The sequence below is a fragment of the Aegilops tauschii genome, chromosome 5 (genome assembly GCF_002575655.3).
Source record: "Aegilops tauschii subsp. strangulata cultivar AL8/78 chromosome 5, Aet v6.0, whole genome shotgun sequence".
NCBI lineage: Eukaryota > Viridiplantae > Streptophyta > Magnoliopsida > Poales > Poaceae > Aegilops > Aegilops tauschii.
In genome coordinates, this window is record NC_053039.3 from 257,110,122 (window position 1) to 257,182,210 (window position 72,089).

At 45.3% G+C, this 72,089-nt stretch overlaps 2 protein-coding genes across 4 annotated transcripts; both read left to right on the forward strand.

The window, feature by feature from the left end:
• Positions 1-18,290: 18,290 nt before the first annotated feature.
• On the forward strand, positions 18,291-29,642 carry LOC109780879 (regulatory-associated protein of TOR 1). 3 transcript variants are annotated; one of them, XM_020339470.4, is made up of 23 exons: positions 18,291-19,002; positions 20,856-20,958; positions 21,599-21,681; positions 21,767-21,925; positions 22,019-22,135; positions 22,279-22,436; positions 22,594-22,748; positions 22,824-22,968; positions 23,049-23,127; positions 23,257-23,358; positions 23,658-23,741; positions 23,847-23,957; positions 24,052-24,405; positions 24,483-24,663; positions 24,781-25,389; positions 25,490-25,813; positions 25,931-26,054; positions 26,147-26,271; positions 26,350-26,489; positions 26,583-26,684; positions 28,090-28,175; positions 28,319-28,403; positions 28,520-29,642. In XM_020339470.4, exons 1-23 carry the CDS (start codon positions 18,676-18,678, stop codon positions 28,859-28,861), a joined length of 4,095 nt encoding a protein of 1,364 aa, XP_020195059.1. In that variant the 5' UTR covers positions 18,291-18,675; the 3' UTR covers positions 28,862-29,642. The 3 variants fall into 3 exon arrangements, with proteins under 3 accessions (XP_020195059.1, XP_020195060.1, XP_020195058.1); XM_020339471.4 differs by having other exon boundaries at positions 25,934-26,054; XM_020339469.4 differs by having other exon boundaries at positions 26,147-26,489.
• Positions 29,643-29,905: 263 nt separating this feature from the next.
• Positions 29,906-31,635, forward strand: LOC109780878 (uncharacterized). Its single transcript, XM_020339467.4, has one exon. The coding sequence runs from the start codon at positions 30,452-30,454 to the stop codon at positions 31,484-31,486; it is 1,035 nt and encodes a 344-aa protein (XP_020195056.1). The 5' UTR covers positions 29,906-30,451; the 3' UTR covers positions 31,487-31,635.
• The last annotated feature ends 40,454 nt before the right edge of the window (positions 31,636-72,089 follow it).

The following is a 72,089-nucleotide window of genomic DNA, read 5'->3' on the forward strand; positions in this document are numbered from 1 at the left end:
ATCACCTACATCACAAGTACCACTTTGCTCCACTTGTGAGTCGTTATTCTCATCAAACTCCACGTTACACGTCTCCTCAGTGAGTCCGGTGGACTTGTTGAGGACACGGTAAGCATGAGAGTTTGTAGCATAACCAACAAATATGCCCTCATGAGCTTTAGCCTCAAATTTAGACAAACGAACACCTTTCTTGAGAATGAAACACTTGCACCCGAACACCCGGAAGTACTTGAGGTTGGGCTTGTTGCCGGTGAGTATCTCATATGGAGTCTTGTTCAAGCCTTTGCGGAGATAGAGCCGGTTGGATGCATGACAAGCGGTGTTGATGGCTTCGGCCCAAAAGTTGTATGGAGACTTGAACTCCGCCATCATGGTCCTTGCCGCATCCATCAACGTCCAGTTCTTCCTCTCCGCTACACCATTTTGTTGAGGGGTGTAAGGTGCGGAATATTGATGCTTGATCCCCTCATCACTAAGAAACTCATCCAAGGTGTAGTTCTTGAACTCGGTGCCATTGTCACTTCTTATCGTTAAGATCTTTGTATTGTGTTGTGAAAGGATCGAGAAGAGGTGTCTAGAGGGGGTGAATAGACTCTAAGTAAGAAAAGTTGCAGTTTTTAATTTCTTTAAGTTGAAGTGGAGTTTTGGCACAAGTTTAAACATTCACAATACATATCAAGCAAGCATGACAAGATTATATGAGCAGCGGAAAGCAAAGCATGCAAGTTGCAAGAATGTAAAGGGATGGGATTGGAGTGTGCAAACGCAATTTGGAGACACGGAAATTTTTTATCCGTGGTTCCGATAGGTGGTGCTATCGTACATCCACGTTGATGGAGACTTCAACCCACGAAGGGTAACTGTTGCGCGAGTCCACGGAGGGCTCCACCCACGAAGGGTCCACGAAGAAGCAACCTTGTCTATCCCACCATGGTCGTCGCCCACAAAGGACTTGCCTCACTCGGGTAGATCTTCACGAAGTAGGCGATCTCCTTGCTCTTACAAACTCCTTGGTTCAACTCCACAATCTTGACGGAGGCTCCCAAGTGACACCTAGCCAATCTAGGAGACACCACTCTCCAAGAGGTAACAAATGGTGTGTAGATGATGAACTCCTTGCTCTTGTGCTTCAAATGGTAGTCTCCCCAACACTCAACTCTCTCTCTCATAGGATTGGATTTGGTGGAAAGATTATTTGAGTGGAAAGCAACTTGGGGAAGGCTAGAGATCAAGATTTATGTGGTTGGAATGGAATATCTTGACCTCAACACAAGTGTAGGTGGTTCTCTCTCAGAAAATATAGGTTGGAAGTGTAGGCATGTTCTGATGGCTCTCTCCACGAATGAAGAGTGGGTGGAGGGGTATATATAGCCTCCACACAAAATCTAACCGTTACACACAATTTACTAAACTCGGTGGGACCGAATCATGAAACTCGGTCGGACCGATTTGGTTCATAATGTGACCGTTAGGGTTTTCGGTGGGACCGATTTGTCAACTCGGTGGGACCGACGCCATTAGGGTTAGGGCATAACGTAATCTCGGTGAGACCGATTACACAAACTCGGTGGGACCGATTTTGGTAATAGACGAACAAAGAGTTGGTCGGGCAAACTCGGTGGGACCGATTCGCTCATCTCGGTCGGACCGAAACGTTACGAAAGGGTGACAGAGAGTTTGCATTGCAATCTCGGTGGGACCGAAATTATTGCAATAGGCAACAGAGAGTTTGCAATCCCATCTCGGTGATACCGAGATCCCTATCAGTGAGACCGAAAAGACTAGGGTTTCTGGCAGTGGCTATGTCAAGTGAACTCGGTGGCGCCGGATAGAAAGTTTCGGTGGGGCCGAGTTTGACTTTTGGTTTGGGACATATGTGGATGTGAGAAAGTGGTTGAGGGCTTTGGAGCATATCACTAAGCACTTTGAGAAAGCAAGCCATTAAGCAACACCTCATCCCCTCTTAATAGTATTGGCTTTCCTATGGACTCAATGTGATCTTGGATCACTAAAATAGAAAATGTAGAGTCCTGAGCTTTGAGCTTGAGCCAATCCTTTGTCCTCAGCATCTTGAAGAGGTTCCACATCCTCTAGTCCATGCCACTCCATTGTTGAACTTATCTGAAACATACTAGGTAGAAGTATTAGTCCAACAAGAGATATGTTGACATTAATTACCAAAATCACCCAGGGAGCACTTGTGCTTTCAATCTCCCCCTTTTTGGTAATTGATGACAACATACATCAAAGCTTTAGATAAAGATATAGAGAATAACAAGTAAAGCTTTGGAAAGACATGTAACATGCATGGGCTCCCCTTACATGTATGCAATCATGTAAATATGGACTATAGGAGCATGTGAATGCATAAGCATGACAGAGTAAGCAATGTGTTACATGTATCTTGGCTATATGCATCATAGCAAATGATGTGAATATAGGAAATGTACCTTCATGCTCATAAGTCCTTCTTGCAAACAGTATGTACATCAGCAAGAGATCCTCATACACATGACTGTGATGCATATACTTACCTTGTGGTCTTGAGTTGGCTTAGAAAGGAATGAACCTGAGTAAACAAGGTTAGATAACACAGATACACCTACTAGCCAGAGCAAACAAAAGAAACCACAAGAGTACCAAGACTGGGATGACATGTAGAGAGTGAGTACCGAGTACTCCAATGGATATAGACATGTCCCCAAAGGTAAAGATGTGCAATGAATTCAATGATTTCCTTCCCTTATGTGTCTTGCTCCCCCTGAATCTAGCATGGGATACTGGGAGAAGATAGGGAACAGAAAATCAGAGCAAAGAAAAGAACCAGAGCTAAATGCAAACAATCAAATATGAACATGTCTTTCCCCTCTTAAAGACATGTGACTTCTCTCCTCTTGAACACCAAGCATCTGGGGTCTTTGATGTGATACTTCTTTCTCATTGAAGAACTCGCTCCCCCTGAGTATTCTCTCTCCCCCTATAGAAATGATCAAGCTTTGATGTGCTCTCTCTCTCCCCCTTTGACATCAATTTCCAAGAATGGTTCTTCTGGATGTTTGTTGCAAATGGGTTTGGTCCTTGAGTCACAAAGCAAAGCAGCAAGTCGAATGTGATGCTGGTAGAGGACAAGAATCATTGAGTGGAGCTGGAGCAAAAAGAATGCAGGAACAAGTGGCAAGTTGTCTTTCCTGTAGTGAAATCGGTGGCACCGAGTTGTGTGCTTCGGTTGCACCGAAAAGGGTTCGGTTGGACCAAAAACAACAAACCGGTGTGACCGAGTTCATTGCAGATAAAACACTTGTCACCTCAGCTCACTAGGCAAATAAAATCTCACAAGGATTTGCAAGAAATTAGCTAAAAGATTTGCAAAGAATTGGATGCAGGGAATGTAGAACAGAACAAAGAAAAGAAAGTCTAGAGGAAGTTTTTTTTTGAAAGGGGAAACAAATATGCAAAGGACAAAATGCAAAAACTCAAAGAAACACTAGAGAACTTCATCTAGAATTGGGCGGTGACAAAGTCACCTATGTTAGAGTATATTGACTTATGATTCAAGTGAGATCACTTGATCATAGGTCATACTCATCGTTTAAGCTCAAAATGGGGTTACCATTTTTCGTTTAAGCATTTGATGTATTCACATCTTATTGAGTTGCTTTGACCCATGACTTGGAGTAAAGCTTCTCTAAGATGGAATAACATACCTTGGGTGGTGGTATTGATCTTGATCATGTAGTTGAACTTGTGTGGGTTGCTCAAGGTTGATGTAGCTCATCAAGAGTTGGGAGCACCACTTGGAATTTGAGTTCATCTACCTACATGGGTTAGTCTTGCAAGGAAGAGCACTTGTGTATCCAAAATGACAATCAATATAGAAATCGTCAAAGGATATGTTTAAAGGGTTTCGTGCTTCCTTGTCTTCAACCACCATTGTGTAGAGACTTGATGATGTAGAAATTGCTCAAGATGTGAGTGGGTTGCAATCTCATAGATTTAGATTCATCCAAGTACCTACAAGGGTTAGATAGCATGCAAGGGTGCAAATATATCCAAGACATATAAGTAGCAACATGAAAGAAATATCAAGGATTAGTCAAAGGGTCATGCCTTGCACGTATCCAAATGGAGTTCCTACTCCAAGTTTGAAGCATCAATGATGTTCAATTCACCTCTCAAACGGCAAAAGACTTTCTCATCAAGCGGTTTGGTGAATATATCCGACAATTGCTTATCGGTACGAACATGCTTAAGATTAGTGTCTCCTTTAGCAACATGATCTCGAATGAAATGATGACGAACTTCAATATGCTTAGTTCGAGAATGTTGCACGGGATTGTGAGCAATCTTAATAGCACTCTCATTGTCACAAAGCAATGGAACATGTTTCACATATATCCCATAATCCTTAAGAGTTTGGGTCATCCAAAGTAATTGAGCACAACATGAACCGGCGGCAATGTATTCCGCTTCGGCGGTGGATAAGGATACTGAGTTTTGTTTCTTGGAGGACCAAGACACAAGAGATCTACCAAGAAATTGACAAGTACCCGAAGTGGACTTTCTATCAACCTTGTCTCCGGCATAGTCCGAGTCGGAATAGCCAACAAGATCAAAAGACGACCTCTTAGGATACCAAATGCCAAAATTTGGTGTATGTATTAAGTATCTCACTATCCTTTTCACAGCCTTAAGATGACATTCTTTGGGGGCCACTTTGATACCGTGCACACATGCACACACTTAGCATAATATCGGGACGAGAGGCACATAGATATAACAATGAACCGATCATAGAGCGGTAAACCTTTTGATCAACCGGTTCACCATCTTTGGTCAAATCAAGATGTCCACTAGTAGGCATGGGTGTATTCATACCTTTGCATTCTTGCATATTGAACTTCTTGAATAAGTCCTTGGTGTACTTTGTTTGAGAAACAAAGGTACCTTCCTTGGTTTGCTTGATTTGCAAACCAAGAAAGAATTTGAGTTCACTCATCATAGACATCTCAAACTTCTCCGACATTAGCTTTCCAAACTTCTCAGTAAAATGAGGGTTAGTCGAACCAAATATAATATCATCAACATAAATTTGGCACACAAATAGTTCTCCATTAACCCTTTTAGTAAAAAGAGTAGAATCTAATTTTCCAATTTCAAAGCCTTTTTCAGTAAGGAACTTGGTCAAGCATTTATACCATGCTCTAGGAGCTTGTTTAAGACCATAAAGAGCTTTGTGAAGTTTGTAAACATGATTAGGTTTCTTAGGATTGACAAAACCGGGAGGTTGCTTAACATAAACTTCCTCCTCTATTTCACCATTTAGAAAAGCACTTTTAATGTCCATTTGGTATAAGGTGATATCATGGTGATTAGCATAAGCAAGTAAGATGCGAATGGACTCAAGTCTAGCAACAGGCGCATATGTCTCACCATAGTCCATGCCTTCGACTTGAGTGTAGCCTTGGGCGACTAGACGAGCTTTGTTGCGGACGACTTGACCATCTTCATCTTGCTTGTTGCGAAACACCCATTTGGTACCGATGATGTTGTGGTTGTTGTCGGGCTTCTCGACCAATGTCCACACTTGATTTCTCTCAAAGTTGTGTAGCTCTTCATGCATGGCGTTTATCCAATCCGGATCTTCCAATGCTTCTTCAACCTTCATAGGTTCAATGCTAGAGATGAATGAATAATGTTCACAAAAGTTAGCCAAATGAGTTTTAGAGCGAGTGATTCTCCCGGTTTGGATATCATTGTAGATTTTCTCGACGGGATGGTCTTTGGCGACTCTTGCTCGAACTCGTGGGAGCTTTTGCTTGGTTCGGGGTGGAACATCCTCTTCATCTTGTTCTTCTTCTTGGCCTTCTTCATTGTGACGTTGTCATTCTCTTGTCGTGGTGGAGAAGGAGGTTGTTGATGTTCATCTTGCTGTACTTCCTCATTTTCTTCGTCTTGGTGTGTCCCACTTGTGGATGCTTCTGTATCAACTCTTGGTTCACCTTGTCGTGAGGTGGAAGCTTCCACTTGGACGGACGAGGTACTCTCCTTCACCTCCGTTGGACGAATTTTGCTAATAGACAAGTCTTGGATTGCTTCCGAAGGGTCTTTGTCTCCTACATCAATTGGCAATTGCTCTACTTGCGAGCCGTTAGATTCATCAAACTTCACATCTACCGTCTCTTCAACCTTTCGGGTGAAATTGTTGTAGACACGGTAAGTGTGAGAGTTTGAGCCATAACCAAGTAGGAAACCTTCATGAGATTTAGGAGCAAATTTAGAACGACGATGCTTATCAAGAATGTAGCACTTTGAGCCGAATACTCGAAAGTATCCAACTTGGGGTTTGTTACCGGTTAGGAGCTCGTATGCCGTCTTGCCGAGTAGCTTGTGAAGATACAAAAGATTTGTTGCATGCCAAGCTATCTCAACCGCTTCCGTCCAAAAGTGTTTTGGGGTCTTGTACTCATCAAGCATCGTTCTTGCCATCTCAATAAGAGTCCGGTTCTTCCTCTCAACAACTCCATTTTGTTGAGGTGTGTACGTGGCCAAGAACTCGTGTGAAATCCCCTCTTCGTCAAGAAAGGTATCCACATTTGCGTTCTTGAACTCCGTCCCGTTGTTGCTCCGAACCTTCTTGATCTTCACTTCAAATTGATTTTGGGCCTTCCTAGCAAAGTTTTTGAAGATCTTTTGGACCTGCGATTTATCATCTAGAAAGAACACCCACGTAAATCTTGAAAAATCATCGACTATGACTAGACCAAATGAGTTACCACCGAGACTCTTGTAGGCATTGGGACCAAAGAGATCCATGTGAAGTAGCTCGAGCGGTCTTCTCGTGGTCATGATGTTCTTCACGGGGTGACTCCCTCCAACTTGTTTTCTTGCTTGACAAGCACTACAAAGTCTATCCTTGTCAAATATAACATCTTTTACTCCAAGGATATGATCACCTTTAATAAGCTTATCAAGATTTCGCATGCCCACATGACCTAGCCTTCTATGCCACAACCAGCCTTTAGAGGATTTAGCAATTAAGCAAGTTCTAGGTTGAGCCTTTTTAGTGAAATCAACAATGTAAAGATCACCTCTACGTATACCGGTAAAGACCATTTTATGATTGTCTCTTCGAAACACTTGGCAATCTACTTTAGTAAATAGGACATTGAAACCGAAATCAGCAAGTCTAGATACTGAAAGTAAATTGTACCCAAGAGATTCAACGAGCATGACGTTTTGTATGGAGCTATCATGTGAGATGGCCACCTTACCGAGGCCAACCACCTTACCCTTTGAGTTATCACCAAAAGTGACATACTTTTGAGGGCCGTTGTTTTCAGCAAGCTCACGAAACATATCCTTGTCTCCGGTCATATGATCAGTACATCCACTATCAAGGACCCATTCCTTTCCTCCAGCCATGTAGCCGCGAAGATTAGCCATAAGACCAAAGTGTCTCATCGCATCGTCAAGATCATAGTCACTATCATCATCCTCATCATAGTATCCATGTTCAACATCGTCTTGTATTTGATCAATTCCTAGAGAAGGTAATTCATTAGATAAACAATCATCACAATAGTCGTCTTTATGAATTCTAATAGCTTCGGATATGATATTGCTAATGATTCCAACATCTCCTTTGGCACGCATGAGATTGGTAAGCTCAAATAGACAATCACCAAACTTAGGATCACTAGAATTCATCTTACTCAAGGCAATAGACTTATGAAGAATTTCATCTAAGTTTTGCAAGGAATAGTTTGGAAATCTTTCCTCAAGAAATCTCCATATAGTGTAGGCACAATCAAGAGTAGGCAAACATCCAATCAAGTTTCTAGGCAAGCCTCTAGTGATAAGATTAACAGTTCTAAGGTTGCGGATCATGTCAATAGAATCATCAAGGGTAGGATGCAAAGGATCAACATGAGGTGCATAAGGGCTAGTAATGTACTTGTTCAAATGATATTCATTGAAAATCTCAAGCATCTCATTTTTTCACTCATGAAAGAACTCTCCATCAAGAATAGGCGCTCTACGTCTAAGACTCCCCAACGTAGACTCATCCATCTTCCTCCAATGGTGATTAAACCAAAGCAATGGAGACCAAAGCTCTGATACCAATTGAAAGGATCGAGAAGAGGTGTCTAGAGGGGGTGAATAGACTCTAAGTAAGAAAAGTTGCAGTTTTTAATTTCTTTAAGTTGAAGTGGAGTTTTGGCACAAGTTTAAACATTCAAAATACATATCAAGCAAGCATGACAAGAGTATATGAGCAGCGGAAAGTAAAGCATGCAAGTTGCAAGAATGTAAAAGGATGGTATTGGAGTGTGCAAACGCAATTTGGAGACATGAAATTTTTTTATTCATGGTTCCGATAGGTGGTGCTATCGTACATCCACGTTGATGGAGACTTCAACCCACGAAGGGTAACGGTTGCGCGAGTCCACGGAGGACTCCACCCATGAAGGGTCCACGAAGAAGCAACCTTGTCTATCCCACCATGGTCGTCGCCCACGAAGGACTTGCCTCACTCGGGTAGATCTTCACGAAATAGACGATCTCCACAATCTTGACGGAGGCTCCCAAGTGACACCTAGCCAATCTAGGAGACACCACTCTCCAAGAGGTAACAAATGGTGTGTAGATGATGAACTCCTTGCTCTTGTGCTTCAAATGATAGTCTCCCCAACACTCAACTCTCTCTCATAGGATTGGATTTGGTGGAAAGATGATTTGAGTGGAAAGCAACTTGGGGAAGGCTAGAGATCAAGATTTATGTGGTTGGAATGGAATATCTTGACCTCAACACAAGTGTAGGTGGTTCTCTCTCAGAAAATATAGGTTGGAAGTGTAGGCATGTTCTGATGGCTCTCTCCACGAATGAAGAGTGGGTGGAGGGGTATATATAGCCTCCACACAAAATCTAACCGTTACACACAATTTACCAAACTCGGTGGGACCGAATCATGAAACTCGGTCGGACCGATTTGGTTCATAATGTGACCGTTAGGGTTTTTGGTGGGACCGATTTGTCAAACTCGGTGGGACCGATGCCATTAGGGTTAGGGCATAACTAATCTCGGTGAGACCGATTACACAAACTCGGTGGGACCAATTTTGGTAATAGACGAACAAAGAGTTTGTCAGGCAAACTCGGTGGGACCGATTCGCTCATCTCGGTCGGACCGAAACGTTACGAAAGGGTGACAGAGAGTTTGCATTGCAATCTCGGTGGGACCGACTGCATATTTCTGTGAGACCGAAATTATTGCAATAGGCAATAGAGAGTTTGCAATCCCATCTCGGTGATACCGAGATCCCTATCGGTGAGACCAAAAGACTAGGGTTTCTGGCAATGGCTATGTCAAGTGAACTCGATGGCGCCGGATAGAAAGTTTCAGTGGGGCCGAGTTTGACTTTTGGTTTGGGACATATGTGGATGTGAGAAAGTGGTTGAGGGCTTTGGAGCATATCACTAAGCACTTTGAGCAAGCAAGCCATTAAGCAACACCTCATCCCCTCTTAATAGTATTGGCTTTCCTATGGACTCAATGTGATCTTGGATCACTAAAATAGAAAATGTAGAGTCCTGAGCTTTGAGCTTGAGCCAATCCTTTGTCCTCAGCATCTTGAAGAGGTTCCACATCCTCTAGTCCATGCCACTCCATTGTTGAACTTATCTGAAACATACTAGGTAGAAGCATTAGTCCAACAAGAGATATGTTGACATTAATTACCAAAATCACCCAGGGAGCACTTGTGCTTTCATGTTGGCGTTGAGTGATACGTCCATTTTGCATCATGCTTTTATATCGATATTTATTGCATTATGGGCTGTTACTACACGTTATGTGACAGTACTTATGCCTATTCTCTCTTATTTTGCAAGGTTTACATGAAGAGGGAGAATGCCGGCAGCTGGAATTTTGGGCTGGATAAGGAGCAAATATTAGAGACCTATTCTGCACAGCTCCAAAAGTCCTGAAACTTCACGGAAGTCATTTTTGGAATTAATAAAAAATATTGGCGAAAGAATCCACCAGAGGGGGCCCACACCCTGGCCACGAGGGTGGGGGGCACGCCCTACCCCCCTGGGCGCGCCCCCTGCCTCGTGGGCCCCTCGGCAGGCCTCCGGTGCCCATCTTGTGCTATATGAAGTCTTTCGTCCAAGAAAAAATCATAAGCAAGCTTTCGGGAAGAAACTCCGCCGCCACGAGGCGGAACCAATCTAGGGCTCCGGCAGAGCTGTTCTGCCGGGGAAACTTCCCTCCGGGAGGGGGAAATCATCGCCATCGTCATCACCAACAATCCTCTCATCGGTAGGGGGTCAATCTCCATCAACATCTTCACCAGCACCATCTCCTCTCAAACCCTAGTTCATCTCTTGTATCCAATCTTTGTTCCAAAGCCGCAGATTGGTACCTGTGGGTTGCTAGTAGTGTTGATTACTCCTTGTAATTGGTGCTAGTTGGTTTATTTGGTGGAAGATCATATGTTCAGATCCATTATGCATATTAATACCCCTCTGATTATGAACATGAACATGATTTGTGAGTAGTTACGTTTGTTCCTGAGGACATGGGAGAAGTCTTGCTATAAGTAGTCATGTGAATTTGGTATTCGTTCGATATTTTGATGAGATGTATGTTGTTTTTCCTCTAGTGGTGTTATGTGAACGTCGACTACATGACACTTCACCATTATTTGGGCCTAGAGGAAGTCATTGGGAAGTAATAAGTAGATGATGGGTTGCTAGAGTGACAGAAACTTAAACCCTAGTTTATGAGTTGCTTCGTAAGGGGCTGATTTGGATCCATATGTTTCATGCTATGGTTAGGTTTACCTTAATACTTATTTTGTAGTTGTGGATGCTTGCAATAGGGGTTAATCATAAGTGGGATGCTTGTCCAAGAAAGGACAACACCCAAGCACCGGTCCACCCACATACCAAATTATCAAAGTAACGAACGCGTATCATATGAGCGTGATGAAAACTAGCTTGACGATAATTCCCATGTGTCCTCCGGAGCGCCTTTCTCTATATAAGAGTTTGTCCAGGCTTGTCCTTTTCTACAAAAAGGATTGGGCCATCTTGCTGCACCTTATTTACTTTCATTACTTGTCACCCGTTACAAATTACCTTATCACAAAACTATCTGTTACCGATAATTTCAGTGCTTGCAGAAAATACCTTGCTGAAAACCGCTTATCATTTCCTTCTGCTCCTCGTTGGGTTCGATACTCTTACTTATTGAAAGGACTACGATAGATCCCCTATACTTGTGGGTCATCATTGAGCTTCATTTGCAAAGTCGATGATGGTTTGTTGGGTCTCACTCTTCCTCTTGAAGAAATATACCCAAGTGTATCTTGAATAATCATCCACAATCACCAAGCAATAGTTTCTACCCCCAATACTATCAAAGGATGGAGGCCCAAAGAGATCCAAGTGAAGGAGCTCCAAGGGTCTCTTCGAGTAGATGATAGTCGTGGCAGGGTAAGCCTTCTCATGTAGCTTTCCTTCGGTTTAAGCACTGCAAGCACAATCTTTGGCAAAACTAACATTTGTTAGTCCACGGACATGGTCCCCCTTGAGAAGACTTTGCAAAGATCTCATATTGACATGGGCTAAATGGCGATGCCAAATCCATCCCACGTCAACTTTAGCCATTAGGCATGTCGCGGTCTTAGTGGGTCGCTCCGAAAAGTTAAAGTTAATCACATAAAGACCGTTCTCGACATGCCCAACAAAGGCTACTTCAAGAGTCTTGCTCCACAAGAGGGCCCCGGTATCAATATCAAAGAAATTGGCAAAGCCCATGAGTGCAAGTTGATGAACGGAAAGTAAATTGTATGCAAGGGACTCAACAAGCATGACCTTCTCGATTGTGATATCATGAGAAATTACAACCTTGCCAAGACCCAATACCTTAGAAGACGAGGCATCACCCCACTCGACATTGGTGGGCATAGATGAAATCTTGTGCACGTCCACCACCAAGTCCTTGCTTCTGGTCATATGATTTGTGGCTCCACTGTCGAACAACCATGATTCCCCACCGGAAGCAAACACCTACAAGAGATCAACTCTTGGTTTTAGGTACCCATTTTGTAATGGGTCCTTTGATGTTAGTAACAAGGGTCTTAGGAACCCAAATAGACCATTCAATGTACTCATAAGGAGAACCAACAAATTTAGCATAAACATGCCCATCACTAGCACCGCATAACACATAAGAAGGGTTAAAGTCGTCGGCTTTGTTGGAAGGGGTGGCATTGCCCTTCTTGACACCACCACCCTTCACATTGTTCTTCTTATCCTTATAAGCACCTTCTCCCTCCCTCACAAAAGTTTGCTTGAGAGGGGGGGGGTCATTTGGCCTTGTCATTCTTCTTCTTGTTCTTGGGACTTGGGTGCAAACCCAATTCCCTCCTTGCCCACAACTTCCTTTTGATTGCTCAAAAGGTCGTTGAGGTTCTTCTCACCTTGTATGCAAGACACAAGGCCTTTCTCAAGTTGCTCCTTCAACTTTGCATTCTCCTCCACAAGATGCACATGCTCACAACACGGGTTAGTAGCATTTGCATTATCAATTAAAACCATATGAGGAAATGTGGCTTTCTCCTTGGTTAGCTTCACTTGGAGTTGATCATGAGACTCTTTGAGGCTAGCATGAGCACCCTTCAAGGCCTTCTGAGCCTTGCCAAGTATATCAAACTCCTCGTTGAGTCTAGCATGGTCAACCCCAAGTTTGGCCTTCTCGGAATTTAGCACACGAGATACAATAAGAGCATGATCAAGATCTTTCTTTAATTTAGCATGATCATCGTTGTGTGACTCCTCAAGAGCCAAAGGATGACCACACTCTTCCTCAAGCGCATTAGAGAGATCCAATATCTCATCGGCATGGTCGTGACTATGCCCTTCCATCTTAGAGATGGTTTGTTCGTGAGCCTCGATCATGTCATTGGCTTCACCAAGTTGTTCCAAGAGAGCAACAAAGTGCTTCTTGGATTTACCCTTGAGCTTACTCATAAAAGACTCAAATTCATTTTATTCCTCATTTGATCCCTCACATTCATCTATGCAATCTGTCAAAGAAGGATTAGTAGTGATGGTAGTTTTGATGTTGGGGGTTACCTTGTTGGTGGCTTTGGCCATGAGGCACTTGGCGGTGATGTTCTCGTTGGGTGAATCGAAGAGGGACACCTGTGGAGTTGAGGCAATGGAAACGGAGGCCATGGAAACCGTCTCACCGTATTCATCATCATCTTCATCCTCATTGTACTCTTCTTGTGCCACCAACCCCTTGGGAGGAGTCTTCTTGGTGAAGTTGTTCTTGCTGGGGAAGGACTTGGCTTGTCTTTTTGGATAAGCTTGACACCATTGTCTTCCCTCTTCTCGTATGGGCAATCCGCAACAAAATGGCTCACATTGACACAATTATAACATGTCCTCACACGTTGCTTGCCCTTGGCGCCACTTGAGTTGTTCTTGTTGAAGTTGGGCCTTGAGTTCTTGCTCCAAAATTGCCGTGAAGCAAGAGCCATGTGCTCATGATATGCATACTTGGTATCTTCGGGGCAACACTCCTCTTCTTCCTCTTCACCCTCTTCTTCCACACTAGCCTTGGCCTTCAAGGCAAGGTTGGCCTTCTTTGCTCATTGAGAACGCAAAACCGCATTGTCGGCGGTCTTGTCCAAGATCCTCATTGCCACAAACTCATCCAACACTTCACTTGAGGACAAGGTGTGGAAGTCCGGCCTTTGACAGATGACGGAGGACATGGCCTTATGGTAAGGCATCATGGCCTTGAGAAACTTGCGCTTGATCCAATTATCATCCGTATCCTTGCTCCCATGATCTCGGAGTGAGACCGCGAGAGTGGTTAATCTCCGGTAAAGCTCACGAGGTTCTTCATCTTTATTCATTGCAAACTCATCGGCTTCATCTTGCACCACTTCATAGTTGGAGCGTTGAATGCTTGCGCTTCTCTTGTAAATGGAAACAACATGTTGCCATGCTTCCTTGGCCACGGTGAAAGGTCGGAGATGCGCAATATCTTCGGATGGAATTGCATCTTGGATGATGAAGAGAGCGGACTCGTTGAATTGATTATCCATGGCTTCTCTAGGGGTGAAGTTGCTTGGGTCATGCGGGTAGAAACCTTGCTCAATAATTCTCCAAAGATTAGTGTTACTATGATTTAAATGACGTTTAAAGCGATAGACCCAAGAGGCAAAATCCTAATTTTTCACAAACTTAGGAGGAGGACCAACATGATTCAAAATGAGTGGAGGGAACCGGTCCTCCATAAGTGAGTGGAGGTTCAACATGGGCAAAGATGCCATTTCCACTTCTACCACTAGATAAAAGGAACTTTGTCACTAGTAGCTCCCCCCTTGTCGGAGTTAGCATCCGTCACCTTGTTAGCGGGATCCCCCACTTTCATTGGTGCGGTGGATAATTTAAGGCCTTCTAAAAACTTGTTGAACATGCCTTCAACCTCGGTCGTCATGGAGGTTTTCAATGTGTCCAAAGCTGCATTGAACTCCTCACGAGAGACCGAGGATCCCCATCAGCCGTACACTGGGGCGCTCCTCCCCACCGTCTATGGTGTCAACCATACTCTTTGGACGGTAAAGTCCTTAATAAAGAGACAATGCTCTGATACCATTTGAAAGGATCGATATAATTAACTAGAGGGGGGTGAATAGGCAACTAACATTTTTTATCTTTTCTTTACCAAATTAAACTTTGCATCAAAGTAAATGTCTAGTTATGCAACTAGGTGAGCAACCTATATGATGCAACAACAACAAGTACACATGCAAGCAAGGGATACAACACAATATAAGCTTGCACAAGTAAAGGTGAGAGATAACCAAAAGTGGAACCGGTGGAGATGAGGGTGTGTTACCGAAGTTCCTTCCCTTTGAGAGGAAGTACGTCTCCGTTGGAGTGGTATGGAGGCACAATGCTCCCCAAGAAGCCACTAGGGCCACCGTATTCTCCTCACGCCCTTACACAATGCGAGATGCCGTGATTCCACTATTTGTGCCCTTGAAGGCGGTGACCGAACCTTTACAAACAAGGTTGGGGCTCTCTCCACAACCGAATTGGAGGCTCCCAACGAAACCACGGAGCTTCACCACAATGGAATGTGGCTCCGAGGTGACCTCAACCGTCTAGGGTGCTCAAGCACCCAAGAGTAACAAAATCCACACAAGAAAGTATGGGGGAATCAAATATCCTTTGGTTGAAGTGTAGATATAGGTCTCCTCCTTCAAACCCTAGCAAATCAACAAGTTTGAATGGCTAGAGAGAGAGAGAGAGACCGGGCAAGAAAGCTTGAAGGGCATTATTGGTGGAGAGAGAGAGGCAAGACGTGAAGGAGGTAGGTGGAAGAACCTCCTTTATATAGGAAACCCTAAATTCCAACCATTACTGCGAAAACAACATTGCAGCGGTACAACCGCTCCTCGTCCCGGTACAACCGGGACTCACGGGTATACTACAGAAACCCTAACAGGCGGTACAACCAGACACCCGAGCGGTTGTGCCGGTTAACAAGATCAACCGGAACAACCGCTCGTCTACCGCCCCACAACCGCCACAAAACAGAAGGTAGACACCCTAGTGAGCGGTGGTTGAGCGGTAGTGGGCCGGTACTACCGCCTGCCCCTGGTACTAGCAGCGGCCAAGTCCTAAGCGGTATGCAAGGCAGAACCGGAATAACCGGGCTACTACCGCCCAAGTATCGCCCCAATACAGAAGCTAGTCCGGTTGTTGGGCGGTACCTGGCCGGTACAACCGCCAAGGATGCAACACCCAGTTCTTTTGAGCAAGGTGGCGGTACCACCGCCCTGGGGCAGTGGTACAACTGCTCTGGCGACACTAGGCGGTCCAACCCCTGGGTATCACCCCTGGGGCGGTGGTCAGGCCGGTACCATGGGCCAGCGGTACAACCGCTGAGAGTTCACAGAAACAGTTGAAAAGAAGGAGAACTCTCTCTCAAACAATAAATGGAAGGCAAAGGTGGGTGAGGAATATGTGTACGTGCAATGATTCATCCAACTCCTTCCGATGTGGATTCCCTCTTAATAGTACGGGTTTCCTACGACCAAAGAGATAAACATGTAGACAAACACCGCCTTCGATCTTTTTCTTCTAGAGAGAATAACTAACCGACGCAAGCCTAATCACCGAGAACCTGAAGCATTTAACACAAGATTAGACCAACAGAGAGTTGTCATCATCATCCAAAACACAAAGTAGGGAAATGACCTAACACAATATTGTTTTTTCCGTCAACCTAACGAAATATTTACAACAAGACGAGCGGGTTAGGGGGTTCCTCGGCGTCGATGGAACCCTAAATAGCAAGTATCATCGGTGCAAGATACATGTGGCGCTCGGCGTTGAACACTAGATCCACATCCCAAAAGTGACGCCGGCGCCCGGCGTCCTACGCGTAGTAATAGTTCCGGGGGCCGATGACAGTCGAACACCTTGGCGAATTTGCTTGGCAGCCTTGCGATGAGGATTAAAGCCAAGTTTTGAAACTTCAAACAACCAAACCGACTTGAGTCAGTTTGGGTGTTTCAAGTTTCAACACTTGGCTTTTAATCGTCATCACAGAGGCTGCAAGACAAATTCGCATAGGTGTTCGACCGCCATCGACCCCGAGAACTATTGTTGCGGGACGCCGGACGCCGCGTCACTTGTGGGAGTGGATGTAGTGTTCGACACCGATGGCCACATGTATCTCGCACCGACGATACTTGCTATTTAGGGTTCCATCGACGTCGAGGAACCCCCTAACCCGCTCGTCCCCGGGCGCCCTCTGGTATGGTGACGCACGATCGATGGGTCAGCACTCAGACCGGGGGATTCTCGGCATGGGCGACGGCGTCGGGACCGACAGGACCCACAGGCTCCACCATCTCTCCCCTCGGCGACCGGCGATCCACGACCCTCTTCCTTTTTTCCTTTTTCCTCTTCTTCTACTTATTCTTTTTTTTTCAACTTTCTTCTTCTTCTAATTATCTAAACCTAAACCTAGCACTAACCTAATCCTACCACTAACCTAAACCTATTAATAACACCTAAACCTAAACAGCAAATAACAGTAGAAAAAAAACAAAAAAAATCACCTTGGCTCCGGCGGGGCGGCGGGGGTCGGGGGCGACGGCGCGGGTGAGGTGAGGGCCGTGAGAGAGAGAGAGGGGTGGGGCGCGGGCGCCGACCCCTTTTCAGTTAGGTCAAGGCTCTTCGCCGTCTACTAGCAGACGACAAAGAGCCTAGCTAGTGGGGTGGGGCCGGGGAAACGACCGTTAAAACGGCCACTTTCTTTGCCATCTGCTGGCTGACGGTAAAGAAGCTTTGCTGTCCGCGAGCAGACGACAAAGAAAGTGGCCGTTAGGTCATTCTCGTTAGTCTGCCACCCACCCTCTTTGCAGACGGCTTTGCCGTCAGCTAGCAGACGACAAAGAGCTGGCTGACGGCAAAGATCCTGATTCCAGTAGTGCCTATACGGTTATTGTTACCCGAGAGCTTCCAAGTTGTGTCGTTGTGCCTCAGGTTCATTTGTGGGCCTTGGGGCTCGCCCGAAGAGCTACCCCTATTGAGAGGGTGGTTGGACATTCGTCGGCGAAGGCACTCCAAGGCTTAGGTGAGACACTACTTTTCATGGGACCACGTGAATTTCGAGTTTTCCATCCGGCCCAAACCATCATCCCCCTTGTCATTCTCCGCCGCTACCCTGGTTGCTCTATTGATAGACTCTATCCCATTCAATGTGCATCGTTGGATTTTTTCGATGCTTTTATCTTTTTTGGTTGTGTTCACGCCGTCTTGAAAGCATGAGAGTACCACACGTTTTCTCCATCTTTTTGTTTGTTCCACCCACGAAGCGAACCAACATGTTCCACGAGGCCATGTCGAATGCAATGTACATCCGGAGTGATCAAGCTCATATTTCTCATTTTAGCCAAGATGCCATTTCGGATGTTATGTGTGGTAGTCACCGATCATCGTGGAGATGACTATTGCATTACCTATTTTGCACACATTGTTTCCGCGCACATTCATCCTAATTGCAAACTACACATAGATAAGATAAACATCAAATGTAACCGCAAGAAAAAAAGATAACCATCACACTAAAACTACTTGGAGCAGCAAAGAGACTTCAAACTACAGTAGCTATGCTGGTAAACACACGGCCACGAGCCTGCGCATCTCAGCTCATATTCTTTCAGGCAAAGGAGAAAACAAACCGAAGGGAAAAAGAGAGGAGAATCCAGTTTCCAGTTTTTATACTATTTTCCCCGTCTCTCTCTCTCTCTCCTCGCCCTGTTTCTCTCTCTCCCTCTTCCTCCCCACCCTCTCCGCCGCATCCCCGTCTCCCCCGACCCTCACCCCCACCCCGCTGCTCCCGTCCAAACCCTAACCCTAAACCCCACCCGCGCCTCGATCCAATCCCTGCCTGGCGTCCACCCGTCCCCGGCGGCCCGGATTCGGATTCGCCGCGCCGGACCGATTCGATCGATGTAGGCAGCGAGCATCGCTGCCCACTCCGTACACAGGACTCGCGCCCCCGCCTCGAGATGGCTGCTGCGGGGTGACGAGGAGGAGGGGAGAGTAGTAGAGGGAGCGCCCAAGCGTAGATGGCATTGGGAGATCTCATGGCGTCCAGGCTCGTGCACTCGTCCTCATCGTCGTCCTCGTCCTCGTTGCCCACCCCCTCCTCGGCAGCGGTGAACCACCAGACGGACCGCGTGGATGGTGAGCTCCCTGTCGCGAACGGGCCGGAGCTTCGGAGGGAGGACGCCGGCGAGGAGGATGAGGAGGGGAGGGCCGTGGCGCTAGTGCCGTGCCTGCCGCAGGTGGTTGTGCTGTGCGAGCAGCGGCACGAGGGGTTCGATGAGGCCGCCGCTGCCGTGGCCGGGCCATCGACCAGCGGGCTCGTCTCCAAGTGGCGCCCCAAGGACAGGGTAATGGATGTAGCTCATGCAGCTATTGCTCATCCTCCTCATGTTGATCATTTTTTTCTTAGATTTGCCAGGGTTGGCCCTCAGATATTCAGTCAGGTGATGTTCATGGGCTTATGATTAACGGCATGTGTAGTTCATTGAGCTACACCAGGGTAAATTTTGGGCAGCTGCTGGTGCTGGTTTGCTTAAGTGGCTACGTGCAAATTTAGGCCCTCTTCGGTAACCCACCCACTCCCGGAATCTGCGGAGCGGGGAAACTGCAGCTCCGCCCGCTCCGGGAGCGGAGTTGTGGAGTGGGCGCGATTCCGAACAGTGCGTTAGTATAATTTACCATTTTCAATAGGAGTTACAATTGGACCACCACACTTTTAAGGTGTAATGGATGATGTGACCAAACTTTTGAGTTTGGGCCGTTTAAGTAAGTTATATGATCCATAGTCTTACCAGCAGGATAACCAAATCCGTGAACTGGCTATCCAGATTTGCCTAGTTATTATTGTTCGCTGCGAGCTGATGCTATTCTTTCTCCCAAATGCTTGGAGAAGTCGATGTCATTTTATGTTTCCGTCGCCTTGTCGGTGGTTGCTTTATTAATTATAATGATAAACGGAACCATTTATAGCTGTCGCTATGTTAACGTATCCATGCTTATTCGCTGCTCAGGAGATCACCGGAATTAAATGTAGCACGACGACCACTAGCGTGTAATATGTAATTAATGGCTCGGCTAAAAAATCAAATAAGCAAGTGCCAAGTATTGGTATTGTTATGACCTTTCTTAACAGAGCATGTCATTCTCTTAGGATGATCATTTTTGCCTTTAACTGCATGTATACAGTTTTCTGGTGATTGATATAAGATTGTATATAAGAATAATGGTTCAAACTATGCTAGACCCAAATATTCTTCATAGTTATCTAGTACTCTTGATTACGTTCAGACAGGATGTCCGCACCCTTATCCAAGTGACTGTACTTGTTAGTGGCTGATTGGTGTCATGTGGAAAATTGGACACTTAGTGCCAGCATTTTGCCTGTGGTGAAACTAATTAGTGAGTTGAGCGCCAATCAAAATCTGGATCATTGTAGTGAGTTGTCAAGGCAAATTTGCCTACCCAATGTACAAGTGTCACTGACGGTCTAAGAAATTCTATCGTTAAGAATTTGGCATGTGGTTTATGAAATATCACATTGGCAGTGCCATTGACTTGGGGTTGAGGTATACGGCTGTTTCTACTCATGACAATATGAGAAGGATGCTTTTGACTATAAAGACGAGGTTGCTTACTTGAAAACAACTTAGCATTACGGTACTTGAAATTTCCTCTCGGATAATTTGAGTTGTGATTGACTGTTTGCTTTTGGCAAGCAAAGTTTTACTTTGTATGACTGTATGTTAGCGGAGATGTTGACATTCCTATTTAAAAAAAAAATCTGTATAAGCTCTTAGTAGTTCATGTATATTAAGCTACCTTTCCCCTTCATACAAATTAACTCTAGCAGGTTTGCAGATTATAGTGATTTGTCTGGACTAGAGTATTGTGTTAAACTTTTGTAACCATGTGTGTGCCATGATTGTTTGCGAAAAAGAGATATGCTAAATTTATTGTGATCTCAGCAAGGGGATATCGCATATTTAGTATGTAAATTATGCCACAGCTTTGGTAGAACTAGCTAATGTTACCAATAAATAGCTTAATTACTATTCCAGTTTGTTGTTAGTTTGGTCAGAGTATTGATCTCTTCCCTTGGTTGTGTTTCTACTCTTTTATTTTATAACCATTGGATGGTGTTACTTTCATAAACTGTTTACATTTCGTATGTGCTATATACTAACAGTGGTCTTTGTTGCAGATGAAGACCGGATGTGTTGCACTTGTATTATGTTTAAACATTAGTGTTGATCCGCCGGATGTAATTAAAATTTCGCCTTGTGCAAGAATGGAGTGTTGGATAGGTAAACATTCGGTTATGTGTATATGCTTATCTAGTTTTCTAATGAGCTGAGAGGGACTTCTTTTGCCTGCTGTTGGTAATTCTGTTTCATGTTCGTGGTATGCAGCTTCATTATCATTTTTTCTCTGTACGTGCTAGTTAGAATAAATTCAATCTTTATTTTATTAATAATTACTATTTTCACTTAACTGAAAGCACTTCTTTTCACGGTTGCATTTCTGAATGCCAGACTTGGCTGTGTTGGTAGCTGGAGGAGATTGCAAATTTGCAGTAAAGAAACAGTCTTGCATCTATTTAGAAATAGATGGTGTTCTTTTAATAGATGAATTCAAGTTTTATAGGTTACATAATGATATCATATTCGTGTTTTGGTTGCAGAGCAACTAATGATTTTTAGGCTACATTTGAAGATATTGTGTTCTTTAGGTCGTGAATGATATGAACTTGATTGTATTTCTAGCTCTGTGGGTTATGAACTTGATTTATTAATAGTAGCGATAATTATTTGCTGAGACGTGAAATGTACCAGATTTAAACAAGCATGATGGCTATCTTTGTAAATAGCATAGTAGTACAATAATCTTATTGCACTTCAGTTGCCTTGAGATCTGCTCACAGCCTTTCCGTTGTTTCATTTCCAGATCCATTTTCTATGCCACCTCCCAAAGCCCTTGAAAGTATTGGAAAAACATTACACTCACAGTATGAGCGATGGCAGCCTAAGGTGGCCCACTTTATTTATTTACATAAGCGGTTTCTGATAAACTGATATCACTGCTTACATCTTCATGTCCTAATGATGCCTGCAGGCTCGTTACAAGCTTCAGCTGGATCCAACAGTCGAAGAAGTCAAGAAGCTTTGTAATACTTGCCGCAAATATGCCAGATCAGAGAGGGTTCTTTTTCATTACAATGGTCATGGTGTACCAAAGCCTACAGCTAATGGAGAGATTTGGGTGTTTAACAAGGTGAGTGTTGTCAAGTCAAAACGTGTATTGCATATGTTGATTCATTATTTATCCATATGTCTTTATTGAAGCGTCCTTTGTACTCTGGTGCAGAGTTATACACAGTATATCCCTCTTCCTATTACTGATCTCGATTCATGGCTGAAAACACCATCGATTTATGTTTTTGACTGCTCAGCAGCTGGAATGATCGTGAAAGCTTTTCTAGAGGTATACACTATAGTCCAGTCTAATCTTTTTTGTATGTTCATGCAATCTGCAAGTCATAGGTACATAATTTGTGTTTTTTTCTTTCTATTTGTATGATTCTTGGATGGTTTCATATTCATTATGGCTCCTTATGTTGACTTCAGCGTCTAGACTGGAGTTCAAGCTCTTCTGCGTCTTCAGTGAAGGATTGCATTCTCCTTGCTGCCTGCGAGGCACATCAAACTCTTCCTCAGAGTGCAGAATATCCTGCTGATGTGTTTACAGCTTGCCTGACCACTCCCATAAAAATGGCATTGCACTGGTTCTCTCTCTTTCTCTCTCTCTCTCTCTCTCTCTCTCTCTCTCTCGTACACAATCCAGTGTAGTTTGTCTTGCTGTATACTGGTCTTTGTATAGTCCCCCTTCCGATTTCAGCTGACATTTGTCCTGATCTGTGAACTTGTCTACAAACCATGCAGGTTTTGCAAACGATCATTACTCAGTGGTTCTCTGGATCACTCTCTTATTGACCAAATTCCTGGAAGACAAAATGACCGTAAAACACTTCTGGGGGAGTTGAACTGGATTTTCACTGCTATTACAGATACTATTGCATGGAATGTTCTTCCTCATGGTACAGAAGGTCATTTGAGTTAAAAAATAATATCAGTGGGGCATTGCTTTTATAACACAAATTTCACATGTGCAGAATTATTCCAAAGGCTTTTCAGGCAGGATCTTTTGGTCGCCAGTCTCTTTCGCAACTTCTTACTTGCTGAGAGAATCATGCGGTCTGCAAACTGCTCTCCAATTACGTACCCACTATTGCCACCCACACATCAACATCATATGTGGTAATTGACTAGATTAGTCATTCTGTTTCCATATATATTATGCGCCTTTTCTGCATTTACCGTAATTTGCTGAATGTTAGGGATGCATGGGACATGGCTGCGGAGATCTGCCTTTCCAAGCTTCCTCATTTGATTGCTGATCCTAATGCAGAGTTTCAGGTCTTGCTACCTATTTTATCATTGAATAATTTAGCACTAAAAACTTAAACAAATTTTGTTGGTATTGCTCTGCCATTGGAGTATTCTCACTTCAGTACCATAACTTTGCTTGTTTCCTTACTCAAACAGCCGAGCCCATTTTTCACGGAACAATTGACAGCATTTGAAGTGTGGCTTGATCATGGCTCTGAGGATAAGAAACCCCCTGAACAGTTACCCATTGTTCTTCAGGTAAGACAATTTCTCGGACCAATTATTCTTGAGCCTACTAATGCTATTGTTATCTGAGATGGTAACAAACTCTCCAAATAGTCTAGTGGCAAGAGACAGTGTTTGGATGATCCAGTCACCTTTTCTTATCTACTTGGACCATATTGGTTCTATTTATATTGTTGTATATGCCATCTTAATTAGTTCATGACCTCATGTAACCAGTGTTAATTTGGGAGTGTGCTACACCTCTAGACAATTGTCAACTATATTTCTTTTCTTGTTTTTCTTTGCTCTTGATGCAATCATGTTTTATGTAGGTCCTGCTTAGCCAATCACACAGATTTAGAGCACTTGTTCTGCTTGGAAGATTTCTTGATATGGGGCCATGGGCAGTTGATTTGGTATGGAGTTGGCATATTCTGCAGGCCTTCATTTGTTTTTTGACATTGTGCTGGCTATTTATTCCTTATCGAGTATATTCAAACTCTGGCACTTCATTGTTTTAGGCCTTATCTGTTGGTATCTTCCCTTACGTGCTCAAACTGCTCCAAACAAGTGCGATGGAGTTGCGTCAAATTCTTGTGTTCATATGGACAAAAATTCTCTCTCTTGATAAGGTATGCACTCTACTTAAAAATCTTCAGCAGCTGTTCCTATTCTCTTGAAGATTCTGTTGTTTACCTCAGTTGCTCTTTTTGTTTCAAATGACAGTCATGCCAGGTTGATTTGGTGAAAGATGGAGGGCATGCATATTTTATCAGGTTTCTTGATAGTTTGGATGCTTACCCGGAGCAGCGTGCAATGGCTGCTTTCGTTTTAGCAGTTATTGTGGATGGGCATAGGAGGGGTCAAGAGGCTTGCATGAGTGCAGGTCTTATAGATGTTTGCCTGAGACATCTGCAACCTGAGAATCCTCATGATGCACAGACAGAGCCTTTGCTTTTGCAATGGCTTTGTTTATGCCTTGGCAAACTCTGGGAAGATTTCCCTGAGGCTCAGTTACTTGGTCTACAATCAAATGCACCCGAAATTGTTACATGTTTATTGTCTGAGCCTCAACCTGAGGTATGGTTAGACTTGGTGTGTCAATTATTCATCATTGCAGGTTCGCAACGCGAGCATTAAATATTTGGTCTTTGCAGGTCAGAGCCTCTGCTGTTTTTGCACTTGGAAATCTGTTGGACATTGGATCTCCATCAGTGAATGGAGGTGATGACGACTCTGATGATGATGAAAAGGTGAGAGCTGAAATAAATGTTGTTCGAAGCCTTCTGCAAGTCACTTCAGATGGTAGCCCTCTTGTTAGAGCTGAGGTTTCTGTAGGTAAGTCTACCTGAAAATACATTGTACTTCCTAGATAGTCCTTTTAGTAATGTCTTGGACATAGTAGACTCCTTTTAGCTATGAACAATCATTTTGAGTTAAGCCGATGTTTTCCAGCTCTTACTCGCTTTGCGCTGGGCCACAACAAACATCTCAAATCTGTTGCTGCGGAGTACTGGAGACCTCAAACCAATTCACTGCTGAAGTCACTACCATCATTGGCTAATATTAATAACCCAAGCAATGTTTACAGTCCCAGTAACTTTTTGCAAGGCAGCAGTGGCCTTTCTTCTCATATTGGTCCTGTGTTAAGGGTTGGTAGTGATACCAGTGCCACAGGTCGTGATGGAAGAATTTCTACAAGCAGCCCGATTGCGACAAATAGCATTATGCATGGGTCTCCCCAGTCAGATGATTCTTCTCAGCACTCTGATTCAGGCATATTGCTGAGAGATAATGCAAGTAACGGTGGTCTCAGCTACACAAGGTCAAGGCCTATTATTGACAGTGGAATTTATTCCCTATTTATTTCGACGATGTGCTCTATTGCTAAAGATCCTTACCCTAGAATTGCAAATATTGGCCGGAGAGCACTGTCCCTTGTAGGGGTCGAGCAAGTGGTCATGAGAAATACTAGATTTGGCAGTGGGGGTGCAGGAGAGACATCTGCTCCTTCATCAAACATAGGAATGGCACGTTCTTCTTCCTGGTTTGACATGAATTCTGGTTAGTTATAACCTTTTTCCTTGCAATGTGCTTGTAGTACCTCTCAGTTTTTTCCCAATGGGATTAACTATTTCACTGATCGTTTTCAATGCTTTTGCAGGAATCTCAATGGCATTTAGGACCCCTCCTGTTAGTCCACCTCAGCATGATTACCTTACAGGGTTGCGCCGCGTGTGTTCTATGGAGTTCAGACCACATCTCTTGAACTCACCTGATGGCTTAGCTGATCCGCTCTTAAGCTCTGCTGCAGCCCCCAGTACCAGTGAGCTTAATATACTTCCCCAATCAACAATTTACAACTGGAGTTGTGGCCACTTCTCTAGGCCTCTTCTAACCGGGTCTGATGATAATGGGGAAGTAACTGCTAGAAGAGAAGAGAGGGAACGAACTGCACTGGATTGCATCGCTAAGTGCCAGCGTTCCTGTACGTGGATTGACCGCTTACTCTGCATTCAATTACTGTTTTTTATTAGTTATGTTAGTTATTTGGCTCTCATTTGTGATGGTTCCCCTTTTCCCTTTTTGTGGTTGGCGGGGATAGCAGCATGCAAGATGACTAGCCAAATTGCTAGCTGGGATACAAAGTTTGAGTTGGGTACAAAATCAGCATTGCTGTTACCTTTTTCTCCAATCGTCGTTGCAGCTGATGAAAACGAGCAAATAAGGTAAAATATATATTGTTAGAACCTCATGAAAATTGATAATTCAAATAATGACTTCAGGTGTCTAAAGTTTTATTCTTTTATATTCATGCCAGAGTGTGGAATTATGACGATGCTCTACCAGTGAATACTTTCGAAAACCACAAGTTATCTGACAGAGGACTATCCAAACTTTTACTTATCAATGAGCTTGATGAAAGCTTGCTTTTAGTTGGCTCAAGTACGCCTTGCCTCTTTATGGCTGTCTCTTGTATCTGTACATATGTACTCCTTGTGATATCTATTTTTCATACTGTAGGTGATGGAAATGTCCGTATATGGAGAAACTATGCTCAAAAGGGAGGACAGAAACTTGTAACTGCTTTCTCATCAGTTCAGGGCCATCGAGCTGCAGGCCGCAGCGTTGTGATTGACTGGCAACAGCAATCTGGTTATCTGGTGATATTCTGATTTCTCTTTCCAAGTTCTGGTAACTTCGTATTCATTTAAGACCGTCCTAATACTGGAACTACTCCTTTTGTTGTACAACAGTATGCATCTGGTGACATGTCTTCCATCCTTGTATGGGATCTTGACAAGGAGCAACTTCTCAACACCATTCCATCATCTGCTGATAGTGGCATTTCAGCTCTGGTGAGTTCTGGTTACATTTGAGTATTCAGAATAGTCGTACGACAAATTGTTTAGTCTGTTTTGGACTCTAGGGATTTAATCTGTTATGGCTTTATTATTTTCTGTTCTGCTGTTCCTGCTTTATACTCTTGGACTCCCCCCTTCACGCTAATCAGAAATTTCCAATTTTTTCCACTGCCAACTCTACCGTTTTATGAGACCTAAATTTCATATTCACTATTTCGACGGTGTCAAAATTAGATCATGCCGCAGATTGATGCACAAAGAAAAATGTGATCATAAATAGTTTAGTGTTCCTTCTGTAGGAACAACTACATTTTCTTAGGTCTAGCAATGCATGCAGTGTATAATTTTTTTGGCTAAAGGGTTTGCTCAAAATTTATTCCCTACTTTTACTAGACCAAAAGTAGTGTTTCAGTTGGTTTTGTCAGCTTGTTTTGTTTTTTGCACTTTCCATGATGTGAGGAACTAAGAAGCACGGGTACGGGTACACGGACACGGCGATACACATACGGGGGCATGGGATACGGCATTTTCCAAAAACAGCTATTTGCGGATACGGCAAGTATATAAAAAAAATAAAAAAATGCCATGTAAGATACATAGAGTTAAAAATAAGAATGATACATCAAATGGCAAATGCTAGTATTGGTCTATTAGAGAGTAGAGACCAGGGTTCCCTTCACTCACCCATGGACAATTGGCTACCGGCGGTGGTGCTCCCAAACGCCATGCTCCCTGACAGCAAGCAACAATCAAAACAGCAGCACCAGCATTCAAGTGAGCAGCAGCTCAACAGCAAGCAGCAGCAACTCAGCGTCAAGAAATCGAGCAAAGACATGAAGAGGTTGAGGAGAGGCTGCTTGGTTTCCCGCTCGAGTGTGGTTGTTGTCGGAGGCTGAGTTCAGGCGTGGCGGTGGCGGCAGGCGGCGGCAGAGTCCAGGCGGCAGTAGTATCTATTACAGGCGGCGGCGGCGCGATCGCTGGAGCGTGGAGCAGCGTTCCTTTTGTGGCGCTGTATTGGGCCAAGGCTGTTATTGGGCTTCCCGTGTCCCTAATGTATTCCATATATATATGTCTCAGCCGTGTCTTTCCTTTTTTCCTTTTTTCTAATTCGGAAATCAGGGGATACTGGGGGATACGCGAATCCCGGCGTATCTAGCTGTATTGCCGTGTCCTGCCAAACTAGGATGGCAATTTGGCTGTTTTGGCCGTGTCCATGCTTTGTAGGTGAGGAATACAGTTAGCAAAATAATTTTTTGGTGACTTGCTTCTTAAGAATATATCTATTTTTGTTTCATTGGGTTGTAAGTGCTATTTGAGCTATTGCATCAAGATGTATTGATCAGGTTTAACATATTCTGTTGTTTTTGTCCATGACCATTGCTTGCTGTTTCTCTTTCAGTCTGCATCTCAGGTTAGACCTGGTCAATTTGCTGCCGGTTTTATTGACGCATCCGTAAGGATATTTGATGTTCGCACCCCTGACAGGTAAGTAAATCTTTATTTCTCTATCCTTTACCCTGGATAATATTTGAGATATTATCCATATGTTAAAGTATGATTCAGTTTTTATTACCTTTTATCCCCATTCATGTTTCTTCCTTTGGATGTTTTTTCCTTCAATGATGCAGGCTAGTTTATATGGCAAGACCACATGCCCCAAGAACTGAAAAGGTCGTCGGTATAGGGTTTCAGCCTGGATTTGATCCATACAAGGTATTCCTACCACTCTTTTTTGGTGTTGCTGTGTTCTTCATTCTGTTATATTGGTATAGGTTTTGAAAAATGGTTTGCTGGAGCTTTACAAAGCTATGTAATATTTGCGATCACAGATTGTAAGCGCATCTCAAGCTGGAGACATTCAGTTTCTTGATGTTAGAAGGGCTGCTGAACCCTACCTCACTATTGAAGCTCACAGGGGTTCATTAACAGCACTGGCTGTTCACCGGCATGCCCCAGTCATTGCAAGTGGCTCAGCTAAGCAAATGATTAAAGTGTTCAGTCTTGAAGGAGAACAGCTAACAATCATTCGGTACCAGCCATCTTTTATGGGCCAAAGGATAGGAAGTGTAAACTGCCTTTCGTTCCATCCGTACAAATCTCTCCTGGCTGCTGGAGCTGGTGATAATGCTCTGGTCTCTATCTATGCTGAGGACAATTATCAAGTAAGATGAGGTTTACATCCTGTGGCATGCAATGACGACACAATCAGTAGGCCATATGATTGGCCGACTGCTGGATCCGCAGCAGGTTCAGCTACAAGATACAAGATGATACAAAGCCTGGTCAGTGACATGGTGGTGATTGCAGTGCTGTGGCTTTTTGGTCCATATTGCTTGTGTTGGGCATCTACATCTCTGGTCGGCATGTGCAATTTGTAAGATACAAATCAAGATTCATTAGCCTCCCTTGCAGAAGGTTGTGAAAGTGAAAGGCAGTTGTGGTCCAGTCAGTGAATCCGGAGGCTTCCCCAATAATCATACCTAGGTTAACTGAAATGTAAATAGCCGTCCCCATTTGGATTGTTGTCCTGTCAGTCAGTTTTCTTCCTTTCCCAAAGTGTAAAAAGGTTTGCCGATGCTTCATATCATAAGTCGGGTCTGGCGGGGTCTGCAAGTGGTTGTTTATATGGGCCAGGAAGGGAGAATGCATGCACATGTCTCCTCACAGATGTTCTTCAATAGATAGATGCTCCTTTCCAGCTAATATAGCATTTAGAGGTGAGTTGTTACTATGGCTTGCTTTAACCAGTGTTGTCCAGGTCATTCTTTGTAAGCATTGGACTATCATCATCCAGTGTTGTCGTCATAGCAGGGCTTCATTGTCCATTTGTACATATGAACTGCATTTGTACAGTAGTTAATTCTCTTAAGATAAGTTGTAATGCATGTTTGTCCTTGGGTGTATCTGGCATATTCTGAATATTTAAGTGAAAAAGAAGCTTGTCTCTGTGTACACATTGTTGTTTCTTGTGCCTAGAATCATGGGCTGTGGTCTCTGAATTTTTTGTGTGGAATTCTGTATGGTTTATTTTGATGGTTAAGAGATGAACGCCAAAGCGTGTTGGATGCTGCTAGTTTTTTCTTGAGAAACTGGAGGCATCACAAACAAATGGATGTGTTGTTGCATTGAAGCAACTGGCAAGAGGATTTCGGGATGCGATGAAATGAAATTTTACTTGCATTTCATAGCATGCGAGGAGACAATGGGTGTCACTTTGAGTTGTGAAGGCATCCTGTATTTTACCATTGAATGCTGGCTGGCAAGTGAAGACTAAGGGGCTGTTTGGTTCTAGGCCTAGGAGTGCCACACTTTGCCATACAATGTTTGCCAAACTTGCTTGAGGTTAGTTCTTTAAAATGAGAGCCACAAGTTGGCAAGCCTAAGGGAATCTTACATACTTTTTGTGTGTATGTGATGTGAGACCATAACATGGCTTGTCTAAAATGTGGCTTGAACCAAACACACATCTAAGTTGGTCAAACTTACTTAACTTTAGGTGTGACAAGCTTTGGCAGACTTAGTCTCAAACCAAACAGCCCCTAAAAAGTTTGTGTTTTGTGCTTAAGCCATTTGGTATTCATACCAAATCCAATTGACAGATCACAGCCACACACACTCAGAGAGGAGCGGCACCGGCGGAGCTTCGATCCTTGTTCGACGACGGTACTCCGCTGATGCGTGTAAAGAATAGATGCGTTGCAAATACAGTGCAGCAGTAGGCCAGCAGCGAGCATCTGACATCGGCACCAGCCGGCCGCGAGATGAGCTGCTCCCCGGTGCCAGAACCTGACCACCACCGCCTGCTGGCCACCCTCGCGCGCCACGGCCGCCTCGCCGCCGCCGCCACGCTCTTCTCCACGGCCGTCCGCACCACACGCGCGCTCAACACCATACTCGCCGCCCTCTGCTCCTCCCCGTCGCTCCTCCGCGTCGCCCCCTCCGTGCTCCTCCTCGCCGCCCCCACCGCCTCCCCCGACGCGGCCACCTTCCGCGTCCTCACCTCCGCGCTCTGCCGCGCAAGCCGCCCCTCCGCCGCCGCCGGCCTCTTGCGCTGCATGCCCTCCCTCCACCTCGACCCGGACTCGCCGCTGTGCCGCGCCGTGCTCTCCTCCCTGTGCCGCTGCGCCCCGGCCCGGGACGCGGCGGCGTTCCTGGACGACATGCGCCGGTGGGGCGTCCCGCCCAGCGGGCTCGACCACCGCGCCGTCCTCCGCGCCCTCCTACGGGAGGGGATGGTGGCGGAGGCATACGAGGTCGTCAAGGAGAAGATGGGCTCCGACGGCGTGTCCCCCGGGGTGGCCGACTTCGAGCTGATGCTGCGCGCGTTCAGCGAGCGCGGGCAGTTCGACGCCGTCGACGAGGCGTTCGACGAAATGCTCCTTCGAGGGCTCGTGCCGGGCGTGGCCGTCTACAACGTGTACGTCGCCGCGCTGTGCAAGAAAGGGGACCTGGCCGGCGCGCGCCGGATGGTGGACTGCATGGAGCGCGCCGGCTGCCCGCCGGACGTCAGGACGTTCGGCGTCGTGGTCGCCGGGTGCGTGTCCGCCGGGGACGCCGGCGCTGCCAGGGACGTGGCGTGGGAGGCGGTGCGGCGGGGCCTGCGGTGGGACACGCCGTCGATGGTGGAGCTGGTCGGCCTGCTCCGGGCGTGCGGGCACGTCGCGGACGCGCACGGGCTGCTGCTGGACGTGTTCCTGCACGGCGGGTGCACTGGAGTGGACGCCTCGACGCTCGGGCAGCTGATATGTGCCAGCGAAGACGCCTGCAGCGTGATCACAGATCACCCGAAAGACTAGAAAGTGCATCACATTTTGAGGTCCATGCCTCGTTTAATCTGTTCCGAATGTTTCAGCCGCAGGTCAATCCGTCAATGCATTCCAGTGCTTCATGAATGTCCACTGGATATTTAGATGTACGTATTTCACATAAAATTTTAAGAGTTAAATTGCTTTGTGCACAAAGTTGAAATGTCGCGGGGGGGGGGGGGGGGGGGGGGGGGGGGGGGGGGTGACCCCAAAGTTCGCCCCTCAGCCGCCGATTTCAGCCCAAATTCAGCGCAAATTAGGCCAAAATTCGGCGTGTTTCAGCACAAATTCAACAAAAGCTATTTTTATCACATAGTTCATCATAGGAATCAATACAAATCAAATAGTTTAACAAAGCAAACTCATAATTCAAACACAAATTAAAACTCATAGTTCAACGAAGCATAGTTCGTCACACATCGAACTAGGCGTTGCCCTTGAGCCTCCATAGGTGCTCCACCAGATCATGCTGCAGTTCTTGATGCACCTGTAGGTCTCGGATCTCCTGACGCATATTGAGGAAGGCAGCCCATGGTGCCGGTACCTGGTGATCAACTTGGGCAAGAGGACCCTGCCTGTAATATGGTTCAATGTCAAACACTGGCTCTTCCTGCTCGCTCTCAATGATCATGTTGTGCAAGATGACACAGCAAGTCATGACTCACATTTGATCTTTCGACTAGGTCGGAGCGGGGTACTGAACAACAGCAAATCGAGATTGAAGCATACCAAATGCCCGCTCGACATCCTTCCCGCAAGCCTCCTAACACTTGGTAAAGTAGGAGTTCTTGCCTCCTGGCATAGAGTTTGAGATAGTTTTCACAAATATGGACCATCTCGGATAGATGCCATCTGCTAGGTAGTATCCCTTGTTGTAGTGCCGCCCATTGACCTCGAAGTTCACCGGAGGAGCATGACCTTCAACAAGCTTGGCAAAGACATTCGAGCACTACAATACGTTGATGTCAATGTGAGTTCCTGGCATACCAAAGAAGGAGTGCCAAATCCAGAGGTCCTGTGTGGCCACTGCCTCAAGTACCACACTACAAGCTCCTTTGGCGCCTTTATACATCCCCTGCCAAGCAAATGGACAGTTTTTCCATGCGCAATGCATGCAACCGATGCTTCCAAGCATCCCAGGAAATCCTCTTGCCGCATTCTGTGCTAGGATCCGAGCAGTGTCTTCCGCATTGGGTGATCGCAAGTATTGTGGTCCAAACAATGCCACCATTGCCCTACATAACTTGTACAAACACTCAATGGTGGTGAACTCGGTCATGCGTCCATAGTCTTCCCGTATATCACCGGGAGCTCCGTATGCAAGCATCCTCATAGCTGTCGTGCACTTCTGGAGTGAGGGGAGTCCAACTGTGCCGGTGCATGTTGGGGAGCGTAGTAATTCAAAAAATTTCCAACGATCACGCAAGATCTATCTAGGAGATGCATAGCAACGAGACGGGGAGAGTGTGTCCACGTACCCTCGTAGACAGAAAGCGGAAGCGTTATGTTAACGCGGTTGATGTAGTCGAACGTCTTCACGATCCAACCGATCCAAGTACCGAACGTACGGCACCTCCGTGTTCAGCACACGTTCAGCTCGATGACGTCCCTCGAGCTCTTGATCCAGTAGAGGGTCGAGGGAGAGTTCCGTCAGCACGACGGCGTGGCGACGGTGTTGGTGATGTGATCCGCGCAGGGCTTCGCCTAAGCACTACGACGCTATGATCGGAGGAGTAAACTGTGGAGGGGCACCGCACACGGCTAAGACAAATCTTGGTGTTCCTTTGGGGTGCCCCCCGCCCCCGTATATAAAGGGGGAGGAGGAGGCCGGCGGTCTAGGAGGGGCGCGCCAAGGGGGGAGTCCTACTTGGACTCCTAGTCCAAGTAGGATTCGCCCCCTCCTTCCTTCCAATGGAGAGGGAAAGGGGAAAGGGGGGAGAGGGAGAAGGAAAGAGGGGGGCCGCGCCCCCTCCCCTTGTCCAATTCGGATTGGGCAAGGGGGGGGGCGCCTCCTCCCGTGGCCTGCCTCCTCTCCTCCACTATGGCCCAATAGGCCCATTAACTTTCCTGGGGGGTTCCGGTAACCTCCCGGTACTCCAAAAAATCCCCGATCTTTTTCGGAACCATTCTGGTGTCCGTATATAACCTTTCAATATATGAATCTTTACCTCTCGACCATTTCGAGACTCCTCGTCATGTCCATGATCTCATCCGGGACTCCGAACAAACTTCGGTCACCGAAACACATAACTCATAATACAAATCGTCATCGAACGTTAAGCGTGCGGACCCTACGGGTTCGAGAACTATGTAGACATGACCAAGACATATCTCCGGTCAATAAGCAATAGTGGAACCTGGATGCTCATATTGGCTCCTACATATTCTACGAAGATCTTTATCGGTCAAACCGCATAACAACATACGTAATTCCCTTTGTCATCGGTATGTTACTTGCCCGAGATTCGATCGTCGGTATCCTCATACCTAGTTCAATCTCGTTACCGGCAAGTCTCTTTACTCGTTCCGTAATGCATCATCCCGTAACTAACTCATTAGTCACATTGCTTGCAAGGCTTATAGTGATGTGCATTACCGAGAGGGCCCAGAGATACCTCTCTGATACATGGAGTGACAAATCCTAATCTTGATCTATGCCAACCCAACAAACACGTTCGGAGACACCTGTAGAGCATCTTTATAACCACCCAGTTACATTGTGACATATGATAGCACACAAGGTGTTCCTCCGGTATTCGGGAGTTGTATGTATAATCTCATAGTCAAAGGAACATGTATAAGTCATGAAGAAAGCAATAGCAATAAAACTAAACGATCATTATGCTAAGCTAACGGATGGGTCTTGTCCATCACATCATTATCTAATGATGTGATCCCGTTCATCAAATGACAACTCATGTCTATGGTTAGGAAACTTAACCATCTTTGATTAACGAGCTAGTCAAGTAGAGGCATACTAGGGACACTCTATTTGTCTATGTATTCACACATGTACTAAGTTTCCAGTTAATACAATTCTAGCATGAATAATAAACATTTATCATGATATAAGGAAATATAAATAACAACTTGATTATTGCCTCTAGGGCATATTTCCTTTAGTCTCCCACTTGCACTAGAGTCAATAATCTAGATTACATAGTAATGATTCTAACACCCATGGAGTCTTGGTGCTGATCATGTTTTGCTCGTGGAAGAGGCTTAGTCAACGGGTCTGCAACATTCAGATCCGCATGTATTTTGCAAATCTCTATGTCTCCCTCCTTGACTTGATCGCGGATGGAATTGAAGCGTCTCTTGATGTGTTTGGTTCTCTTGTGAAATCTGGATTCCTTCGCCAAGGCAATTGCTCCAGTATTTTCACAAAAGATTTTCATTGGACCCGATGCAATAGGTATTACACCTAGATCGGATATGAACTCCTTCATCCAGACTCCTTCATTTGCTGCTTCTGAAGCAGCTATGTACTCCGCTTCACACGTAGATCCCGCCACGACGCTCTGCTTGGAACTGCACCAACTTACAGCTCCACCATTCAATATAAATACATATCCGGTTTGTGACTTAGAGTCATCCGGATCAGTGTCAAAGCTTGCATCGACGTAACCATTTACGACAATCTCTTTGTCACCTCCATAAACGAGAAACATATCCTTAGACCTTTTTAGGTATTTCAGGATGTTCTTGACCGATGTCCAGTGATCCACTCCTGGATTACTTTGGTACCTCCCTGCCAAACTTATAGCAAGGCACACATCAGGTCTGGTACACAACATTGCATACATGATAGAACCTATGGCTGAGGCATAGGGAATGACTTTCATTCTCTCTCTATCTTCTGCAGTGGTCGGGCATTGAGTTTGACTCAACTTCACACCTTGTAATACTGGCAAGAACCCTTTCTTTGACTGATCCATTTTGAACTTCTTCAAAAATTTATCAAGGTATGTGCTTTGTGAAAGTTCAATTAAGCGTCTCATCTATCTCTATAGATCTTGATGCCCAATATATAAGCAGCTTCACCGAGGTCTTTCATTGAAAAATTCTTATTCAAGTATCCTTTTATGCTATCCAGAAATTCTATATCATTTCCAATCAGCAATATGTCATCCACATATAATATTAGAAATGCTACAGAGCTCCCACTCACTTTCTTGTAAATACAGGCTTCTCCAAAAGTCTGTATGAAACCATATGCTTTGATCACACTATCAAAGCGTATATTCCAACTCCGAGATGCTTGCACCAGTCCATAAATGGATAGCTGGAGCTTGCACACTTTGTTAGCACCTCTAGGATCGACAAAACCTTCTGGTTGAATCATATACAACTCTTATTTAAGATATCCATTAAGGAATGCAGTTTTGACATCCATTTGCCAAATTTCATAATCATAAAATGCGGCAATTGCTAACATGATTCGGACAGACTTAAGCATCGCTACGGGTGAGAAGGTCTCATCGTAGTCAACTCCCTGAATTTGTCGAAAACCTTTTGCAACAAGTCGAGCTTTGTAGACAGTAACATTACCGTCAGCGACAGTCTTCTTCTTGAAGATCCATTTATTCTCTATGGCTTGCCGATCATCGGGCAAGTCAACCAAAGTCCACACTTTGTTCTCATACATGGATCCCATCTCAGATTTCATGGCCTCAAGCCATTTCGCGGAATCCGGGCTCATCATCGCTTCCTCATAGTTCGTAGGTTCGTCATGGTCAAGTAACATGACCTCCAGAATATGATTACCGTACCACTCTGGTGCGGATCGTACTCTGGTTGACCTACGAGGTTTGGTAGTAACTTGATATGAAGTTTCATGATCATTATCATTAGCTTCCTCACTAATTAGTGTAGGAATCACTGGAACTAATTTCTGTGAAGAACTACTTTCCTATTCGGGAGAAGGTACAATTACCTCATCAAGTTCTACTTTCCTCCCACTCACTTCTTTCGAGAGAAACTCCTTCTCTAGAAAGGATCCATTCTTAGCAACGAATATCTTGCCTTCGGATCTATGATAGAAGGTGTACCCAACAGTCTCCTTTGGGTATCGTATGAAGACACATTTCTCCGATTTGGGTTTGAGCTTATCAGGTTGAAGCTTTTTCACATAAGCATCATAGGCCCAAACTTTAAAAAATGACAACTTAGGTTTCTTGCCAAACCACAGTTCATATGGTGTCGTCTCAACTGATTTAGATGGTGGCCTATTTAACGTGAATGCAACCATCTCTAAAGCATAACCCCAAAACGATAGTGGTAAATCGGTAAGAGACATCATAGATCGCACCATATCTAATAAAGTACGGTTACGACGTTCGGACACACATAAGCCGTGGTGTTCCAGGTGGCGTGAGTTGCGAAACTATTCCACATTGTTTCAAATGAAGTCCAAACTCATAACTCAAATATTCACCTCCACGATCAGATCGTAGAAATTTTATTTTCTTGTTACTATGATTTTTCACTTCACTCTGAAATTCTTTCAACTTTTCAAATGTTTTAGACTTATGTTTCCTTAAGTAGATATACCCATATCTGCTCAAATCATCTGTGAAGGTCAAAAAATAATGATACCCGCCGCGAGCCTCAATACTCATCGGACCACATACATCAGTATGTATTATTTCCAACAAGTCAGTTGCTCACTCCATTGTTCTGGAGAACGGAGTCTTAGTCATCTTGCCCATCAGGCATGGTTCGCAAGCATCAAGTGATTCATAATCAAGTGATTCCAAAAGCCCATCAGCATGGAGTTTCTTCATGCGCTTTACACCAATATGACCTAAACGACAGTGCCACAATAAGTTGCACTATTATTATTAACTTTGCATCTTTTGGCTTCAATATTATGAATATGTGTATCACTACAATCGAGATTCAACAAAAATAGACCACTCATCAAGCGTGCATGACCATAAAAGATATTACTCATATAAATAGAACAACCATTATTCTCTGATTTAAATGAATAACCATCTCGCATCAAACAAGATCCAGAAATAATTTTCATGCTCAACGCTGGCACCAAATAACAATTATTAAGGTCTAAAACTAATCCCGATGGTAGATGTAGAGGTAGCGTGCCGACGGCGGTCACATCGACTTTGGAACCATTTCCCACGCGCATCGTCACCTCGTCCTTAGCCAATCTTTGTTTAATCCGTAGCCCCTGTTTCGAGTTGCAAATATGAGCAACAAAACCAGTATCAAATACCCAGGTGCTACTACGAGCATTAGTAAGGTACACATCAATAACATGTATATCAAATATACCTTTCACTTTGCCATCCTTCTTATCCGCCAAATACTTGGGGCAGTTCCGCTTCCAGTGACCAGTCCCTTTGCAGTAGAAGTACTCAGTTTCAGGCTTAGGTCCAGACTTGGGCTTCTTCCCTTGAGCAGCAACTTGCTTGCTGTTCTTCTTGAAGTTCCCCTTCTTCCCTTTGCCCTTTTTCTTGAAACTAGTGGTCTTGTTAACCATCAACACTTGATGCTCCTTCTTGATTTCTACCTCCGCAGCCTTTAGCATTGCGAAGAGCTCGGGAATTGTCTTTTCCATCCCTTGCATATTATAGTTCATCACGAAGCCATTATAGCTTGGTGGCAGTGATTGAAGAACTCTGTCAATGACACTATCATCAGGAAGATTAACTCCCAGCTGAGTCAAGTGGTTATGGTACCCAGACATTTTGAGTATATGTTCACTGACAAAACTATTCTCCTCCATTTTGCAGCTATAGAACTTGTTGGAGACTTCATATCTCTCAACTCGGGCATTTGCTTGAAATATTAACTTCAACTCCTGAAACATCTCATATGCTCCATGAAGTTCAAAACGTCTTTGAAGTCCCGATTCTAAGCCGTAAAGCATGCCACGCTGAACTATCGAGTAGTCATCAGCTTTGCTCTGCCAGACGTTCATAACATCCACAATTGCTCCTGTAGCGGGCCATGCACCTAGCGGTGCTTCCAGGACGTAATTCTTCTGTGCAGCAATGAGGATAATCCTCAAGTTACAGACCCAATCCGTGTAGTTGCCACCATCATCTTTCAACTTCGCTTTCTCTAGGAACACATTAAAATTCAAGGGAACGGTAGCATGGGCCATTGATCTACAACAACATAGATATGCAAAAAACTATCAGGTACTAAGTTCATGATAAATTAAGGTTCAATTAATCATATTACTTAAGAACTCCCACTTAGATAGACATCCCTCTAGTCATCTAAATAATCACGTGATCCATATCAACTAAACCATGTCCGATCATCATGTGAGATGGAGTAGTTTTCAATGGTGAACATCACTATGTTGATCATATCTACTATATGATTCACGTTCAACCTTTCGGTCTCAGTGTTCCGAGGCCATATCTGCATATGCTAGGCTCGTCAAGTTTAACCTGAGTATTCTGCACGTGCAAAACTGGCTTGCACCCATTGCATGTGAACGTAGAGCTTATCACACCCGATCATCACGTGGTGTCTCGGCACGATGAACTGTAGCAACGGTGCATACTCAGGGAGAACACTTATACCTTGAAATTTAGTGAGGGATCATCTTATAATGCTACCGCCGTACTAAGCAAAATAAAATGCATAAAGTGATATGGCCATCATCATCTTGTGCCTTTGATCTCCATCTCCAAAGCACCGTCATGATCTCCATCGTCACCGGCTTGACACCTTGATCTCCATCGTAGCATCGTTGTCGTCTCGCCAACTATTGCTTCTACGACTATCGCTACCGCTTAGTGATAAAGTAAAGCAATTACATGGCGATTGCGTTTTATACAATAAAGCGACAACCATAAGGCTCGTGCCATTTGCCAATAACTTTTACAAAACATGATCATCTCATACAACAATTTATATCTCATCACGTCTTGACCATATCACATCACAACATGCCCAAAAAGACGTCCTCTACTTTGTTGTTGCAAGTTTTACGTGGCTTCTACGGGCTTCTAGCAAGAACCGCTCTTACCTACGCATCAAAACCACAACAATTTTTCGTCAAGTGTGCTGTTTTAACCTTCAACAAGGACCGGCCGTAGTAAAACTCAATTCAACTAAAGTTGGAGAAACAGACACCCGCCAGCCACCTGTGTGCGAAGCACGTCGGTAGAACCAGTCTCATGAACGCGGTCATGTAATGGTTGGTCCGGGCCGCTTCATCCAACAATACCGCCGAATCAAAGTAAGACGTTGGTGGTAAGCAGTATGACTATTATCGCCCACAACTCATTGTGTTCTACTCGTGCATATCATCTACGCATAGACCTGGCTCTAATACCACTGTTGGGGAACGTAGTAATTCAAAAAAAATTCTACGATCACGCAAGATCTATCTAGGAGATGCATAGCAACGAGACAGGGAGAGTGTGTCCACATATAGACCGAAAGAGGAAGCGTTATGTTAACGCCGTTGATGTAGTCGAACTTCTTCATGATCCAACCGATCCAAGTACCGAGTGTACGGCACCTCCGTGTTCAGCACACGTTCAGCTCGATGACATCCCTCGAGCTCTTGATCTAGTAGAGGGTCGAGGGAGAGTTCCGTCAGCACGACGGCGTGGCGATGGTGTTGGTGATGTGATCCGCGCAGGGCTTTACCTAAGCACTACGACGCTATGATCGGAGGAGTAAACTGTGGAGGGGGGCACAGCACATGGCTAAGACAAATCTTGGTGTTCCTTTAGGGTGCACCCCGCCCCCGTATATAAAGGGGGGGGGAGGAGGCCGGCGGCCTAGGAGGGGCGCACCAAGGGGGAGTCCTACTTGGACTCCTAGTACAGGTAGGATTCGGCCCCCCCTCCTTCCTTCCAATGGAGAGCGAAAGGGGAAAGGGGGGAGAGGGAGAAGGAAAGAGGGGGGCTACTGTCGGTGTCAAAACCGGCCGATCTCGGGTAGGGGGCCCTGAACTGTGCGTCTGAGGATCAATGGTAACAAGAGGCGGGGGACACGATGTTTACCCAGGTTCAGGCCTTCTTAATGGAGGTAATACCCTACTTCCTGCTTGATTGACTTTGATGAGTATAGGGGTTACAAGAGTTATCTACCTCGAGATCTTAATGGCTAAATCCTAGATGTCTAGCCTGTATGATTGTGATTGCCTTTACGGACTAAACCCTCCGGTTTATATAGACACCGGAGGGGCCTAGGGTTGTACAGAGTCGGTTTACAGAGAAAGGAATCTTCACATCCGAACGCCAAGCTTGCCATCCACGAAAGGAGAGTCCCATCCGGATACGGGAGAAGGCCTTCTATCTTGTGTCTTCACAGCCAATCAGTCCGACCCATATCACATAGCCCGGACGCCCGGGGACCCCCTAATCCAGGACACCCTCAGTAGCCCCTGAACCAGGCTTCAATGACGATGTTTCCGGCGCGCAGATTGTCTTCGGCATTGCAAGGCGGGTTCCTCCTCCGAATACTCCAAAGCAGTTGGTCAGAAGAACTATGTTCGGCTCTGTATAGCAGTCACAATCCCTGAACCACAAGGGCAAAAATACTTAAACAAAATAGGTCAGATCTACTGACAGCTTTTCCGGCGAGACGTTATGTTCTGGCCTTATTATTATTTCGAACCGTTTTTAGCCTCCTGCTTCGCGTTTCGAGGCGCGGTCTTCATTGCCACGTCTTGTCAAAGCAGAGATCGTGTCCCCTTTATTGAGGGATTCTCATCAATACGGGTTTGGGTAATCCAACCGTGCCGTTTGCACGACCCCTTGGGAATAGGCGAGTTTTAAGGCTCGTGGGGGACGCTCGATATTCACTGCCTTTATAAGAAGATAAGGATCCATCTTTTTACCCCATGCCATCTTCCTCCTCAGCCCATCCGCCCTCGAGCTCCAGCGCCCAAGTTTCAATCCTTTCCGCCCCCAGCAAACACTCCAGCCATGTCTGGATCTGGAGCGCAGGGCAAGTGGATGGCCTCCTCTGTCACGGAGGGGAACATCAAGGAACTCTGGGAAGCGGGGTACTTGGCCAAGGAAATCGCCCACCGACTTCCTGCCAAAAAGCAAATCGTCCCCACTCCGGAGTCCAATGAGAGGGTAGTATTCATCCCCCACTTTCTTCGCGGGCTAGGGTTTCCTCTCCACCCTTTTGCCCGCGGGCTCATGTTCTATTACGGGCTAGATTTCCACGATCTAGCCCCGAATTCCTTCCTCAACATCTCGGCGTTCATCGTCGTGTGCGAGGCGTTCCTCCGCATTCCCCCCCCCCACTTTGGCCTGTGGCTCAAGGTCTTCAACGTGAAGCCGAAAGTGGTCGATGGTCAGCACGCGGAGTGTGGCGGCGCCATGGTAAGTAAGCTCCCCAACGTCACCTGGCCCAAGGGGACCTTCGTGGAGACCGTGAAGGGATGGCAGCAGGAGTGGTTCTACATCACGGAACCCCGCGACGCCGCATGGGCCGCCACTCCTGAGTTCAAATCCGGTCCCCCAATGCGGCTTGCATCACAGATTAACAAGGGACTGGATTGGGCATCGCTCGATGAGGTGATGACGCTGTAGAAGCGCGTCAAGAGCATGATGGAGAAGAACACCAGTCTTGCTGACGTGATCTAGGTGATGCTTTTTCGCCGGATTCTCCCCTGCCAACGCCAGACTCTCCATATGTGGGAGTTCGATCCGGCCAGTCCTCGGACCTTGCAGCGGTTCTTCGGCACCACACACGAAGATATATGGAAGCTGCTTTTCAAGGCCCAGAAGTCATGGCCGAAACCGACCGAAGACCTCGGCCTCGACTGCGCTCATCCGGCTACTCCAGTAAGTTTTTCAGATTTCCAAACATGTCCTCAACTTGTAGATCCAAGGAGTATGCTAAGCCTTCCCCTCATCCTTCAGGGCTGGACGAAGAAGGCAGAGCGGATCCAGTTTCCGGCTCCACTGCCCGAAGATCTAGCTATTCCTCTTCTAACGAAGATGCTGGTTTCGGCGCCATACCAGGCGTCGGAGAAGAAGGCCGAGAAGAAGGGCAAGGAGGCCAGAAGTGGCCTTCGCCGTAAAGGTACTTCAGACATTGCGGCCGAAGATACCGAAGCTCTCTCCTCTCACGAGGGAGATGAAGACGAAGAGGAAGAGGAGGAGAGCAATTCTCCCCTTAAGGGGGGAAAGAAGAAAAGGGGGGCTTCCGTGGACCTAGAGGCGGAGGCGTCCAAGAAGGGGAAGATCTCCCTTTCGGACGATTCGGAATCGGACGCCGAAGCCGTCCCTGAGTGGCACCCCAGGCCGAAGCCCCGGCCGAATCGTAAGTATTCAAAGATACTGCATATATTTGGTTTTTTTATAAATTGTAGGATAACATATCATCTATGTATTTCAGTCCGGCCCGTGACCTCCCCCAACAATCATCGTCTTCGGGGAATTCTTTGGCACCGGAGATGATGGAGAGTGAAACGCCTCCGCGAGCCTCTCCGCCTCATGGCGCGGACGACACCGAGGTGTTGTCCCAGAGGACCTCTCCGAGCCAGGGAGAGGTGCGGAAGGCCGCAGAAACGGCGCTAGAGGGCAATGCCTCGGCTGCCATAAACATGGGGGGCACAACCCCCATGGAAACTGATGATGGGGGCCCGGACCAGTCCGACCCCCAGCCAACGACTTCGGAGACCCACGTGGCTCCGGAATCGAGCGAGCAACCCCCTTTGAAGGGGGGGGGGGGAGCTCCGACTCCACCGACGACCTCCGTCAATCCGGAGGCGCCGGATACATTGACGGAAGCACTTTGACGTGCTTCCGTTGTGGAAGAGCACCGTACCCTAATGGGTATGGTGGTTGAGAAGGTTCAGTCCGTGAGAAGCGGGCTGAATGAAGCTTTTACCAGCCTGCTAACGGGCTTTGAGGTATGCGACTTAATATTCTTAGCCGCTTTTGCATGTGTAAAAATATGCATGTGTATAGATAGTAGCCCTTGAGACTCTGTTCGACCTTTCGAAAAAAGGGGCCGGACAGAGGATCAAATATTCAGAGATAACATACTTTGTCTATTTTGATGAACATGCTTCACTGCTAGCAGCTTCAGCCAAGGATGCGGAAGTTTCCGAACTCCAGCGGAAACTGAAGCTGGCTGATGATGAGATCGACCGTATTAACAAGCGGTTCGATGAGGCCCAAGGTATGCTTTTTTTAAAAGACCCCTTACAAGCCTAAATTATAATACAAACTCAGAGTTTAAGCTCGTGTGCTGCTATGTAAATGATTGTAGGCAACGCGACCGAAGTCGAGGCCCTCAAGAGTGCCCTTGCCGAAGCCAAGGAGGAGGCGAGGGCAAGCAAAGTAGCTGTAGAGAAAGTGGCTGCATATGTGGAGGCCGAAAAGGCCGCCCGCCTTCAGTATGAGGTGAGGGTGACCGAAGTAGAGCAAGTGCTCCAGGAGGCCGCCAATAAGTGTGAGTCCTTGGAGGAGAGTAACAAGGCCCAAGCAGCTGAACTCACCAAGGCTCTTGAAACTGTGAAGGAAGAGCGGTCCGAGTCCCGGGCGGCTCGCGAGGAGATCAAGCAAGCCCAACAGATAGCGGCTGGTAAGCCTTTTCTTTTATAGAGTATATTCGGCGGTCGAAGATATACTTTGCTAAATCGACTGTGGAGTACTCCAGACGCTTTTGCGGATCTCCCGAGGAGTGCTGCTGACGCTGCCCAGTATTTCTGGGCCCAAGAAGGGAACACAATGGAGAAGCTCTTCTGGTCGCAGTACCTGGCGCCGGAGCGGCCAACACTACTAAACAACCAGATGATGCAGCTGGCGGATCTGCATAGGATGTCCGGTTTGGCCATGAAGGACTAGTCCGGCTATGGCCAGCCGGACCCATCCCGAGCAGCTACTTTGGTCTGGTCAAGCGGCTCGGTGACGCCTTGCCCCCAGTAGAGGCAGTGAAGCGCCCGACATGCATAGAAGGTGCACGGATGGCCTTTGCCCGTGTCAAGATGCACTGGGCGAAGATGAAGGCCGCCGTCGTGGCGGTTGAGGGTCCGCCCGGAGGCAAGGACCACCGCAAGCCGGAGCGCTATTTTGAAGATGTCCTTGAGGGTGCCCGTTTGATAAAGGGTCAATGCTCGAAGGATATCATGTTCGAGTAAATGTATCCGGGCTACCCGGACAATGTATTATAAACCAATGCTGTGTAATATATTTGATGCATTTATCTGAACTACTTTCCTCGTGTGCGGCCGTATATTATTATTCTGAAAGTTTGCCAGTCGTCGGCTTCAGCCCCCACGTAGATACTACGGCGTTGTTCGGGGATAACGTGTAATCACTCTTGACCCAACGTCTTGGTCCGTAAAGGAGGTGATTTACGTAGTGAACCAGGCAATCAGACTATGCGGCTTTAGCACTTTATCTTAGCCGTAGGAGTTTGACAATGGGGTTGTAAGATAGCCCCTGGTGCGTATGCGGCTATCGAGCTTGGATGCCTTAGATGCGTGACTGAAAAAAGCCAGCCCTTCGTGTAATATGGAAGAAATCGCTAGAGATTTAATAAGTCACCGAATTGCTGACCAGCTCTCGTCGCATCACGACAGTCAGTTTTCGGCTTTCTCTACTGAGGTGCTTAACCGGGCCAGCCGGAAACACAATTGCGGTAGTTCTCCCTTTACTACCTTAGCCGAAAACGGAACGTAAGGTAGCAAGCACAGGAGCCGGGCAACCCAACTATTGACCAAAGATGCGTTTCGGAGCCGATGCATATAATGCAGTATTCGGGTCGCCGAAGTGTACTCTGAGAGTGTTCGGACTTTCTATTGTTGAGGATATATATATGGCTTGAATAGAGCCCGGCCCCTAGCGATTTAAGTCGTACCAAGGTGTATATGCCAATTCAGACATGAAGTGGGAAAACAGATTAAAAAACAAGCCAATACCGAACAGGGTTGGAGGAAACTGTTTCCATTATAGTCTGATTGGTACGTCAAAACGTATTTTTACACAAAGTGCCATAAGCATCGAGGCCATTTTACATGCCGAGAACAAGGGAAAGCTAGGTCCTAAATTTGAAAAGATGATCTTGAAGATCCATCGGACACTCTGTCGCACGTCTGCGCCACTTTTCCCCATGGTGTATGGTCCTTTGAGAGGATCAACAATCGAGTGTATGTAAGGGGCCTGAAAAAGGGCCCTAAGTGCCATCGAAGAATGGTGCGGGTTGCAAAGAACCTGAAAAAAGAAAAACAAGAAGAAAGAGATGGAAGAATATGAGGGTTCGGATAGGCCGTGGACTTTATTTTTTAGTATGCCTCCGTCCTTGCCCATGGTATCTTTAGTGCGTAATTATGTACGCGTGGTACGTATGCCGCTATTAAGCTAGGTCATTGACGGAGGCTGAATTGCTAATCTAGCTCTGGATGAGCCAGACATCGTTCTGTAGGGTAGACCGGACTCGTTTAACGGTGTCCGGGGGCTTGACTGCCAGTGTAGTATTCGGCTTAACGAGGCTACCTTGCACCTCGGCTGCGAGGGCCGCTGTCGTGGATATGGGACACAGGTATCCTCATGGAGGTAGGCCTCGACCCATCATGAGAGGTGGCCCAGCAGGCCGACTTAAATAATTTGAATAAGACCTCGATTTCTATTTGTCTTATAATAGATAAGAGACTAGTCCTAATCCTACTAGGACTCTACCTGTAAACCGACCCCTTCAACTTATATAAGGAGGGGCAAGGCTCCCCAAGGGGGACAAGATTCTCAAGTTAGGTTTAGACACACAAGTCAATAGCTCTTGAGATAGAGCACCCTTGTAATCGTTATCATCATCATCAATATCAAAGAAGCAGGATGTAAGATTTTACCTCCACCATGAGGGGCCGAACCTGGGTAAAACCTCGCATCTCTCGTCCCGCACAACCCCTCTCAAGCTACCACATAGATGCGTTGGCTTCACGACTAAGTCCTTTCAACGAGGACATCTGCCGTGGTAATTCCACGACAGTTGGCGCCCACCGTGGGGCTATCGCATGGTGGTGTTGAGTTTTTGGAGGGATCTCTTTTAGGGATCGAGAATTTCGCAACTGGAAGGATGAAAGAGCCGGTGCAAAGGATTTACATGACGAGCAAAATTGAATAGCATATCCCGGATTGAGGTACAACAATTAGGTTTTGACGCTCAGTACGTCACCGGCGCGACGCGATTCGTCGAAACCAACGGGGGATTGATTCTGTTTGTATGCCGAATCTTGCAATATGTCAAATAGCAGTTTCCGTCGAGATGGATAAAAGAAAGTCTCCGATGTTGATCCGCCGGGTTCTATCAATCGGTGAGAAGATTACTAGTAAAAGCTGGGTCAAAGTAAATAGTCAAAGAAAAGGAAAAACACGAGCTCGGACTCCTCCTGCGTCTCGCTTCGTCGAACCACCGCGCCTCCGCGGTTACGGCCTTGTCTCGGCCGCGAGGCCGCCCTGTGTGAATCGGCCCATCGATGCGAGTCGCCGGAGTCGCGTCGTCTTGCCCTGGATTTGAAGCCGTCGCCTCCATGGATGTACAGCCGCAATCTGGATTTTCTCCACCGCTACGACCCGGACTCTGCTTCATTGTCGGGTCTCCCGCAGCGCGCAAGCTGCCGATGAGCCGCCTCAACCCTGAGCTGCAGCGGCCTCGAGCCCGAACTTGCGTCGCTGGCTGTCATCTCGGCCTCGTGCCGTCTCAGTCTGTGGGCCACCGTCTCGTCGGGCTTTTGCAGAGAGTCGCCCTTGCTGGCTGCACCACAGGCCGCCGGCGCCTTACTCCTCCTTCCTCGTCCTACGCCGAGTCGCCCCCGGCCTTGTCCCACGGCTCTGTTCCAAAATTGCCCTCGCCTCAACCAGCCCGCCGCCGCTTCGTGGTGGGCCTGCCTGCGCAGAGCCACCGTCGTGCCCTCGCTGCGCGTCGAGCTGCTCCGTCTCCGTGGTTCTGCTTACCGCCGCCTTCAAGTTTCCGGCAATGTGCCTCTACCTCGTGCCGTTCAAGCCGCCGTCTTTGAGCCGGGCCCTACCCGCCGTAGCCTCGTCGACCCGTCGTTTCCGCGAGCCTGCGGCGTCCTGACCCGCCTCGCTTTCTCACCTGCAGCTGCGCCAAGCCACATCTGCCGTGGATTCAGCCGCTGCTCTGGCTTGTTTTTTCGCCCAAGGCCTCGGCAAGTCGCCGTCGCGCCTGATTTCCTCCGCGACGGGTGACCAAACCAGCCCCAGCCCCAATAGTGGAGTTGATCAAAAGGAGTATAGTACAGGGGCATGCATTACAAAATCAATACAAGTGGTTTTCCCTTCCTGATCTGCTAGCAACAAGACGTGAGGAGTCAGAGTATGAGAAACAAGCACTGTGGCGTGGCTCCCTATATCTGATGGGAAGCTACTACCATTGGAAAACAAGGAAATTACTATCGCCAGCAGTTAATACATGGGAAGATCGCTTCAGTAGTATGTCGTTTCAGCGGTTTTTATGAGCAAGGCTGGCTGTTGCGCACAGATTTTGTGAGTTTGTGCGTAGACATGCTGGAGGAAATATCAAATGGTTTCAGGGCTTTCTTTGCGATCGCCTACTGATTATTATTCAGAAATTGGGAGAGATGGAGTAAACAAGGTTTGACTGTTTACAATATATAGATCAGAGGATGAATCTGTTTATTGAGAATCTTTGCTCATCAAAACACCATAGTACGGGGGGCTTTGCTTCCTGTAAGAACACTTGCATATACAGCCGGTTTGAACCTTGCGCAGTTCCTGCATCATAACCCAGTTCCTGAAGGATCTATCCAGCAGTCAGTTGAGCAGATATGTAAGACTATTAATATTCTCAGACTTCGGTGATATTGCACTGGCAAATTAGAGAGAACTTTGAGAAGTACTTAGTCTGTGCCATGCCCATGATACTAAGGGCGGCAGATTTGTCAGCACTCACAACTACAACCGATGATGAAGTGCTTAACTACACCAATCAATTAAGGAATGACATCTTGGAGGTCTACTCTAGACAAAGTGGCTAAAATTGCCATTGAAATTACTGGAGGATATATATAGACGTTATATACGGATCATCTATCGTCCAGGCGAATTAGGGTAATTATTCACTTTAAAGTGGTGTTATACCGCGGTGCCATGCTGCTCAATGGAAACAACCACAGTTGCAGCCAGCGAGACGCTGTGACTTCAAACCGTTGTGCTAACCCGTCTCCGCCTCGCATAGCCAGTGTAGTTCCGCTGCTGCTATGGCCGTGCCTGCCGCTTATTCTGACGAAACTGAAGAAACAATGAACACCTAGCTAACTGAAGGAATGTGCAACAGGATTCAGTGTTCAATAATGGTCAAATTGCCGCTCCCAGCGCGCCCTGACAGCAGAGCTTAATCAACATCAACCAAGCTCGCTTGCACTGCGCCATCTATTCTCCTCTTCGGCGGTTTTTTCGGCTACACGTCTTGAAAAATTCCAGCTTCCGCCGCCGGCTCGAACCGTCAGCTGGGTTACCGATTTGTGACTCCTACGCGGGATCGTCTATTGCCTCGCTGTGGTCGACCCCAACGGTCCGCTGGCTTATGCCACATCATAAAAACAAGGAACAAAGAGCCTCAAGACGACTCCTCGGGTCGCATCGAGCCTCGGGGGCTATCAAAGCAAGAATTTGTGAAAAAACGGACTTTGTTCATTACCAAAACACAAGTTCACAGACCCCCGGGTTGTTAAAGGCCTAAACAAACCCGGCGCTCGGGGGCTACAGATGATATACATGCAATTGGGGTTGGAAAAAATTCGGAAAGACTCGATTTGGAGACAGAATCTAGCCTAGGAGGACAACCCAGCAACATCAACGTCGACGCTTCATGACCCGGCAATATCTTCATCCACATTTCGGCATTCATTATGTCAACGACCCGGCAAAAAGCTCTGCATTCAAGGAAGACAAAAGCATCAACAAAATCAAGACCTTCCGCCCTGACTCTTCAAGTCACCCGAAAGCTCGGGGGCTACTGTCGTGGATATGGGACACAGGTATCCTCATGGAGGTAGGCCGCGGCCCATCATGAGAGGTGGCCCAACAGGCCGACTTAAATAATTTGAATAAGACCTCGATTGCTATCTGTCTTATAATAGATAAGAGACTAGTCCTAATCCTACTAGGACTCTACATGTAAACCGACCCCTTCAACTTATATAAGGAGGGGCAAGGCTCCCCAAGGGGGACAAGATTCACAAGTTAGGTTTAGACAGACAAGTCAATAGCTCTCGAGATAGAGCACCCTTGTAATCGTGATCATCATCATCAATATCAATGAAGCAGGATGTAGGCTTTTACCTCCACCGTGAGGGGCTGAACCTGGGTAAAACCCCGCGTCTCTCGTCCCGCACAACCCCTCTCAAGATACCACATAGATGCGTTGGCCTCACGACTAAGTCCTTTCAACGAGGACATCTGCCGTGACATTCCACGACAGTTGGCGCCCACCGTGGGGCTATCGCACGGTGGTGTTGAGTTTTTGGAGGGATCTCTTTTAGGGATCGAGAATTTCGCAACTGGAAGGATGAAAGAGCCGGCGCAAAGGATTTACATGACGAGCAAAACTGAATAGCATATCCCGGATTGAGGTACAACAATTAGGTTTTGACGCTCAGTACGTCACGCGCGACGCGATTCGTCGAAACTGACGGGGGATTGATTCCGTTTGTATGCCGAATCTTGCAATCTGTCAAATAGCAGTTTCCGTCGAGATGGATAAAAGAAAGTCTTCGATGTTGATCCGCCGGGTTCTATCAATCGTTGAGAAGATTACTAGTAAAAGCTGGGTCAAAGTAAATAGTCAAAGAAAAGGAAAAACACGAGCTCGGACTCCTCCTGCGACTCGTTTCGTCGAACCACCGCGCCTCCGCGGTTATGGCATTGTCTCGGCCGCGAGGCCGCCCTGTGTGAATCGCCCCGTCGCCGCGAGTCGCCGGAGTCGCGTCGTCTTGCCCTGGATTTGAAGCCGCCGCCTCCACTGACGTACAGCCGCAATCTGGATTTTCTCCACCGCTACGACCCGAACTCTGCTTCATTGTCGGGTCTCCCGCAGCGCGCAAGCTGCCGACGAGCCGCCTCGACCCTGAGCCGCAGCGGCCTCGAGCCCGAACTCGCATCACTGGCTGTCATCTCGGCCTCGTGCCGTCTCAGTCTGTGGGCCCCCGTCCCGTCGGGCTTTTGCAGAGAGTCGCCCTTGCTTGCCGCGCCACAGGCCGCCGGCGCCTTACTCCTCCTTCCTCGTCCTACGCCGAGTTGACCCCGGCCTCGTCCCCGCGGCTCTGTTCCAAAATTGCCCTCGCCTCAACCAGCCGGCCGCCGCTTTGTGGCGGGCCCGCCTGCGCAGAGCCACCGCCGTGGCCTCGCCGCGCGTCGAGCTGCTCCGTCTCTGTGGTTCTTCTTACCGCCGCCTTCAAGTTTCCGGCGATGTGCCTCTACCTCGTGCCGTTCAAGCCGCTGTCTTTGAGCCGGACCCTGCCTGCCGTAGCCTCGTCGACCCGTCATTTCCGTGAGCCTGCGGCGTCCTGACCCGCCTCGCTTTCTCACCTGCAGCTGCGCCAAGCCACTGCTGCCGTGGATTCAGCCGCTGCTCTGGCTTGTTTTTTCGCCCAAGGCCTCGGCAAGTCACCGTCGAGCAATGCGCGATAACCATTGCGGAAAGGGACGACGTCGAAGATTAAGTCTTCGCTTCGAAAGTTTTCCGGCGAACCGAAGACTACTTCCAATGTTATTGAGCCCGTGCAGCGGGTTTCTACACGAGGTATTACTCCTTTGAAGGTGGTTTTAGTGGGCTTGATTCTTGATGAATCAATACCCATCTTGCGGACGGTGTCCTGATAAAGCAGGTTAAGGCTGCTACCGCTATCCATGAGGACGCGTGTGAGACGGAATTCGTTGATAATTGGGTCGAGGACCAATGCTGCCGATCCTCCATGACAGATACTGGTAGGATGGTCTCTGCGATCGAAAGTGATCGGACAGGCTGACCATGGGTTGAATTTTGGGGCAACTGGCTCTATGGCATAGACGTCCCTAAGTGCGCGCTTGCGCTCCCTTTTGGGGATATGTGTAGCATATATCATATTCACCGTTTTTATCTCGGGGGGGGGGGGGAATTTCTTCTGCCCCGCTGTGTTCGGTGAGCGAGGCTCTTCATCGTCATCCTCACTGGGCGGCCCTTTCCCCTTGTGTACGGTGTTGAGCTTGCCGGCCTGTTTAAAGACCCCACAATTTCTGTTGGTATGATTGGCAGGCTTATGAGGGGTGCCATGAATCTGGCAAGGCCGATCGAGTATTCTGTCCAAACTAGATGGACCATCCTTGTTTCCTTTGAATGGCTTTTTCCGCTGACCGGGTTTAGAGCTGCTGAATCCGGCGTTGAGCGCCGTGTCTTCGGTATCTTTGTAATTGCTTCGACGCTTGTGCTTGTCGCGTCGTGGCTTGCCATTGCCATCCCTGGCTTCGGAAGTGCCAGGGTCGCTGGTGCTATTGCTTCTACGAGCTAGCCAGCTATCTTCTCCCGCACAAAAGCAGGTCATAAGTGCGGTAAGGGCTGCCATGGACTTCGGCTTTTCTTGGCCGAGGTGTCGGGCGAGCCACTCGTCTTGGACGCTGTGTTTAAAGGCAGCGAGGGCTCCGGCGTCTGGACAATCCACAATTTGGTTCTTTTTAATTAAGAACCTGGTCCGGAGTTTCCGGGCTGATTCTCCGTGTTGCTCGACTATGTGACTAAGGTCATCGGCGTCCGGAGGCTGAACATAGGTACCTTGGAAGTTGTCTCTAAAGTCATCTTCCAAGTCTTCCCAGCTGCCAATAGAATTTTCTGGGAGGCTGTTTAACCAGTGCCGTGCCGGTCCCTTTAATTTGAGTGGGAGGTATTTGATGGCATGGAGATCATCACCGCGGGCCATGTGGATATGGAGAAGAAAATCTTTGATCCATACCGCGGGATCTGTCGTACCATCGTATGATTCAATGTTCACGGGTTTAAACCCTTCTGGGAATTGATGTTCCATCACTTCGTCGGTGAAGCATAAGGGGTGTGCAGCGCCTCTGTACCAGGCGATGTCGCGGCACAGTTTGGATGAAGTCCGTATGCGGTTTCGGCCCGGGTGAGGTTGTGCCTGTCACGCCAGGCCTGATGGCTGTCCTCTCGCATTGGAGCATGCCCCCTCGATCCATACATCGATCTTGTCTGACTGGCTCTATTGTCCAGGTCCTTGCGTAGGTCATAGGTATAGCCTGGGGCCATTGCCTCCTTGCCTCGACAGCGGGGTGGCGCGGGCTGTTATTCGGCGTAAGTTGCTGGTCTGTCCCATCCACGTGGTGGTCGGTCGGGCTCGTCAGTAGTTTTATGATTTGGCGGTACTGGCCCAAGGGCATCGTCGTCAAATTGTGGTAGTAGCTTGCGCTTCAGGTAACTCTTAGTTGGGCATTCGAGGTCGTATTCCTCGGCTGCCAGGACATTAGTCCATCTGTCATTGAGTAAATCCTATTCGGCTTGAAGCTGCTGCTGCTTCTTTTTTAGGCTTCTCGCAGTGGCGATTAGTCGGCGCTTAAAGCGCTCTTGTTCGAGGGGTTCCTCTGGCACGATGAAGTCTTCGTCGCCGAGGCTCACGTCCTCTTCGGAGATCGGTAGGTAGTTACTATCCTCCGAGTCCTCGTTCCCGACCGGATCGTCGGGGTTAACTTGCCCATCCTCCCAATCGTCCTGTTCGGATGTTGGCTCGACAGGGGCTTCGGGGTCTTCGGCATTTTCCGGAGTGTTATTGTCTCCGGTGCTGGTGTTGCTGCCTTTTTCGCGACGCGATTTTGAGCGGCGCCGCTGACGTCGACGCTTCGAAGGTGCTTCAGCAGGCTTGTCCTCAACTGGATCCTTCTTGTCGTCGTCGTCTGCTTTGGGTGTGTCCACCATGTACACGTCGTATGTGGAGGTGGCCGTCCAACGTTCGATAAACGGAGGGTCTTGGCCTTGTTCTTCTCCGGCATCGTCGTCCATGCCGTCGATGTCTTCGGAGGCGTAGTCCAGTATGTCGGTTGGATCTTTGACAGTGGCTATGAAGTGGGTGGTGGGTGGGACATAAAATTCCCCGCTCTCAGCCCCTTGTCTGGGCTGGGTGTAATTCGGAAGCGATTCCTCTGTAATGGCGAGGGATCACATTAAGTCCAGAGCCTCGTTTAGGAGCGAGGTCTGGACAGAGAAGCAAGAGTCCGCAGGGCTGACCGGGGTGAGAGCCTCCTGGTCGCGCCTGCTTGAAGTGGACCTCAAGAGTTTGGATTTAGAGTCTGAGGGAGAGTCCGACACTTTAGCGACAAGGGGAGCTCGGTTCGTCTTCGGGTTTGCCGATGACGCAGCCCCCTCCAGATCTTCGGTAGCAAGTTCCATAATTGCAGGGAGTCCGGCGGCTCTAAACTCCCGTCTTCGGACCTAGTCGTTTGCTCTGGATCTAAGGCCAGAGCGGCGGTCGGGGCCGCGAACCCTTCGAAGATCAAGTCTCCTCAGATATCGGCGACATAATTTAGGTTCCCGAAACTGATCTGATAACCAGGGGTGTAGCTGTCGATCTGCTCAAGCTGGCCAATCAAGTTGGCACGCAGTGCGAAGCCGCCGAATACGAAGATTTGGCCGGGGAGGAAAGTCTCCCCCGAAACAGCATCATTGTAGATGATCGAACGAGCCATCGAACCTTCTATCGATAGCACAGATGAACTCTCAATGAAAGCACCATTGTCGATGTCAAAACCAGCCAATCTCGGGTAGGGGGTCCCGAACTGTGCGTCTGAGGATCGAAGGTAACAGGAGGCGGGGGACACGATGTTTACCCAGGTTCGGGCCCTCTTAATGGAGGTAATACCCTACTTCCTGCTTGATTGACTTTGATGAGTATAGGGGTTACAAGAGTTGATCTACCTTGAGATCATAATGGCTAAACCCTAGATGTCTAGCCTGTATGATTGTGATTGCCTCTACGGACTAAACCCTCCGGTTTATATAGACACCGGAGGGGCCTAGGGTTGTATAGAGTCGGTTTACAGAGAAAGGAATCTTCACATGCAAATGCCAAGCTTGCCATCCACGCAAAGGAGAGTCCCATCCAGATACGAGAGAAGGCCTTCTATCTTGTATCTTCACAGCCCATCAGTCCGGCCCATATCACATAGCCCGGACGCCCGGGGACCCCCTAATCCAGGACTCCCTCAGCCGCGCCCCCTCCCCTTGTCCAATTCGGATTGGGGAAGGGGGCGGGGCGTGCCTCCTCCCGTGGCCTGCCTCCTCTCCTCCACTATGTCCCACTAGGCCCATTAACTTTCCCGGGGGGTTCCGGTAACCTCCCGGTACTCCAAAAATCCCCAATCTTCTTCGGAACCATTCCGATGTCCGTATATTACCTTCCAATATATGAATCTTTACCTCTAGAACATTTCGAGACTCCTCATCATGTCCGTGGTCTCATCCGGGACTCTAAACAAACTTCGATCACCAAAACACATAACTCATAATACAAATCGTCATCGAACGTTAAGCGTGCGGACCCTACGGGTTCGAGAAGTATGTAGACATGACCGAGACACATCTCCGGTCAATAACCAATAGCAGAACCTGGATGCTCATATTGGCTCCTACATATTCTACGAAGATCTTTATCGGTCAAACCGCATAAAAACATACGCCATTCCCTTTGTCATCGGTATGTTACTTGCCCGAGATTCGATCGTCGGTATCCTCATACCTAGTTCAATCTCGTTACCGGCAAGTCTCTTTACTCGTTCCGTAATGCATCATCCCGTAACTAACTCATTAGTCACATTGCTTTCAAGGCTTATAGTGATGTGCATTACCGAGAGGCCCCAGAGATACCTCTCCGATACACGGAGTGACAAATCCTAATCTTGATCTATGCCAACCCAACAAACACCTTCGGAGACACCTGTAGAGCATCTTTATAATCATCTAGTTACGTTGTGACGTTTGATAGCACACAAGGTGTTCCTCCTGTATTCAGGAGTTGCATAATCTCATAGTCAAAGGAACATGTATAAGTCATGAAGAAAGCAGTAGCAATAAAACTAAACGATCATTATGCTAAGCTAACGGATGGGTCTTGTCCATCACATCATTCTCTAATGATGTGATCCCATTCATCAAATGATAACTCATGTCTATGGTTAGGAAACTTAACCATCTTTGATTAACGAGCTAGTCAAGTAGAGGCATACTAGGGACACTCTGTTTGTCTATGTATTCACACATGTACTAAGTTTCCGGTTAATACAATTCTAGCATGAATAATAAACATTTATCATGATATAAGGAAATATAAATAACAAATTTATTATTGCCTCTAGGGCATATTTCCTTTAGTGCAATCCTTCTTGCAAATGAAGTAGCCATCGAACTCCCGGATGGCATTTACAATCCTAAGGAAGAGCTTTCGGCTCATCCGATAACGGCACCAAAATACTTTCTCGACGTGAAGTGGAGCGTCGGCAAAGTAGTCGGCATAGAGCAAGCAATAGCCCTGCAGTCGATGCCCCTGTTTGCTCTTACGGCGGTCCGGCACCGAGCCACCTCGCCGCGGCTTTGCATTGTTAGCGAACAGGCCGGCTAGAGCGGCTAGGATCATGAGGAGCTCTTCGTCCTGGGTGTCGGCCTCGGCTTCCTCCTCCATCAGCGCCGCGAACACCTCCTTGTCGTCGGAGCCCATTGCCGAACAGGCAAATCGCCGAACACCTGGCATGCGTGGTGGGTGCGCAGCCGCCGGTATCCCCCGCCTGCATGGACGGAGCCCTGGAAAGCTCGCCCAGGAGCGGGATGGAGGTTGCCGCGGCGAAACCCTCTCTTTCCAGTGGGTAAATGGCCTTTCTAGCGGGGGAGCAGCGGCTGTGGCAGGTGGGCGGCATCGGGATCAGCACGGCGGCGAAAGGGGAAGTAGTGTCCTACAATGCGTGAGGTCGAATCTTGGCAGGGAAAAGCCGTTTCTCACTTAAGAGTGGTGGCCCATGATCCAATTTTCCTTCCGCCGGAGCCCCCCAAGCGCCCCTCAATGCGTCGGGTTCGGCCTAGGACAGCCGGGCAAAAAAATGGGCCGAACCAGAGGAATTCGCTATCCGGGGAGGGATGGGACTGGTTTTTTTCCGGCGCTAGTGAAAAAAAGACGTCCCGAGGGGCCTGTTGGGGGGTGGGTGGGTGAGTGGAGATGCTCTAACACCCATTGCAATCTTGGTGATACCTTCCGTCTATGCTATTCAAAGACTTAGTCATTTGGTGCCTCATTAGTGAATTTTGTGTTCATACTACTTAGTCAATAGCCCAAACCTCTCAGTCACCGCTCTCTGGCCCTCTCCCTGTCACACTAGATCCACCGTAGCCGCCGCTGCCGTTGCTAGGCCTACACGACGCGAGCATGCTGTCGTGGAATGATGAGAGATGTCCTCTGACTCCGATCTCGATTTCCACTCCGATAATGATTCAATGAGAGTGAGCATTGATCTGGCTTTTTCCCGATTCGAGGATTTACCGTCCCTATATTGAATCAATTTGGTTGGTGCTTTAGATGTCGTGCACGATTTCGTACAAGGATTGGAGCGGGCTAGCACAGAAAGTATCTACACGATGCCTCCATAAGCTCCCTGTGAAAAGAAGTTGGCTTTTGAGTCGTTTGATACCGAGAGGAATTTTTTGAATGTGTATGCCATGCGAGTTCTATTAACTCACTAGATGATCGTCACCCCAATTGGCGTAGAGATCAAACTGATGGAAATATGCCCTAGAGGCAATAATAAAATGGTTATTATTATATTTTCTTAATCATGATAAAGGTTTATTATTCATGCTAGAATTGTATTGACCGGAAGCTTAAATACATGTGTGGATACATAAACAAATACAGTGTCCCTAGTAAGCCTCTACTAGACTAGCTCGTTGATCAAAGATGGTTAAGGTTTCCTAACCATAGACATGAGTTGTCATTTGATAACACTAGTAGAAAACATGGCTTTGGTTGAGGACATGATAAGGGCATTAATCCCGATTCACTTACAAACCAGGATCAAAGGGTGCATCAGTCCCGGTTCGTGAGGCCAGGGCGTCGACCGGGCCTCGGGGGCCATTGGTCCCTGTTCGTCTGACCCCTTTGGTCTCGGTTCCAGACACGAACCAGGACCAATGGGCCTCGCTCCTGGCCCAGCACCTTTAGTCCCGGTTGGTGGCTGGAACTGGGACCAAAGGTCAGTCTTCTGTCCCGGTTCTAGCCACCAACCGGGACTAAAGATAAGCCTATATATACCCCCGCCCCTGCCCGCTCACTCCTCTGTTTTTGGCCGGCCAGCGTGTGCAGGTGTGTGTTGCTCTAGCTCTCACCTCCTATGCACATGAGGTGTTCGATGAAATGCTCGAGCCAAACTTAAGCTTTCTCCTCTCCAAGCTCGACCTCCAAGCTCCATTTTCCTCAAGATTTGTCTAGGTTTGGCGGTCCGTCCTGTCCCATCCCCGTCCTCACCGCCGTCGATCGCCCGCGCCGATCTCATCGCCGGCACCACCGTGGTGAGCCTCTTGTTCTTATCTTCTTTCTAAAAGGAAAAAAAAATCTTACTTGTATGATTTAGATAGATACTTGTATAATTTTCTTACTTTTATTATTATATAGTGCCATGGTTTTGGTATCCGGCCCCGTCGGCCCTCGTCCTGTCTATGATTCGGATGTGGTATATTATCTTTTATAACTATTTGTTTCATTTAGTGTTTATGACAATTATGCTGACTGTTACGTCTCCAACGTATCTATAATTTTTGATTGTTCCATGCTGTTATATTATCAATATTGGATGTTTTATAATCATTTTACATCATTTTTGGTACTAACCTATTGACATAGTGCCAAGTGCCAGTTGTTGTTTTCTGCATGTTTTTCACATCGAAGGAAATAATATCAGACGGAGTCCAAATGCAACGAAACTTTATGGAGATTTTTTATGGACCAGAAGACACGTAATGGGCCCTGGCTGCGCCTGGGGGGTGATCTCTACTACGTAACCTTCTTCTTGTAGACGTTGTTGGGCCTCCAAGTGCAGAGGTTTGTAGGACAGTAGCAAATTTCCCTCAAGTGGATGACCTAAGGTTTATCAATCCGTGGGAGGCGTAGGATGAAGATGGTCTCTCTCAAACAACCATGAACCAGATAACAAATAGTCTCTTGTGTCCCCAACACAGCCAATACAATTGTAAATTGTATAGGTGCACTAGCTCCGCGACGAGATGGTGATACAAGTGTAATATGGATGGTAGATATAGGTTTTTGTAATATGAAAATATAAAAACAGCAAGGTAACTAATGATATAAATGAGCACAAACGATATTGCAATGCTAGGAAACAAGGCCTAGGGTTCATACTTTCACTAGTGCAAGTTCTCTCAACAATAATAACATAATTGGATCATATAACTATCCCTCAACATGCAACAAAGAGTCACTCCAAAGTCACTAATAGCGGAGAACAAATGAAGAGATTATGGTAGGGTACGAAACCACCTCAAAGTTATCCTTTCTGATCTATCTATTCAAGTGTCCGTAGTAAAATAACATGAAGCTATTCTTTCCGTTCGATCTGTCATAGAGTTCGTACTAGAATAACACCTTAAGACACAAATCAACCAAAACCTTAATGTCACCTAGATACTCCAATGTCACCTCAAGTATCCGTGGGTATGATTATACGATATGCATCACACAATCTCATATTCATCTATACAAACCAACACAAAGTACTTCAAAGAGTACCCCAAAGTTTCTACCGGAGAGTCAAGATGAAAACGTGTGCCAACCCCTATGCATAAGTTCATGGGCGGAACCCGCAGGTTGATCACCAAAACATACATCAAGTGGATCACGTGATATCCCATTGTCACCACAGATAAGCACGGCAAGACATACATCAAGTGTTCTCAAATCCTTAGAGACTCAATCCGATAAGATAACTTCAAAGAAAAACTCAATCCATTACAAGAGAGTAGAGGAAGAGAAACATCATAAGATCCAACTATAATAGCAAAGCTCGCGATACATCAAGATCGTATCACCTCAAGAACATGAGAGAGAGACAGATCAAACACATAGCTACTGGTACATACCCTCAGCCCCGAGGGTGAACCACTCCCTCCTCGTCATGGGGAGCGTCGGGATGATGAAGATGGCCTCCGGTGAGGGATTCCCCCCTCCGGCAGGGTGCCGAAACAGGGTCCCGATTGGTTTTTGGTGGCTACAGAGGCTTGCGGCGGTGGAAGTCCCGATCTATTCTGTCCCCCGATGGTTTTAGGGTATATGGATATATGTAGGCGAAAGAAGTCGGTCAGGGGAGCCACGAGGGGGCCACGAGGGTGGAGGGCGCGCCCAGGGGGGGTGGGCACGCCCCCTGCTTCGTGCCTTCCTTGTTGCTTCCCTTACGTACACTCCAAGTCTTCTGGATTGCTTCCGTTCCAAAAATAACTCTCCCGAAGGTTTCATTCCGTTTGGACTCCGTTTGATATTCCTTTTCTTCGAAACACTGAAACAAGGGAAAAAACAGGAACTGGCACTGGGCTCTGGGTTAATAGGTTAGTCCCAAAAATAACATAAAAGTGCATAGTAAAGCCCATTAAACATCCAAGATGGATAATATAATAGCATGAATACTTCATAAATTATAGATACGTTGGAGACGTATCAACATCCCCAAGCTTAATTCCTGCTCGTCCTCGAGTAGGTAAATGACAAAAGAAAGAATTTATGATGTGTGAATGCTAGCAGGTGCACAAGTTTGATCAATGATAATTTCAATCACCTTTTCTAGCATCATTATATGTCATAACAGTAGCTCATATCATAAAACTTTGCATGATCAAGTAACAAACTATTCACATGTTAAAGTATAGATGATAAACTTTCTTGAAAACTAACAAACCGTGTTATTAGTCATCAAACAATTACAATTCATCTTATTTCCAGGAAGAGTCTATGTCAGAGCTTTGATTCAGCAAACTTCACATACTGAACTATCATTTAGTCTTCCATGATTGGTACCACTCAAAGCATATTTTTAGAACAAATAGTATTCATCGAACACAGAGAAAGATAGGGGCTTAATGTTTTGCCTCCCAACCTTTTACCTCAAGGGTAATGTCAACAATAATAATTCATGCTCAAATATATTTGAATGGCCATATATGCTTAGATCTTTCCATCACATGATGCTTGCCAACTAAAGAGTAGGTTGGAATGAGAAGGAATACTATTGACTCTTGCATAAAAGTAAAAGATAGGCCCTTCGCAGAGGGAAGCAGGTATTTGCAGAGGTGCCAGAGCTCGAAGCAAAAACAGAGATGAAAATAATTTTAAGAGGTATGCTTTCATTGTCAACATAACGACCAAGAGTTCCCAATATCTTCCATACTACATACTTTATCGGCGGTTCCCACGCAGAAAGGTAAATTTTTTACTCCCCCTCCACCAACATTCACACTCCACGGCTTGTCCGAAACAACGGGTGCCGTCCAACTATCAACATTCCTGGGGGAGTTTTGTTTAAATTATTTGCGAATTTGTTTTTGATCTTTTGATCATAGGACCGGGCATCCTAGTTACCAGCCATTTTCTCGTGAATGATGAGCGGAGTCCACTCATCGTGAGAATAACCCACCTAGCATGGAAGATACTGACAGCCCCTAGTCGCTACATGAGCGATTCGGGCATACAAAACAGATTATTATTTGAAGGTTTAGAGTTTGGCACATGCAAATTTACTTGGAACGGCAGGTAAATACCGCATATAGGTAGATATGGTGGACACTCATGGAAGAAACTTGGTTCAAGAAATTTGGATGCACAAGCAGTATTCCCGCTTAGTACAGATATTTTGGCTAGCAAAGGATTCTAAGTAGCAAGCACCACATGTTAGAGGATCCATAACAATATAACTTCTATACAAATATACCCAAGCATAACTCATTATGTTGTCTTCCTTGTCCAACTTCAACTAATTTGCTCAGGTTTGAAAATAATTAATGGGGCTCACAATCATAGAAGATGTCCAAGATAGTATATTTACATGTGAAATCTCTCTTCCTTCAATATTCCTTCATGAATTGTTCAAGTGACCAATACAATGTTTGCTAACCTTCAATAAATTTACCACCTCTACTTCTTATATGTAAAGTAATTACTCCCCATGGGATAAGGATTTATGACATTCAAATCATTCAACCATTTACTCATAGGATATAAGTGAAGCACACGAGTAAATGACAAACTACTCCAAAAAAGATATAAGTGAAGATCAATGAGTAGTTAAATAATTATGTAGCTATGTGAAGACTCTCTCTCATTTAAGAATTTCAGATCTTGGTATTTTATTCACACAGCAAGCAAAACAAAACAAAATAAAATGACGCTCCAAGCAAAACACATATCATGTGGTGAATAAAAATATAGCTCCAAGTAAAGTTACCGATGAACGAAGACGAAAAGAGGGGATGCCATCCGGGGCATCCCCAAGCTTAGGCTTTTGGTTGTACTTGAATATTACCTTGGGGTGCCTTGGGCATCCCCAAGCTTAGGCTCTTGCCACTCCTTATTCCATAGTCCATCGAATCTTTACCCAAAACTTGAAAACTTCACAACACAAAACTTAACAGAAAATATCGTGAGCTCCGTTAGCGAAAGAAAACAAAACACCACTTAAAGGTACTGTAATGAACTCATTATTTATTCATATTGGTGTAATATCTACTGTATTACAACTTATCTATGGTTCATACCCTCCGATACTACTCATAGATTCATCAAAATAAGCAAACAACACATAGAAAACAGAATCTGTCAAAAACAGAACAGTCTGTAGTAATCTGTATCAAACGTATACGTCTGGAACTCAAAAAATTATGAAATAAATTGGTGGAACTGAGGAATTTATCTATTAATCTTCTTCAAAAAGAATCAACTTAAAAGCACTCTTCTGTAAAAAATGTCAGCTAAACTCATGAGCGCAAAGTTTCTGTTTTTTACAGCAAGATCACATTAACTTCCACCCAAGTCTCCCCAAAGGTTCTACTTGGCACAAACACTAATTAAAATATAAAACCACATCTAAACAGAGGCTATATGGATTATTTATTCCTAAACAGAACCAAAAAGCAAGAGACTAAAACAAAATTGGGTTGCCTCCCAACAAGCGCTAACGTTTAACGCCCCTAGCTAGGCATGATGATTTCAATGATGCTCGCAAGATAAGAATTGAAACACAAAGAGAGCATCATGAAGAATATGACTAGCACATTTAAGTCTAACCCACTTCCTATGCATAGGGATTTTTTGAGAAAACAACTTATGGGAACAAGAATCAACTTGCATAGGAAGGTAAAACAAGCATAACTTCAAGATTTTAAGCACATAGAGAGGGAACTTGATATTATTGCAATTCCTACAAGCATACACTCCTCCCTCATAATAATTTTCAGTAGCATCATGAATGAATTCAACAATATAACCAGCACCTAAAGCATTCTTTTCATGATCTACTTGCATAGAAATTTTACTACTCTCCACATAAGCAAAATTCTTCTCATTCGGAATAGTGGGAGTATCATAAGAGACTTGAATACTATAAATTGTTTCCACATTAAAAGAGTAATGTTCAGAAAAAGGGTAATCATAATCATGACAAGTTTTATAAATATAATCATCACTACTTTTTATAGCATAAGTTTTATCACAATAATCATCATAAGTAGCAACTTTGTTCTCATCATAATCGATTGAAACCTCTTCCAAGATAGTGGACTCATCACTAAATAAAGTCATGACCTCTCCAAATCCACTTCATAAATATTATAAGATTAAACATCCTCCAAAATAGTGGGATCATTACTTCCTAAAGTTGACACTCTTCCAAACCCACTTTCATCAATATAATCATCATAGGTAGAAGGCATGCTATCATCATAACAACTTTGCATATCAAAACTTGGGAGGCTAAAAATATCATCTTCATTAAACGTAGCATCCCCAAGTTTGGGCCTTTTCATATCATAAGCATAATCACTATCATTATTAATAGTATGGATAGCACCAATAGTATAGCAATTATCATCATCACAATGAGTAGTAGGAGCAACATCATTTGGGAGGGATACCTTTTTACCTTTGCTTCTCCGTTTTTTATTTTTCTTCTTCATATCATGTGCGGGTTTATCCCTCTTTTTTGAGCTCCTTATTGATGGGATTGGTTGAATAGAAAGCTCCTCCTCGTTACCTGATTCATCATAAGAAATAATAGGAGGATATTGGGAAGTCTCTTCCCTTTCATTAGTGTTCTCTTCATCTTCTATTTGCTTTCTTTTCTTTATGTAATTGGCAATATAAGGATTTTCAATGCAATTCACCGCACAATACATATAAATCTTCTCTAGATCAAAATCAAGAAATCTATCAAGATTAAATTTTGGAATACCCTCATTTATACGTTTCATTTCTTCATACCCCAAAAGAAGACTAAGCTCTTTATGATGCTCAAGGTAATAAAGTTATCACAATTTTTGGACACGATTTGATCATGAAACAAATAGCATTGGAGCTTTAAATGACCATGTTCATTGCAAAGTTCACAAGGATGGCGAAAAATATTGAATCTTTCAGCACAAACATCAAGCCTTTCTTGCAACAATTTAGTTTCTAAATGCTTATGCCTCTTGCAATATCTATCTTCCCTATTTGGTGTGTACTTGCAAACCCAATGCACTCCACAAAAATTGACATGCTTATAAGAGATATTTTCATCATGACTAGTGCAATCATCATTAGTACTATGGATATTCAAAGAGTTCATACTAACAACATTGCGATCATGCTCATCATTCAAAGATTTAGTGCCAAACATTTTATAGACTTCTTCTTCTAGCACTTGAGCACAATTTTCGTTTCCATCATTTTTACGAAAGATACTAAAAAGATGAGGCGTATGAGGCAAACTCAATTCCATTTTTTTGTAGTTTTCTTTTATAGACTAAACTAGTGATAAAACAAGAAACAAAAAGATTCGATTGCAAGATCTAAAGATATACCTTCAAGCACTCACCTTCCCGGCAACAGCGCCAGAAAAAAAGCTTGATGTCTACTACGTAACCTTCTTCTTGTAGACGTTGTTGGGCCTCCAAGTGCAGAGGTTTTTAGGACAGTAGCAAATTTCCCTCAAGTGGATGACCTAAGGTTTATCAATCCGTGGGAGGCGTAGGATGAAGATGGTCTCTCTCAAACAACCCTGCAACCAAATAACAAAGAGTCTCTTGTGTCCCCAACACACCCAATACAATGGTAAATTGTATAGGTGCACTAGTTCGGCGAAGAGATGGTGATACAAGTGTAATATGGATGGTAGATATAGGTTTTTTTAATATGAAAATATAAAAACAGCAAGGTAACTAATGATATAAATGAGCACAAATGATATTGCAATGCTAGGAAACAAGGCCTAGGGTTCATACTTTCACTAGTGCAAGTTCTCTCAACAATAATAACATAATTGGATCATATAACTATCCCTCAACATGCAACAAAGATTCACTCCAAAGTCACTAATAGCGGAGAACAAATGAAGAGATTATGGTAGGGTACGAAACCACCTCAAAGTTATCCTTTCTGATCTATCTATTCAAGTGTCCGTAGTAAAATAACATGAAGCTATTCTTTCTGTTTGATCTATCACAGAGTTCGTACTAGAATAACACCTTAAGACACAAATCAACCAAAACCCTAATGTCACCTAGATACTCCAATGTCACATCAAGTATCCGTGGGTATGATTATACGATATGCATCACACAATCTCAGATTCATCTATTCAAACCAACACAAAGTACTTCAAAGAGTACCCCAAAGTTTCTACCGGAGAGTCAAGACGAAAACGTGTGCCAACCCCTATGCATAAGTTCATGGGCGGAACCCACAAGTTTATCACCAAAACATACATCAAGTGGATCACGTGATATCCCATTGTCACCACAGATAAGCACAACAAGACATACATCAAGTGTTCTCAAATCCTTAGACTCAATCCGAGAAGATAACTTCAAAGGAAAAACTCAATCCATTACAAGAGAGTAGAGGGGGAGAAACATCATAAGATCCAACTATAATAGCAAAGCTCGCGATACATCAAGATCGTATCACCTCAAGAACACGAGAGAGAGAGAGATCAAACACATAGCTACTGGTACATACCCTCAGCCCCGAGGGTGAACTACTCCCTCCTCGTCATGGAGAGTGCCGGGATGATGAAGATGGCCACCGGTGAGGGATTCCCCTGCTCCGGCAGGGTGCCGGAACAGGGTCCCGATTGGTTTTTGGTGGCTACAGAGGCTTGCGGCGGCGGAACTCCCGATCTATTCTGTCCCCCGATGGTTTTAGGGTATATGGATATATATATATAGGCGAAAGAAGTCGGTCAGGGGAGCCACGAGGTGCCCACGAGGGTGGAGGGCGTGCCAGGGGGTGGGCACGCCCCCTGCCTTGTGCCTTCCTCGTTGCTTCCCTTACGTACATGCCAAGTCTTCTGGATTGCTTCCGTTCCAAAAATTACTCTCCCGAAGGTTTCATTCCGTTTGGACTCCATTTGATATTCCTTTTCTTCGAAACACTGAAACAAGGGAAAAACAGGAACTGGCACTGGGCTCTGGGTTAATAGGTTAGTCCCAAAAATAACATAAAAGTGCATAGTAAAGCCCATTAAACATCCAAGATGGATAATATAATAGCATGAATACTTCATAAATTATAGATACATTGGAGATGTATCAGCATCCCCAAGCTTAATTCCTGCTCGTCCTCGAGTAGGTAAATGATAAAAGAAAGAATTTATGATGTGTGAATGCTAGCAGGTGCACAAGTTTGATCAATGATAATTTCAATCACCTTTTCTAGCATCATTATATGTCATAACACTAGCTCATATCATAAAACTTTGCATGATCAAGTAACAAACTATTCACATGTTAAAGTATAGATCATAAACTTTCTCAAAAACTAACAAACCGTGTTATTAGTCATCAAACAATTACAATTCATCTTATTTTCAAGAAGAGTCTATGTCAGAGCTTTGATTCAGAAAACTTCACATACTCAACTATCGTTTAGTCTTCCATGATTGCTACCACTCAAAGCATATTTTTAGAACAAATAGTATTCATCGAACACAGAGAAAGATAGGGGCTTAATGTTCGCCTCCCAGGGGGGGTGGGCACCCCCCTGCCTCGTGCCTTCCTCGTTGCTTCCCTTACGTACACTCCAAGTCTTCTGGATTGCTTCCCTTCCAAAAATAACTCTCCCGAAGGTTTCATTCCGTTTGGACTCCGTTTGATATTCCTTTTCTTCGAAACACTAAAACAAGAGAAAAAACAGGAACTGGCACTGGGCTCTGGGTTAATAGGTTAGTCCCAAAAATAACATAAAAGTGCATAGTAAAGCCCATTAAACATCCAAGATGGATAATATAATAGCATGAATACTTCATAAATTATGGATACGTTGGAGACGTATCACGGGGTGCTCCGAGGAGAGCACAACCCACCAGGGCACGCCAGGAGGCCCAGGCGCGCCCTGGTGGGCTGTGCCCACCTCGGGTGCCCCCCGGACCGCCTCTTTGCTCCATAAATACCCCAATATTCCCAAAACCCTAGGGGAGCCGACGAAATATTGATCCAGCCACCGCAGAGTCCAGAACCACCAGATCTAATCTAGACACCATCTCGGATGGGGTTCACCACCTCCGTTGGTGCCTCTCCGATGATGCGTGAGTAGTTCTTTGTATACCTTCGAGTCTGTAGTTAGTATCTAGATGGCTTCCTCTCTCTCGCTGAATTCTCAATACAATGGTCTCTTGGGGATCCATATGATGTAACTCTTTTTGCGGTGTGTTTGTTGGGATCTGACGAACTTTGAGTTTATGATCAGTTATATCTTTTTATATCCATGAAAGTATTTGAGTTTCTTTGATCTCTTTTATGCATTATATCTTATAGCCTCGTATTTCTTCTCCGATATTTGGGTTTTGTTTGGCCAACTTGATATATTTATCTTGCAATGGGAAGATGTGCTTTGTAGTGGGTTCGATCTTATGGTGCTTGATCCCAGTGACAGAAGGGGTACCGACACGTATGTATCGTTGCTACTAAGGATAAAATGATGGGGTCTATCTCTACATAGATAGATCTTGTCTACATCATGTCATTGTTCTTATTGCATTACTTCGTTTTTCCATGAACTTAATACACTAGATGCATGCTGGATAGCGGTCGATGTGTGGAGTAATAGTAGTAGATGCAGGCAGGAGTCGGTCTACTAATCTTGGACGTGATGCCTATATAATGATCATTGCCTGGATATCGTCATGATTATTTGAAGTTCTATCAATTGCCCAACAGTAATTTGTTTACCCACCGTTTGCTATTTTTCTCGAGAGAAGCCACTAATGAAACCTACGGCCCCCGAGTCTCCTTCTCATATATTTGCCTTTGCGATCTACTTTTCCTTTGCATTTTTTTAGATCTATTAAACCAAAAATACAAAAATACTTCCTGAGTTTTATTCTTATTTATTTTATTTGGCGTTCGATCTATCAATCTACTACAATTTTATCTCACGTCCGTTTGCCAATTTCTGGCGCCGTTACGCGGAAGGGATTGACAACCCCTTTAACACGTCGGGTTGCGAGGATTTGTTATCTGTGTGCAGGGTCTGTTTACGTTGTGTTTCTTGGTTTTCCTACTGGTTCGATAACCTTGGTTTCTTCACTGAGGGAAATACCTATAGTCGTTGTGCTGCATCATCCCTTCCTCTTTAGGGAAATACCAACATAGTCCTAGCCGACATCAAAAGGATTTCTGGCGCCATTGCCGGGGAGGATCTTCAACATAAACCAGGTTCCTAATCACAAATCTCATCTCCTCACAATTTACATTATTTGCCATTTGCCTCTCATTTTCCTCTTCCCCACTTCACAAAAATTTGCTGTTTTATTCGCCCCTCTTTTTCCGTTCACCGTTTTCTTACCGGATCGGTTTTTGAGTGCAATCTTGTTGTGTGGTCATCATGACTCAAGAGAACACCAAGTTATGTGATTTCTCAAATACTAACAACAATGATTTTATCGGCACTCCGATTGGTCCTCCCGCCACTAGTGCGGAGTCTTGTGATATTAATACTGCTTTGCTGAATCTTGTTATGGAAGATCAATTTTCCGGTACTCCTAATGAGGATGCCGCGTCCCATCTTAATACCTTCATGGAATTATGCGATATGCAAAAGAAAAAAGATGTGGACAATGATGTGGTGAAGATGAAATTATTTCCGTTTTCTTTGCGTGATTCTGCAAAAATTTGCTTCTCTTCTTTGCCTCGCAATAGTATGAATTCTTGGAATAAGTGCAAAGATGCTTTTATCACTAAGTATTTTCCGCCCACAAAAATTATTTCCCTTAGAACCTAGATCACGAATTTCAAGCAAATTGAACATGAGCATGTTGCACAATCTTGGGAAAGGATGAAAATGATGCTAAGGAATTGCCCAACTCATGGGTTAAATCTTTGGATGATCATACAAAATTTTTATGTGGGGTTGAATTTTGTTTCTCGTAATCTTTTAGATTCTGCCGCGGGTGGTACTTTTATGGAAATTACTTTGGGTGAAGCCACCAAATTGCTTGATAATATCATGGCAAATTATTTGCAATGGCATACCGAAAGAGCTCCTACTAGTAAAAAAGTTAATTCGATTGAAGAAATTTCTTCATTGAGTGAAAAAGTTGATGATCTTATGAAACTGGTTGCTAGTAAAAGTGCTCCTATTGATTTTAATGATATGCCTTTGTCTACTTTGATTGAGAAAAATAGTGATGCCATAGATGTGAATTTTATCTCTCGAAATAATTTCAAATGCTTACAGAGGTAATTTTAATCCTAGGCCTTTTCCTAGTAATTCCTCTAATAATTATGGTAATTCCTATGGAAATCAATCTTATAATAATAATAGGAACACCTCTGATCTTGAGAATAATGTTAAAGAATTTATCAACACACAAAAAGTTTTCAACACTACCATGGAAGAAAATTTGAATAAGATTGATGATTTGTCTAGAAGTGCTGATAGAATTTCTCATGATGTGGAAAATCTCAAGATGAAATTTTTTGTGCCTAAGGTTGATGAATCAATTAAAGCTCTTTATGTTTCTACGGATGAAAGTAAGAAAAGAACAGCTATTCTTAGAGCTAAAAGAGAATTTCTAGAAAAAGCGTTTTCTAGTGATTACTTTCGTAAAAGTGATGAAGATCTTAAAGTGATTGGTGTTTCTTTTATTGATTCCTTGTTTGGTAAAGTTAAGATTGATGTAAAAGGGACTGGAGAAGATTCAACTTTAGCTAGAAGGCGTCGCGATAATTCGGAGGGTGAAAATCTTGTTGAGAAAATTGATGAAAGTGGGTTTGGAGAGGTCAAAACTTTAACTAGTGATGTGCCCACTCTTTTGGATTACAAAGACTTTAATTACGATAGTTGCTCTTTGATTGATTGTATTTCTTTTTTGCAATCCATGATAAGTTCACCCCATGCCTATGAACAAAATAAAGCTTTTACTAAACATATTGTTAATGCTATGATGAAAGCTTTTGAAGAAAAATTGGAATTAGAAGTATCAATTCCTAGAAAATTGCATGATGAATGGGAACCTACTATCAAAGTCAAGATAAAAAATTATGAGTGTTTTGCTTTATGTGACTTGGGTGCTAGTGTTTCTACAATTCTGAAATCTTTATGTGATGTGCTTAGTCTTACCAAAATTGAATCATGTTCTTTGAATTTGCACTTGGCGGATTCTACTATTAAAAAGCCTATGGGAAGAATTAATGATGTTGTTATTCTTGCAAATAGGAATTATGTGCCCATAGATTTTATTGTTCTTGATATTGTTTGCAATCCGTCTTGTCCAATTATTCTTGGTAGACCGTTTTTACGCACTATCGGTGCCGTGATTGATATGAAAGAAGGCAATATCAAGTCCCAATTTCCTTTGAGGAAGGGTATGGAACACTTTCCTAGAACAAGAATTAGGCTACCATATGAATCAATCATGAGGGCATCTTATGGATCTCGAACCAAAGATGACAAAACTTAGATCTTTACTTTATGCCTAGCTAAGGGCGTAAAACTATAGCGCTTGTTGGGAGGCAACCCAATGAATAAAATTTATTTTTGCTTTTTGCTTTCTGTTCTTGAGTGTTTACACAATTATGCTACTATTATGATTGTGTTTTTTGTGTTTTAATTAGTTTTTTGCCAAGTAAAGCTTTTAGGATTTTCTTGGGTGATAGTTGTTTGATCTTGGTGAAAAACAAAAACTTAAGCACTCACGAAAATAATTTTCATAAATCACAGAAACGTGATTTTACCCTGATTCTTTTTCCAGAAGATTAATATACAAATTACCCAGGTCGTCCTACTTTTTCAGAATTTTTGGAGTTCCAGAAGTATTCAAACAAATCAGATTGCTACAGGCTGTTCCGTTTTGATAGATTCTGTTTTCTTTGCGTTTTGTGCTTATTTTGATGGCTCTATGGTTTTCTTTGATGAGTTTTTGCCATAGGAAAGTTGGAATACAGTAGATATAATGCAAAAAAATATGAATTGGTTCGATACAATACTTATAATAGTGATTTATTTTTCGTACACTAACGGATCTCGCGAAGGTTTTGTTGAGTTTTGTGTGATTGAAGTTTTCAAGTTTTGGGTTATCTTACGATGGATGAAGAATAAGGAGTAGAAGAGCCTAAGCTTGGGGATGCCCCGGCATCCCAAGCTATTATCCAAAAATGAGCAACCAACTAAGCTTGGGGATGCCCCCGAGTGGCATCCCCTCTTTCTTCTAATGACCATCAGTATTTTACTCGAAGCTATATTTTTATTCGTCACATACTATGTGTTTCGCTTGGAGTGTCTTGTATGATATGAGTCTTTGCTTGTTTTATTTTGTGTTTTAAGTCTTGATCCCTTGCTGGACACACCTATTTGAGAGAGCCAAATTATGTCATGGCTTGTTAGAATTGCTCTCTATGCTTCACTTAAATCTTTTATGAGCTATGGACTTGCTCTAGTGCTTCACTTATATCTTTTTGACCACATTGTGCTTTAGTATTTTTGAAGAAATGTTCTCTTGCTTCACTTAGATTTATTTGAGAGTTAGTAAAATTTTCAAGAAATTCTCTCTTGCTTCACTTAAATTAATTTGAGAGAAAGAAAAAATTTATGCTCATGATCTTCACTTATATTTGTTTGAGCTTATCAAAAGCAACATATGAAAATTAGTTACAAAGTGATAGATATCCAAGAAGGATATAATAAAAACTTTCATGAAGATCATTGGACAAAATAAACTTGATTCTTAGTAATAGTTTTGAGATATGATGATGTGATATGTGAGTTATGTTGATGAGTAATTATGCTTTAGTAAGAATATTGGTGTTAAGGTTTGTGATTCCCTATGCAAGTACGAAAGTCAATAATTATGCAATGAAATTATATCCTACTTGTGGTGCATTA

Coding starts and splice junctions, on each gene's coding strand:
- LOC109780879 (XM_020339469.4), top strand. CDS start 18,676: ATGGCATTGGGAGATCTCATGGCGTCCAGGCTCGTGCACTCGTCCTCA. Junction 19,003..20,855: donor AGTGGCGCCCCAAGGACAGG/GTAATGGATGTA, acceptor TCTTTGTTGCAG/ATGAAGACCGGATGTGTTGC. Junction 25,814..25,930: donor CGCTAAGTGCCAGCGTTCCT/GTACGTGGATTG, acceptor TGGCGGGGATAG/CAGCATGCAAGATGACTAGC.
- LOC109780878 (XM_020339467.4), top strand. CDS start 30,452: ATGAGCTGCTCCCCGGTGCCAGAACCTGACCACCACCGCCTGCTGGCC.